At 33.7% G+C, this 72,089-nt stretch overlaps 4 long non-coding RNA genes across 4 annotated transcripts; all 4 read left to right on the forward strand.

Annotated features, from left to right (window-relative positions):
* Positions 1 to 11,784: 11,784 nt before the first annotated feature.
* Positions 11,785 to 14,278, forward strand: LOC308530181. The gene is made up of 3 exons (XR_013996824.1): positions 11,785 to 12,140; positions 12,655 to 13,258; positions 13,517 to 14,278. It is a non-coding gene; the product is annotated as an uncharacterized lncRNA (long non-coding RNA).
* An 18,545-nt stretch (positions 14,279 to 32,823) lies between these two features.
* LOC308530186 lies at positions 32,824 to 37,492 on the forward strand. The gene is made up of 3 exons (XR_013996828.1): positions 32,824 to 33,701; positions 34,212 to 34,726; positions 36,779 to 37,492. It is a non-coding gene; the product is annotated as an uncharacterized lncRNA (long non-coding RNA).
* Positions 37,493 to 40,271: 2,779 nt separating this feature from the next.
* LOC308530184 lies at positions 40,272 to 46,879 on the forward strand. The gene is made up of 6 exons (XR_013996827.1): positions 40,272 to 40,627; positions 41,142 to 41,745; positions 42,004 to 42,765; positions 43,017 to 43,406; positions 44,169 to 44,569; positions 46,112 to 46,879. It is a non-coding gene; the product is annotated as an uncharacterized lncRNA (long non-coding RNA).
* Positions 46,880 to 57,203: 10,324 nt separating this feature from the next.
* On the forward strand, positions 57,204 to 62,697 carry LOC308530183. Its single transcript, XR_013996826.1, has 4 exons — positions 57,204 to 58,081; positions 58,592 to 59,106; positions 61,159 to 61,930; positions 62,442 to 62,697. It is a non-coding gene; the product is annotated as an uncharacterized lncRNA (long non-coding RNA).
* The last annotated feature ends 9,392 nt before the right edge of the window (positions 62,698 to 72,089 follow it).

A 72,089-nucleotide genomic window follows, 5' to 3' on the forward strand; every position in this document is an offset into this window, starting at 1 on the left:
ATTCAAGTGTTCCATTTACATCACAGACATTCCAATGTTTATGATTGTGAATTCTTAGAACAGTAACCACATTGACAGAGTGTTCTGAGATCAAATTTCTTACATTCTGAAGGATTCTAAGTACTTTCTTTAAACATGCCATCAGAAAGAGGGGAATTGGAAATGTAAACAGTAAACTCGCCATTACAGTTATCGGAACGTTTGTTCAGTGTATTTTTGTTCACTGTTTTGTATTAATGTTCTTTTTACTTGTTATTCAAGTCTTCCATTTACATCACAGAACAATTCCAGTATATATTATTGTGAATTCTTATAAATATAACCACATTTACACAGTGTTCTGAGCTCTTTTAACTCATATTCTTTGGTATTCTAAGGAGTTTCTTTAAAAACGCCATCAAAATGACGGGAATAGGAAATGTAAACAGTAAACTCGCCATTTCAGAGTTATCTGAACGTTTGTTCAATGTATTTTTGTTCCCAGTTTTGTAATAAGGTTCTTTTGACTTGTTATTCAAGTGTTCCATTTACATCACAGAACAATTCCAGTGTTTATTATTGTGAATTCTGAGAACGGTAGCCACATTTAGAGAGTGTTCTGAGCTCTTTTAACTTATATACTTTAGTATTCTAAGGAGTTTCTTTGAAAACGCCATAAGAATGACGGGAATTGGAAATATGAACCGTAACTCGGCATTTGAGACCTGTTTGAACCTATGTTCATTGTATTTTTGTTCCCCGTTTTGTAATAAGGTTCTTTTCACTTGTTATTCAAGTGTTCCATTTACATCACAGAACAATATCAGTGTTTATTATTGTGAACTCTAAGAACAGTAACCACACTTACAGAGTGTTTTGAGCTCTTTTAACTTATATACTTTAGTATTCTAAGGAGTTTCTTTAAAAACGCCATCAGAATGACAGGAGTAGGAAATGGAAACAGTAAACTCGGCATTTGAGACCTGTTTGAACCTATGGTCACTGTATTTTTGTTACCCGTTTTGTAATAAGGTTCTTTTGACTTGTTATTCAAGTGTTCCATTTACATCACAGAACAATTCCAGTGTTTATTATTGTGAATTCTTAGAACAGTAACCACATTGACAGAGTGTTCTCAGATCAAATTTCTTATATTCTCTAGGATTCTAAGTACTTTCTTTAAACACACCATCAGAATGACGGGAATTGTAATTGTAAACAGTAAACTCGCCATTTCAGAGTTATCTGAACGTTTGTTCAGTGTATTTTTGTTCCCCGTTTTGTAATAAGGTTCTTTTGACTTGTTATTCAAGTGTTCCATTTACATCACAGAACAATTCCAGTGTTTATTATTTTGAATTCTTAGAACAGTCACCACATTTACAGAGTGTTCGGAGCTCTTTTAACCTATATTCTTTGGTATTCTAAGGAGTTTCTTTAAAAACGCCATCAGAATGACGGGAATTTGAAATGTAAACAGTAAACTCGGCATTTGAGACCTGTTTGAACCTATGTTCACTGTATTTTTGTTCCCCGTTCTGTAATAAGATTCTTTTGACTTGTTATTCAAGTGTTCCATTTAGATCACAGAACAATTCCTGTGTTTATTATTGTGAACTCTTAGAACGGTAACCACATTTACAGAGTGTTCTGAGCTCTTTTAACTTATATACTTTTTTATTCTAAGGAGTTTCTTTAAAAACGCCATCAGAATGACAGGAGTAGGAAATGTAAACAGTAACTCGGCATTTGAGACCTGTTTGAACCTATGGTCACTGTATTTTTGTTACCCGTTTTGTAATAAGGTTCTTTTGAGTTGTATTCAAGTGTTCCATTTACATCACAGACATTCCAATGTTTATGATTGTGAATTCTTAGAACAGTAACCACATTGACAGAGTGTTCTGAGATCAAATTTCTTACATTCTGAAGGGTTCTAAGTACTTTCTTTAAACATTCCATCAGAAAGAGGGGAATTGGAAATGTAAACAGTAAACTCGCCATTACAGTTATCTGAACGTTTGTTCAGTGTATTTTTGTTCCCTGTTTTGTATTAACGTTCTTTTTACTTGTTATTCAAGTGTTCCATTTACATCACAGAACAATTCCAGTGTATATTATTGTGAATTCTTAGTAATATAACCACATTTACACAGTGTTCTGAGCTCTTATAACTCATATTCTTTGGTATTCTAAGGAGTTTCTTTAAAAACGCCATCAGAATGACGGGAATATGAAATGTAAACAGTTACTCGGCATTTGAGACCTGTTTGAACCTAGGGTCACTGTATTTTTGTTACCCGTTTTGTAATAAGGTTCTTTAGACTTGTTATTCATGTGTTCCATTTACATCACAAAAACATTCCAATGTTTATGATTGTGAATTCTTAGAACAGTAACCACATTGACAGAGTGTTCTGAGATCAAATTTCTTATATTCTGAAGGATTCTAAGTACTTTCTTTAAACACGCCATCAGAATGACGGGAATTGTAATTGTAAACAGTAAACTCGCCATTTCAGAGTTATCTGAACGTTTGTTCAGTGTATTTTTGTTCCCCGTTTTGTAATAAGGTTCTTTTGACTTGTTATTCAAGTGTTCCATTTACATCACAGGAACATTCCAATGTTTATGATTGTGAATTCTTAGAACAGTCACCACATTTACAGAGTGTTCGGAGCACTTTTAACCTATATTCTTTGGTATTCTAAGGAGTTTCTTTAAAAACGCCATCAGAATGACGGGAATTTGAAATGTAAACAGTAAACTCGGCATTTGAGACCTGTTTGAACCTATGTTAACTGTATTTTTTTCCCCGTTCTGTAATAAGGTTCTTTTGACTTGTTATTCAAGTGTTCCATTTACATCACAGAACAATTCCAGTGTTTATTATTGTGAACTCTTAGAACGGTAACCACATTTACAGAGTGTTCTGAGCTCTTTTAACTTATATACTTTTTTATTCTAAGGAGTTTCTTTAAAAACGCCATCAGAATGACAGGAGTAGGAAATGTAAACAGTAACTCGGCATTTGAGACCTGTTTGAACCTATGGTCACTGTATTTTTGTTACCCGTTTTGTAATAAGGTTCTTTTGAGTTGTATTCAAGTGTTCCATTTACATCACAGACATTCCAATGTTTATGATTGTGAATTCTTAGAACAGTAACCACATTGACAGAGTGTTCTGAGATCAAATTTCTTACATTCTGAAGGGTTCTAAGTACTTTCTTTAAACACGCCATCAGAAAGAGGGGAATTGGAAATGTAAACAGTAAACTCGCCATTACAGTTATCTGAACGTTTGTTCAGTGTATTTTTGTTCCCTGTTTTGTATTAACGTTCTTTTTACTTGTTATTCAAGTGTTCCATTTACATCACAGAACAATTCCAGTGTATATTATTGTGAATTCTTAGAAATATAACCACATTTACACAGTGTTCTGAGCTCTTATAACTCATATTCTTTGGTATTCTAAGGAGTTTCTTTAAAAACGCCATCAGAATGACGGGAATATGAAATATAAACAGTTACTCGGCATTTGAGACCTGTTTGAACCTAGGGTCACTGTATTTTTGTTACCCGTTTTGTAATAAGGTTCTTTTGACTTGTTATTCATGTGTTCCATTTACATCACAAAAACATTCCAATGTTTATGATTGTGAATTCTTAGAACAGTAACCACATTGACAGAGTGTTCTGAGATCAAATTTCTTATATTCTGAAGGATTCTAAGTACTTTCTTTAAACACGCCATCAGAATGACGGGAATTGTAATTGTAAACAGTAAACTCGCCATTTCAGAGTTATCTGAACGTTTGTTCAGTGTATTTTTGTTCCCCGTTTTGTAATAAGGTTCTTTTGACTTGTTATTCAAGTGTTCCATTTACATCACAGAAACATTCCAATGTTTATGATTGTGAATTCTTAGAACAGTCACCACATTTACAGAGTGTTCGGAGCACTTTTAACCTATATTCTTTGGTATTCTAAGGAGTTTCTTTAAAAACGCCATCAGAATGACGGGAATTTGAAATGTAAACAGTAAACTCGGCATTTGAGACCTGTTTGAACCTATGTTCACTGTATTTTTGTTCCCCGTTCTGTAATAAGGTTCTTTTGACTTGTTATTCAAGTGTTCCATTTACATCACAGAACAATTCCAGTGTTTATTATTGTGAACTCTTAGAACGGTAACCACATTTACAGAGTGTTCTGAGCTCTTTTAACTTATATACTTTTTTATTCTAAGGAGTTTCTTTAAAAACGCCATCAGAATGACAGGAGTAGGAAATGTAAACAGTAACTCGGCATTTGAGACCTGTTTGAACCTATGGTCACTGTATTTTTGTTACCCGTTTTGTAATAAGGTTCTTTTGAGTTGTATTCAAGTGTTCCATTTACATCACAGACATTCCAATGTTTATGATTGTGAATTCTTAGAACAGTAACCACATTGACAGAGTGTTCTGAGATCAAATTTCTTACATTCTGAAGGATTCTAAGTACTTTCTTTAAACATGCCATCAGAAAGAGGGGAATTGGAAATGTAAACAGGAAACTCGCCATTACAGTTATCGGAACGTTTGTTCAGTGTATTTTTGTTCACTGTTTTGTATTAATGTTCTTTTTACTTGTTATTCAAGTGTTCTATTTACATCACAGAACAATTCCAGTATATATTATTGTGAATTCTTATAAATATAACCACATTTACACAGTGTTCTGAGCTCTTTTAACTCATATTCTTTGGTATTCTAAGGAGTTTCTTTAAAAACGCCATCAAAATGACGGGAATAGGAAATGTAAACAGTAAACTCGCCATTTCAGAGTTATCTGAACGTTTGTTCAATGTATTTTTGTTCCCAGTTTTGTAATAAGGTTCTTTTGACTTGTTATTCAGGTGTTCCATTTACGTCACAGAACAATTCCAGTGTTTATTATTGTGAATTCTGAGAACGGTAGCCACATTTAGAGAGTGTTCTGAGCACTTTTAACTTATATACTTTAGTATTCTAAGGAGTTTCTTTGAAAACGCCATAAGAATGACGGGAATTGGAAATATGAACCGAAACTCGGCATTTGAGACCTGTTTGAACCTATGTTCATTGTATTTTTGTTCCCCGTTTTGTAATAAGGTTCTTTTCACTTGTTATTCAAGTGTTCCATTTACATCACAGAACAATATCAGTGTTTATTATTGTGAACTCTAAGAACAGTAACCACACTTACAGAGTGTTCTGAGCTCTTTTAACTTATATACTTTAGTATTCTAAGGAGTTTCTTTAAAAACGCCATCAGAATGACAGGAGTAGGAAATGGAAACAGTAAACTCGGCATTTGAGACCTGTTTGAACCTATGGTCACTGTATTTTTGTTACCCGTTTTGTAATAAGGTTCTTTTGACTTGTTATTCAAGTGTTCCATTTACATCACAGAACAATTCCAGTGTTTATTATTGTGAATTCTTAGAACAGTAACCACATTGACAGAGTGTTCTCAGATCAAATTTCTTACATTCTGAAGGATTCTAAGTACTTTCTTTAAACACGCCATCAGAATGACGGTATTTGTAACTGTAAACAGTAAACTCGCCATTTCAGAGTTATCTGAACGTGTGTTCAGTGTATTTTTGTTCCCCGTTTTGTAATAAGGTTCTTTTGACTTGTTATTCAAGTGTTCCCTTTACACCACAGAACAATTCCAGTGTTTATTATTGTGAACTCTCAGAACGGTAACCAGATTTACAGAGTGTTCTGAGCTCTTTTAACTTATATACGTTAATATTCTAAGGAGTTTCTTTAAAAACGCCATCAGAATGACGGGAGTAGGAAATGTGAACAGTAAACTCCGCATTTGAGACCTGTTTGAACCTATGTTCACTGTATTTTTTTACCCGTTTTGTAATAAGGTTCTTTTGAGTTGTATTCAAGTGTTCCATTTACATCACAGACATTCCAATGTTTATGATTGTGAATTCTTAGAACAGTAACCACATTGACAGAGTGTTCTGAGATCAAATTTCTTACATTCTGAAGGATTCCAAGTACTTTCTTTAAACACGCCATCAGAAAGAGGGGAATTGGAAATGTAAACAGTAAACTCGCCATTACAGTTATCTGAACGTTTGTTCAGTGTATTTTTGTTCCCTGTTTTGTATTAACGTTCTTTTTACTTGTTATTCAAGTGTTCCATTTACATCACAGAACAATTCCAGTGTATATTATTGTGAATTCTTAGAAATATAACCACATTTACACAGTGTTCTGAGCTCTTATAACTCATATTCTTTGGTATTCTAAGGAGTTTCTTTAAAAACGCCATCAGAATGACGGGAATTTGAAAAGTAAACAGTAAACACGGCATTTGAGACCTGTTTGAACCTATGTTAACTGTATTTTTTTCCCCGTTCTGTAATAAGGTTCTTTTGACTTGTTATTCAAGTGTTCCATTTACATCACAGAACAATTCCAGTGTTTATTATTGTGAACTCTTAGAACGGTAACCACATTTACAGAGTGTTCTGAGCTCTTTTAACTTATATACTTTTTTATTCTAAGGAGTTTCTTTAAAAACGCCATCAGAATGACAGGAGTAGGAAATGTAAACAGTAACTCGGCATTTGAGACCTGTTTGAACCTATGGTCACTGTATTTTTGTTACCCGTTTTGTAATAAGGTTCTTTTGAGTTGTATTCAAGTGTTCCATTTACATCACAGACATTCCAATGTTTATGATTGTGAATTCTTAGAACAGTAACCACATTGACAGAGTGTTCTGAGATCAAATTTCTTACATTCTGAAGGGTTCTAAGTACTTTCTTTAAACACGCCATCAGAAAGAGGGGAATTGGAAATGTAAACAGTAAACTCGCCATTACAGTTATCTGAACGTTTGTTCAGTGTATTTTTGTTCCCTGTTTTGTATTAACGTTCTTTTTACTTGTTATTCAAGTGTTCCATTTACATCACAGAACAATTCCAGTGTATATTATTGTGAATTCTTAGAAATATAACCACATTTACACAGTGTTCTGAGCTCTTATAACTCATATTCTTTGGTATTCTAAGGAGTTTCTTTAAAAACGCCATCAGAATGACGGGAATATGAAATGTAAACAGTTACTCCGCATTTGAGACCTGTTTGAACCTAGGGTCACTGTATTTTTGTTACCCGTTTTGTAATAAGGTTCTTTTGACTTGTTATTCATGTGTTCCATTTACATCACAAAAACATTCCAATGTTTATGATTGTGAATTCTTAGAACAGTAACCACATTGACAGAGTGTTCTGAGATCAAATTTCTTATATTCTGAAGGATTCTAAGTACTTTCTTTAAACACGCCATCAGAATGACGGGAATTGTAATTGTAAACAGTAAACTCGCCATTTCAGAGTTATCTGAACGTTTGTTCAGTGTATTTTTGTTCCCCGTTTTGTAATAAGGTTCTTTTGACTTGTTATTCAAGTGTTCCATTTACATCACAGAAACATTCCAATGTTTATGATTGTGAATTCTTAGAACAGTCACCACATTTACAGAGTGTTCGGAGCACTTTTAACCTATATTCTTTGGTATTCTAAGGAGTTTCTTTAAAAACGCCATCAGAATGACGGGAATTTGAAATGTAAACAGTAAACTCGGCATTTGAGACCTGTTTGAACCTATGTTCACTGTATTTTTGTTCCCCGTTCTGTAATAAGGTTCTTTTGACTTGTTATTCAAGTGTTCCATTTACATCACAGAACAATTCCAGTGTTTATTATTGTGAACTCTTAGAACGGTAACCACATTTACAGAGTGTTCTGAGCTCTTTTAACTTATATACTTTTTTATTCTAAGGAGTTTCTTTAAAAACGCCATCAGAATGACAGGAGTAGGAAATGTAAACAGTAACTCGGCATTTGAGACCTGTTTGAACCTATGGTCACTGTATTTTTGTTACCCGTTTTGTAATAAGGTTCTTTTGAGTTGTATTCAAGTGTTCCATTTACATCACAGACATTCCAATGTTTATGATTGTGAATTCTTAGAACAGTAACCACATTGACAGAGTGTTCTGAGATCAAATTTCTTACATTCTGAAGGATTCTAAGTACTTTCTTTAAACATGCCATCAGAAAGAGGGGAATTGGAAATGTAAACAGTAAACTCGCCATTACAGTTATCGGAACGTTTGTTCAGTGTATTTTTGTTCACTGTTTTGTATTAATGTTCTTTTTACTTGTTATTCAAGTGTTCTATTTACATCACAGAACAATTCCAGTATATATTATTGTGAATTCTTATAAATATAACCACATTTACACAGTGTTCTGAGCTCTTTTAACTCATATTCTTTGGTATTCTAAGGAGTTTCTTTAAAAACGCCATCAAAATGACGGGAATAGGAAATGTAAACAGTAAACTCGCCATTTCAGAGTTATCTGAACGTTTGTTCAATGTATTTTTGTTCCCAGTTTTGTAATAAGGTTCTTTTGACTTGTTATTCAGGTGTTCCATTTACGTCACAGAACAATTCCAGTGTTTATTATTGTGAATTCTGAGAACGGTAGCCACATTTAGAGAGTGTTCTGAGCACTTTTAACTTATATACTTTAGTATTCTAAGGAGTTTCTTTGAAAACGCCATAAGAATGACGGGAATTGGAAATATGAACCGAAACTCGGCATTTGAGACCTGTTTGAACCTATGTTCATTGTATTTTTGTTCCCCGTTTTGTAATAAGGTTCTTTTCACTTGTTATTCAAGTGTTCCATTTACATCACAGAACAATATCAGTGTTTATTATTGTGAACTCTAAGAACAGTAACCACACTTACAGAGTGTTCTGAGCTCTTTTAACTTATATACTTTAGTATTCTAAGGAGTTTCTTTAAAAACGCCATCAGAATGACAGGAGTAGGAAATGGAAACAGTAAACTCGGCATTTGAGACCTGTTTGAACCTATGGTCACTGTATTTTTGTTACCCGTTTTGTAATAAGGTTCTTTTGACTTGTTATTCAAGTGTTCCATTTACATCACAGAACAATTCCAGTGTTTATTATTGTGAATTCTTAGAACAGTAACCACATTGACAGAGTGTTCTCAGATCAAATTTCTTACATTCTGAAGGATTCTAAGTACTTTCTTTAAACACGCCATCAGAATGACGGTATTTGTAACTGTAAACAGTAAACTCGCCATTTCAGAGTTATCTGAACGTGTGTTCAGTGTATTTTTGTTCCCCGTTTTGTAATAAGGTTCTTTTGACTTGTTATTCAAGTGTTCCCTTTACACCACAGAACAATTCCAGTGTTTATTATTGTGAACTCTCAGAACGGTAACCAGATTTACAGAGTGTTCTGAGCTCTTTTAACTTATATACGTTAATATTCTAAGGAGTTTCTTTAAAAACGCCATCAGAATGACGGGAGTAGGAAATGTGAACAGTAAACTCCGCATTTGAGACCTGTTTGAACCTATGTTCACTGTATTTTTTTACCCGTTTTGTAATAAGGTTCTTTTGAGTTGTATTCAAGTGTTCCATTTACATCACAGACATTCCAATGTTTATGATTGTGAATTCTTAGAACAGTAACCACATTGACAGAGTGTTCTGAGATCAAATTTCTTACATTCTGAAGGATTCCAAGTACTTTCTTTAAACACGCCATCAGAAAGAGGGGAATTGGAAATGTAAACAGTAAACTCGCCATTACAGTTATCTGAACGTTTGTTCAGTGTATTTTTGTTCCCTGTTTTGTATTAACGTTCTTTTTACTTGTTATTCAAGTGTTCCATTTACATCACAGAACAATTCCAGTGTATATTATTGTGAATTCTTAGAAATATAACCACATTTACACAGTGTTCTGAGCTCTTATAACTCATATTCTTTGGTATTCTAAGGAGTTTCTTTAAAAACGCCATCAGAATGACGGGAATTTGAAAAGTAAACAGTAAACACGGCATTTGAGACCTGTTTGAACCTATGTTCACTGTATTTTTGTTCCCCGTTTTGTAATAAGGTTCTTTTGACTTGTTATTCAAGTGTTCCCTTTACACCACAGAACAATTCCAGTGTTTATTATTGTGAACTCTCAGAACGGTAACCAGATTTACAGAGTGTTCTGAGCTCTTTTAACTTATATACGTTAATATTCTAAGGAGTTTCTTTAAAAACGCCATCAGAATGACGGGAGTAGGAAATGTAAACAGTAAACTCCGCATTTGAGACCTGTTTGAACCTATGTTCACTGTATTTTTGTTCCCCGTTCTGTAATAAGGTTCTTTTGACTTGTTATTCAAGTGTTCCATTTACATCACAGAACAATTCCAGTGTTTATTATTGTGAACTCTTAGAACGGTAACCACATTTACAGAGTGTTCTGAGCTCTTTTAACTTATATACTTTTTTATTCTAAGGAGTTTCTTTAAAAACGCCATCAGAATGACAGGAGTAGGAAATGTAAACAGTAACTCGGCATTTGAGACCTGTTGGAATCTATGGTCACTGTATTTTTGTTACCCGTTTTGTAATAAGGTTCTTTTGAGTTGTATTCAAGTGTTCCATTTACATCACAGACATTCCAATGTTTATGATTGTGAATTCTTAGAACAGTAACCACATTGACAGAGTGTTCTGAGATCAAATTTCTTACATTCTGAAGGGTTCTAAGTACTTTCTTTAAACACGCCATCAGAAAGAGGGGAATTGGAAATGTAAACAGTAAACTCGCCATTACAGTTATCTGAACGTTTGTTCAGTGTATTTTTGTTCCCTGTTTTGTATTAACGTTCTTTTTACTTGTTATTCAAGTGTTCCATTTACATCACAGAACAATTCCAGTGTATATTATTGTGAATTCTTATAAATATAACCACATTTACACAGTGTTCTGAGCTCTTATAACTCATATTCTTAGGTATTCTAAGGAGTTTCTTTAAAAACGCCATCAGAATGACGGGAATATGAAATGTAAACAGTTACTCGGCATTTGAGACCTGTTTGAACCTAGGGTCACTGTATTTTTGTTACCCGTTTTGTAATAAGGTTCTTTAGACTTGTTATTCATGTTTTCCATTTACATCACAAAAACATTCCAATGTTTATGATTGTGAATTCTTAGAACAGTAACCACATTGACAGAGTGTTCTGAGATCAAATTTCTTATATTCTGAAGGATTCTAAGTACTTTCTTTAAACACGCCATCAGAATGACGGGAATTGTAATTGTAAACAGTAAACTCGCCATTTCAGAGTTATCTGAACGTTTGTTCAGTGTATTTTTGTTCCCCGTTTTGTAATAAGGTTCTTTTGACTTGTTATTCAAGTGTTCCATTTACATCACAGGAACATTCCAATGTTTATGATTGTGAATTCTTAGAACAGTCACCACATTTACAGAGTGTTCGGAGCACTTTTAACCTATATTCTTTGGTATTCTAAGGAGTTTCTTTAAAAACGCCATCAGAATGACGGGAATTTGAAATGTAAACAGTAAACTCGGCATTTGAGACCTGTTTGAACCTATGTTCACTGTATTTTTGTTCCCCGTTCTGTAATAAGGTTCTTTTGACTTGTTATTCAAGTGTTCCATTTACATCACAGAACAATTCCAGTGTTTATTATTGTGAACTCTTAGAACGGTAACCACATTTACAGAGTGTTCTGAGCTCTTTTAACTTATATACTTTTTTATTCTAAGGAGTTTCTTTAAAAACGCCATCAGAATGACAGGAGTAGGAAATGTAAACAGTAACTCGGCATTTGAGACCTGTTTGAACCTATGGTCACTGTATTTTTGTTACCCGTTTTGTAATAAGGTTCTTTTGAGTTGTATTCAAGTGTTCCATTTACATCACAGACATTCCAATGTTTATGATTGTGAATTCTTAGAACAGTAACCACATTGACAGAGTGTTCTGAGATCAAATTTCTTACATTCTGAAGGATTCTAAGTACTTTCTTTAAACATGCCATCAGAAAGAGGGGAATTGGAAATGTAAACAGTAAACTCGCCATTACAGTTATCGGAACGTTTGTTCAGTGTATTTTTGTTCACTGTTTTGTATTAATGTTCTTTTTACTTGTTATTCAAGTGTTCTATTTACATCACAGAACAATTCCAGTATATATTATTGTGAATTCTTATAAATATAACCACATTTACACAGTGTTCTGAGCTCTTTTAACTCATATTCTTTGGTATTCTAAGGAGTTTCTTTAAAAACGCCATCAAAATGACGGGAATAGGAAATGTAAACAGTAAACTCGCCATTTCAGAGTTATCTGAACGTTTGTTCAATGTATTTTTGTTCCCAGTTTTGTAATAAGGTTCTTTTGACTTGTTATTCAGGTGTTCCATTTACGTCACAGAACAATTCCAGTGTTTATTATTGTGAATTCTGAGAACGGTAGCCACATTTAGAGAGTGTTCTGAGCACTTTTAACTTATATACTTTAGTATTCTAAGGAGTTTCTTTGAAAACGCCATAAGAATGACGGGAATTGGAAATATGAACCGTAACTCGGCATTTGAGACCTGTTTGAACCTATGTTCATTGTATTTTTGTTCCCCGTTTTGTAATAAGGTTCTTTTCACTTGTTATTCAAGTGTTCCATTTACATCACAGAACAATATCAGTGTTTATTATTGTGAACTCTAAGAACAGTAACCACACTTACAGAGTGTTCTGAGCTCTTTTAACTTATATACTTTAGTATTCTAAGGAGTTTCTTTAAAAACGCCATCAGAATGACAGGAGTAGGAAATGGAAACAGTAAACTCGGCATTTGAGACCTGTTTGAACCTATGGTCACTGTATTTTTGTTACCCGTTTTGTAATAAGGTTCTTTTGAGTTGTATTCAAGTGTTCCATTTACATCACAGACATTCCAATGTTTATGATTGTGAATTCTTAGAACAGTAACCACATTGACAGAGTGTTCTGAGATCAAATTTCTTACATTCTGAAGGATTCCAAGTACTTTCTTTAAACACGCCATCAGAAAGAGGGGAATTGGAAATGTAAACAGTAAACTCGCCATTACAGTTATCTGAACGTTTGTTCAGTGTATTTTTGTTCCCTGTTTTGTATTAACGTTCTTTTTACTTGTTATTCAAGTGTTCCATTTACATCACAGAACAATTCCAGTGTATATTATTGTGAATTCTTAGAAATATAACCACATTTACACAGTGTTCTGAGCTCTTATAACTCATATTCTTTGGTATTCTAAGGAGTTTCTTTAAAAACGCCATCAGAATGACGGGAATATGAAATGTAAACAGTTACTCGGCATTTGAGACCTGTTTGAACCTAGGGTCACTGTATTTTTGTTACCCGTTTTGTAATAAGGTTCTTTTGACTTGTTATTCATGTGTTCCATTTACATCACAAAAACATTCCAATGTTTATGATTGTGAATTCTTAGAACAGTAACCACATTGACAGAGTGTTCTGAGATCAAATTTCTTATATTCTGAAGGATTCTAAGTACTTTCTTTAAACACGCCATCAGAATGACGGGAATTGTAATTGTAAACAGTAAACTCGCCATTTCAGAGTTATCTGAACGTTTGTTCAGTGTATTTTTGTTCCCCGTTTTGTAATAAGGTTCTTTTGACTTGTTATTCAAGTGTTCCATTTACATCACAGAAACATTCCAATGTTTATGATTGTGAATTCTTAGAACAGTCACCACATTTACAGAGTGTTCGGAGCACTTTTAACCTATATTCTTTGGTATTCTAAGGAGTTTCTTTAAAAACGCCATCAGAATGACGGGAATTTGAAATGTAAACAGTAAACTCGGCATTTGAGACCTGTTTGAACCTATGTTCACTGTATTTTTGTTCCCCGTTCTGTAATAAGGTTCTTTTGACTTGTTATTCAAGTGTTCCATTTACATCACAGAACAATTCCAGTGTTTATTATTGTGAACTCTTAGAACGGTAACCACATTTACAGAGTGTTCTGAGCTCTTTTAACTTATATACTTTTTTATTCTAAGGAGTTTCTTTAAAAACGCCATCAGAATGACAGGAGTAGGAAATGTAAACAGTAACTCGGCATTTGAGACCTGTTTGAACCTATGGTCACTGTATTTTTGTTACCCGTTTTGTAATAAGGTTCTTTTGAGTTGTATTCAAGTGTTCCATTTACATCACAGACATTCCAATGTTTATGATTGTGAATTCTTAGAACAGTAACCACATTGACAGAGTGTTCTGAGATCAAATTTCTTACATTCTGAAGGATTCTAAGTACTTTCTTTAAACATGCCATCAGAAAGAGGGGAATTGGAAATGTAAACAGGAAACTCGCCATTACAGTTATCGGAACGTTTGTTCAGTGTATTTTTGTTCACTATTTTGGATTAATGTTCTTTTTACTTGTTATTCAAGTGTTCTATTTACATCACAGAACAATTCCAGTATATATTATTGTGAATTCTTATAAATATAACCACATTTACACAGTGTTCTGAGCTCTTTTAACTCATATTCTTTGGTATTCTAAGGAGTTTCTTTAAAAACGCCATCAAAATGACGGGAATAGGAAATGTAAACAGTAAACTCGCCATTTCAGAGTTATCTGAACGTTTGTTCAATGTATTTTTGTTCCCAGTTTTGTAATAAGGTTCTTTTGACTTGTTATTCAGGTGTTCCATTTACGTCACAGAACAATTCCAGTGTTTATTATTGTGAATTCTGAGAACGGTAGCCACATTTAGAGAGTGTTCTGAGCACTTTTAACTTATATACTTTAGTATTCTAAGGAGTTTCTTTGAAAACGCCATAAGAATGACGGGAATTGGAAATATGAACCGTAACTCGGCATTTGAGACCTGTTTGAACCTATGTTCATTGTATTTTTGTTCCCCGTTTTGTAATAAGGTTCTTTTCACTTGTTATTCAAGTGTTCCATTTACATCACAGAACAATATCAGTGTTTATTATTGTGAACTCTAAGAACAGTAACCACACTTACAGAGTGTTCTGAGCTCTTTTAACTTATATACTTTAGTATTCTAAGGAGTTTCTTTAAAAACGCCATCAGAATGACAGGAGTAGGAAATGGAAACAGTAAACTCGGCATTTGAGACCTGTTTGAACCTATGGTCACTGTATTTTTGTTACCCGTTTTGTAATAAGGTTCTTTTGACTTGTTATTCAAGTGTTCCATTTACATCACAGAACAATTCCAGTGTTTATTATTGTGAATTCTTAGAACAGTAACCACATTGACAGAGTGTTCTGAGATCAAATTTCTTACATTCTGAAGGGTTCTAAGTACTTTCTTTAAACACGCCATCAGAATGACGGTATTTGTAACTGTAAACAGTAAACTCGCCATTTCAGAGTTATCTGAACGTGTGTTCAGTGTATTTTTGTTCCCCGTTTTGTAATAAGGTTCTTTTGACTTGTTATTCAAGTGTTCCCTTTACACCACAGAACAATTCCAGTGTTTATTATTGTGAACTCTCAGAACGGTAACCAGATTTACAGAGTGTTCTGAGCTCTTTTAACTTATATACGTTAATATTCTAAGGAGTTTCTTTAAAAACGCCATCAGAATGACGGGAGTAGGAAATGTGAACAGTAAACTCCGCATTTGAGACCTGTTTGAACCTATGTTCACTGTATTTTTTTACCCGTTTTGTAATAAGGTTCTTTTGAGTTGTATTCAAGTGTTCCATTTACATCACAGACATTCCAATGTTTATGATTGTGAATTCTTAGAACAGTAACCACATTGACAGAGTGTTCTGAGATCAAATTTCTTACATTCTGAAGGATTCCAAGTACTTTCTTTAAACACGCCATCAGAAAGAGGGGAATTGGAAATGTAAACAGTAAACTCGCCATTACAGTTATCTGAACGTTTGTTCAGTGTATTTTTGTTCCCTGTTTTGTATTAACGTTCTTTTTACTTGTTATTCAAGTGTTCCATTTACATCACAGAACAATTCCAGTGTATATTATTGTGAATTCTTAGAAATATAACCACATTTACACAGTGTTCTGAGCTCTTATAACTCATATTCTTTGGTATTCTAAGGAGTTTCTTTAAAAACGCCATCAGAATGACGGGAATTTGAAAAGTAAACAGTAAACACGGCATTTGAGACCTGTTTGAACCTATGTTCACTGTATTTTTGTTCCCCGTTTTGTAATAAGGTTCTTTTGACTTGTTATTCAAGTGTTCCCTTTACACCACAGAACAATTCCAGTGTTTATTATTGTGAACTCTCAGAACGGTAACCAGATTTACAGAGTGTTCTGAGCTCTTTTAACTTATATACTTTTTTATTCTAAGGAGTTTCTTTAAAAACGCCATCAGAATGACAGGAGTAGGAAATGTAAACAGTAACTCGGCATTTGAGACCTGTTTGAACCTATGGTCACTGTATTTTTGTTACCCGTTTTGTAATAAGGTTCTTTTGAGTTGTATTCAAGTGTTCCATTTACATCACAGACATTCCAATGTTTATGATTGTGAATTCTTAGAACAGTAACCACATTGACAGAGTGTTCTGAGATCAAATTTCTTACATTCTGAAGGATTCTAAGTACTTTCTTTAAACATGCCATCAGAAAGAGGGGAATTGGAAATGTAAACAGGAAACTCGCCATTACAGTTATCGGAACGTTTGTTCAGTGTATTTTTGTTCACTATTTTGGATTAATGTTCTTTTTACTTGTTATTCAAGTGTTCTATTTACATCACAGAACAATTCCAGTATATATTATTGTGAATTCTTATAAATATAACCACATTTACACAGTGTTCTGAGCTCTTTTAACTCATATTCTTTGGTATTCTAAGGAGTTTCTTTAAAAACGCCATCAAAATGACGGGAATAGGAAATGTAAACAGTAAACTCGCCATTTCAGAGTTATCTGAACGTTTGTTCAATGTATTTTTGTTCCCAGTTTTGTAATAAGGTTCTTTTGACTTGTTATTCAGGTGTTCCATTTACGTCACAGAACAATTCCAGTGTTTATTATTGTGAATTCTGAGAACGGTAGCCACATTTAGAGAGTGTTCTGAGCACTTTTAACTTATATACTTTAGTATTCTAAGGAGTTTCTTTGAAAACGCCATAAGAATGACGGGAATTGGAAATATGAACCGTAACTCGGCATTTGAGACCTGTTTGAACCTATGTTCATTGTATTTTTGTTCCCCGTTTTGTAATAAGGTTCTTTTCACTTGTTATTCAAGTGTTCCATTTACATCACAGAACAATATCAGTGTTTATTATTGTGAACTCTAAGAACAGTAACCACACTTACAGAGTGTTCTGAGCTCTTTTAACTTATATACTTTAGTATTCTAAGGAGTTTCTTTAAAAACGCCATCAGAATGACAGGAGTAGGAAATGGAAACAGTAAACTCGGCATTTGAGACCTGTTTGAACCTATGGTCACTGTATTTTTGTTACCCGTTTTGTAATAAGGTTCTTTTGACTTGTTATTCAAGTGTTCCATTTACATCACAGAACAATTCCAGTGTTTATTATTGTGAATTCTTAGAACAGTAACCACATTGACAGAGTGTTCTGAGATCAAATTTCTTACATTCTGAAGGGTTCTAAGTACTTTCTTTAAACACGCCATCAGAATGACGGTATTTGTAACTGTAAACAGTAAACTCGCCATTTCAGAGTTATCTGAACGTGTGTTCAGTGTATTTTTGTTCCCCGTTTTGTAATAAGGTTCTTTTGACTTGTTATTCAAGTGTTCCCTTTACACCACAGAACAATTCCAGTGTTTATTATTGTGAACTCTCAGAACGGTAACCAGATTTACAGAGTGTTCTGAGCTCTTTTAACTTATATACGTTAATATTCTAAGGAGTTTCTTTAAAAACGCCATCAGAATGACGGGAGTAGGAAATGTGAACAGTAAACTCCGCATTTGAGACCTGTTTGAACCTATGTTCACTGTATTTTTTTACCCGTTTTGTAATAAGGTTCTTTTGAGTTGTATTCAAGTGTTCCATTTACATCACAGACATTCCAATGTTTATGATTGTGAATTCTTAGAACAGTAACCACATTGACAGAGTGTTCTGAGATCAAATTTCTTACATTCTGAAGGATTCCAAGTACTTTCTTTAAACACGCCATCAGAAAGAGGGGAATTGGAAATGTAAACAGTAAACTCGCCATTACAGTTATCTGAACGTTTGTTCAGTGTATTTTTGTTCCCTGTTTTGTATTAACGTTCTTTTTACTTGTTATTCAAGTGTTCCATTTACATCACAGAACAATTCCAGTGTATATTATTGTGAATTCTTAGAAATATAACCACATTTACACAGTGTTCTGAGCTCTTATAACTCATATTCTTTGGTATTCTAAGGAGTTTCTTTAAAAACGCCATCAGAATGACGGGAATTTGAAAAGTAAACAGTAAACACGGCATTTGAGACCTGTTTGAACCTATGTTCACTGTATTTTTGTTCCCCGTTTTGTAATAAGGTTCTTTTGACTTGTTATTCAAGTGTTCCCTTTACACCACAGAACAATTCCAGTGTTTATTATTGTGAACTCTCAGAACGGTAACCAGATTTACAGAGTGTTCTGAGCTCTTTTAACTTATATACTTTTTTATTCTAAGGAGTTTCTTTAAAAACGCCATCAGAATGACAGGAGTAGGAAATGTAAACAGTAACTCGGCATTTGAGACCTGTTTGAACCTATGGTCACTGTATTTTTGTTACCCGTTTTGTAATAAGGTTCTTTTGAGTTGTATTCAAGTGTTCCATTTACATCACAGACATTCCAATGTTTATGATTGTGAATTCTTAGAACAGTAACCACATTGACAGAGTGTTCTGAGATCAAATTTCTTACATTCTGAAGGATTCTAAGTACTTTCTTTAAACATGCCATCAGAAAGAGGGGAATTGGAAATGTAAACAGTAAACTCGCCATTACAGTTATCGGAACGTTTGTTCAGTGTATTTTTGTTCACTGTTTTGTATTAATGTTCTTTTTACTTGTTATTCAAGTGTTCTATTTACATCACAGAACAATTCCAGTATATATTATTGTGAATTCTTATAAATATAACCACATTTACACAGTGTTCTGAGCTCTTTTAACTCATATTCTTTGGTATTCTAAGGAGTTTCTTTAAAAACGCCATCAAAATGACGGGAATAGGAAATGTAAACAGTAAACTCGCCATTTCAGAGTTATCTGAACGTTTGTTCAATGTATTTTTGTTCCCAGTTTTGTAATAAGGTTCTTTTGACTTGTTATTCAGGTGTTCCATTTACGTCACAGAACAATTCCAGTGTTTATTATTGTGAATTCTGAGAACGGTAGCCACATTTAGAGAGTGTTCTGAGCACTTTTAACTTATATACTTTAGTATTCTAAGGAGTTTCTTTGAAAACGCCATAAGAATGACGGGAATTGGAAATATGAACCGTAACTCGGCATTTGAGACCTGTTTGAACCTATGTTCATTGTATTTTTGTTCCCCGTTTTGTAATAAGGTTCTTTTCACTTGTTATTCAAGTGTTCCATTTACATCACAGAACAATATCAGTGTTTATTATTGTGAACTCTAAGAACAGTAACCACACTTACAGAGTGTTCTGAGCTCTTTTAACTTATATACTATAGTATTCTAAGGAGTTTCTTTAAAAACGCCATCAGAATGACAGGAGTAGGAAATGGAAACAGTAAACTCGGCATTTGAGACCTGTTTGAACCTATGGTCACTGTATTTTTGTTACCCGTTTTGTAATAAGGTTCTTTTGACTTGTTATTCAAGTGTTCCATTTACATCACAGAACAATTCCAGTGTTTATTATTGTGAATTCTTAGAACAGTAACCACATTGACAGAGTGTTCTCAGATCAAATTTCTTACATTCTGAAGGATTCTAAGTACTTTCTTTAAACACGCCATCAGAATGACGGTATTTGTAACTGTAAACAGTAAACTCGCCATTTCAGAGTTATCTGAACGTGTGTTCAGTGTATTTTTGTTCCCCGTTTTGTAATAAGGTTCTTTTGACTTGTTATTCAAGTGTTCCCTTTACACCACAGAACAATTCCAGTGTTTATTATTGTGAACTCTCAGAACGGTAACCAGATTTACAGAGTGTTCTGAGCTCTTTTAACTTATATACGTTAATATTCTAAGGAGTTTCTTTAAAAACGCCATCAGAATGACGGGAGTAGGAAATGTGAACAGTAAACTCCGCATTTGAGACCTGTTTGAACCTATGTTCACTGTATTTTTTTACCCGTTTTGTAATAAGGTTCTTTTGACTTGTTATTCAAGTGTTCCCTTTACACCACAGAACAATTCCAGTGTTTATTATTGTGAACTCTCAGAACGGTAACCAGATTTACAGAGTGTTCTGAGCTCTTTTAACTTATATACTTTTTTATTCTAAGGAGTTTCTTTAAAAACGCCATCAGAATGACAGGAGTAGGAAATGTAAACAGTAACTCGGCATTTGAGACCTGTTTGAACCTATGGTCACTGTATTTTTGTTACCCGTTTTGTAATAAGGTTCTTTTGAGTTGTATTCAAGTGTTCCATTTACATCACAGACATTCCAATGTTTATGATTGTGAATTCTTAGAACAGTAACCACATTGACAGAGTGTTCTGAGATCAAATTTCTTACATTCTGAAGGATTCTAAGTACTTTCTTTAAACATGCCATCAGAAAGAGGGGAATTGGAAATGTAAACAGTAAACTCGCCATTACAGTTATCGGAACGTTTGTTCAGTGTATTTTTGTTCACTGTTTTGTATTAATGTTCTTTTTACTTGTTATTCAAGTGTTCTATTTACATCACAGAACAATTCCAGTATATATTATTGTGAATTCTTATAAATATAACCACATTTACACAGTGTTCTGAGCTCTTTTAACTCATATTCTTTGGTATTCTAAGGAGTTTCTTTAAAAACGCCATCAAAATGACGGGAATAGGAAATGTAAACAGTAAACTCGCCATTTCAGAGTTATCTGAACGTTTGTTCAATGTATTTTTGTTCCCAGTTTTGTAATAAGGTTCTTTGACTTGTTATTCAGGTGTTCCATTTACGTCACAGAACAATTCCAGTGTTTATTATTGTGAATTCTGAGAACGGTAGCCACATTTAGAGAGTGTTCTGAGCACTTTTAACTTATATACTTTAGTATTCTAAGGAGTTTCTTTGAAAACGCCATAAGAATGACGGGAATTGGAAATATGAACCGTAACTCGGCATTTGAGACCTGTTTGAACCTATGTTCATTGTATTTTTGTTCCCCGTTTTGTAATAAGGTTCTTTTCACTTGTTATTCAAGTGTTCCATTTACATCACAGAACAATATCAGTGTTTATTATTGTGAACTCTAAGAACAGTAACCACACTTACAGAGTGTTCTGAGCTCTTTTAACTTATATACTTTAGTATTCTAAGGAGTTTCTTTAAAAACGCCATCAGAATGACAGGAGTAGGAAATGGAAACAGTAAACTCGGCATTTGAGACCTGTTTGAACCTATGGTCACTGTATTTTTGTTACCCGTTTTGTAATAAGGTTCTTTCGACTTGTTATTCAAGTGTTCCATTTACATCACAGAACAATTCCAGTGTTTATTATTGTGAATTCTTAGAACAGTAACCACATTGACAGAGTGTTCTCAGATCAAATTTCTTACATTCTGAAGGATTCTAAGTACTTTCTTTAAACACGCCATCAGAATGACGGTATTTGTAACTGTAAACAGTAAACTCGCCATTTCAGAGTTATCTGAACGTGTGTTCAGTGTATTTTTGTTCCCCGTTTTGTAATAAGGTTCTTTTGACTTGTTATTCAAGTGTTCCCTTTACACCACAGAACAATTCCAGTGTTTATTATTGTGAACTCTCAGAACGGTAACCAGATTTACAGAGTGTTCTGAGCTCTTTTAACTTATATACGTTAATATTCTAAGGAGTTTCTTTAAAAACGCCATCAGAATGACGGGAGTAGGAAATGTGAACAGTAAACTCCGCATTTGAGACCTGTTTGAACCTATGTTCACTGTATTTTTTTACCCGTTTTGTAATAAGGTTCTTTTGACTTGTTATTCAAGTGTTCCCTTTACACCACAGAACAATTCCAGTGTTTATTATTGTGAACTCTCAGAACGGTAACCAGATTTACAGAGTGTTCTGAGCTCTTTTAACTTATATACTTTTTTATTCTAAGGAGTTTCTTTAAAAACGCCATCAGAATGACAGGAGTAGGAAATGTAAACAGTAACTCGGCATTTGAGACCTGTTTGAACCTATGGTCACTGTATTTTTGTTACCCGTTTTGTAATAAGGTTCTTTTGAGTTGTATTCAAGTGTTCCATTTACATCACAGACATTCCAATGTTTATGATTGTGAATTCTTAGAACAGTAACCACATTGACAGAGTGTTCTGAGATCAAATTTCTTACATTCTGAAGGATTCTAAGTACTTTCTTTAAACATGCCATCAGAAAGAGGGGAATTGGAAATGTAAACAGTAAACTCGCCATTACAGTTATCGGAACGTTTGTTCAGTGTATTTTTGTTCACTGTTTTGTATTAATGTTCTTTTTACTTGTTATTCAAGTGTTCTATTTACATCACAGAACAATTCCAGTATATATTATTGTGAATTCTTATAAATATAACCACATTTACACAGTGTTCTGAGCTCTTTTAACTCATATTCTTTGGTATTCTAAGGAGTTTCTTTAAAAACGCCATCAAAATGACGGGAATAGGAAATGTAAACAGTAAACTCGCCATTTCAGAGTTATCTGAACGTTTGTTCAATGTATTTTTGTTCCCAGTTTTGTAATAAGGTTCTTTTGACTTGTTATTCAGGTGTTCCATTTACGTCACAGAACAATTCCAGTGTTTATTATTGTGAATTCTGAGAACGGTAGCCACATTTAGAGAGTGTTCTGAGCACTTTTAACTTATATACTTTAGTATTCTAAGGAGTTTCTTTGAAAACGCCATAAGAATGACGGGAATTGGAAATATGAACCGTAACTCGGCATTTGAGACCTGTTTGAACCTATGTTCATTGTATTTTTGTTCCCCGTTTTGTAATAAGGTTCTTTTCACTTGTTATTCAAGTGTTCCATTTACATCACAGAACAATATCAGTGTTTATTATTGTGAACTCTAAGAACAGTAACCACACTTACAGAGTGTTCTGAGCTCTTTTAACTTATATACTTTAGTATTCTAAGGAGTTTCTTTAAAAACGCCATCAGAATGACAGGAGTAGGAAATGGAAACAGTAAACTCGGCATTTGAGACCTGTTTGAACCTATGGTCACTGTATTTTTGTTACCCGTTTTGTAATAAGGTTCTTTTGACTTGTTATTCAAGTGTTCCATTTACATCACAGAACAATTCCAGTGTTTATTATTGTGAATTCTTAGAACAGTAACCACATTGACAGAGTGTTCTCAGATCAAATTTCTTACATTCTGAAGGATTCTAAGTACTTTCTTTAAACACGCCATCAGAATGACGGTATTTGTAACTGTAAACAGTGAACTCGCCATTTCAGAGTTATCTGAACGTGTGTTCAGTGTATTTTTGTTCCCCGTTTTGTAATAAGGTTCATTTGACTTGTTATTCAAGTGTTCCCTTTACACCACAGAACAATTCCAGTGTTTATTATTGTGAACTCTCAGAACGGTAACCAGATTTACAGAGTGTTCTGAGCTCTTTTAACTTATATACGTTAATATTCTAAGGAGTTTCTTTAAAAACGCCATCAGAATGACGGGAGTAGGAAATGTGAACAGTAAACTCCGCATTTGAGACCTGTTTGAACCTATGTTCACTGTATTTTTTTACCCGTTTTGTAATAAGGTTCTTTTGACTTGTTATTCAAGTGTTCCCTTTACACCACAGAACAATTCCAGTGTTTATTATTGTGAACTCTCAGAACGGTAACCAGATTTACAGAGTGTTCTGAGCTCTTTTAACTTATATACTTTTTTATTCTAAGGAGTTTCTTTAAAAACGCCATCAGAATGACAGGAGTAGGAAATGTAAACAGTAACTCGGCATTTGAGACCTGTTTGAACCTATGGTCACTGTATTTTTGTTACCCGTTTTGTAATAAGGTTCTTTTGAGTTGTATTCAAGTGTTCCATTTACATCACAGACATTCCAATGTTTATGATTGTGAATTCTTAGAACAGTAACCACATTGACAGAGTGTTCTGAGATCAAATTTCTTACATTCTGAAGGATTCTAAGTACTTTCTTTAAACATGCCATCAGAAAGAGGGGAATTGGAAATGTAAACAGTAAACTCGCCATTACAGTTATCGGAACGTTTGTTCAGTGTATTTTTGTTCACTGTTTTGTATTAATGTTCTTTTTACTTGTTATTCAAGTGTTCTATTTACATCACAGAACAATTCCAGTATATATTATTGTGAATTCTTATAAATATAACCACATTTACACAGTGTTCTGAGCTCTTTTAACTCATATTCTTTGGTATTCTAAGGAGTTTCTTTAAAAACGCCATCAAAATGACGGGAATAGGAAATGTAAACAGTAAACTCGCCATTTCAGAGTTATCTGAACGTTTGTTCAATGTATTTTTGTTCCCAGTTTTGTAATAAGGTTCTTTTGACTTGTTATTCAGGTGTTCCATTTACGTCACAGAACAATTCCAGTGTTTATTATTGTGAATTCTGAGAACGGTAGCCACATTTAGAGAGTGTTCTGAGCACTTTTAACTTATATACTTTAGTATTCTAAGGAGTTTCTTTGAAAACGCCATAAGAATGACGGGAATTGGAAATATGAACCGTAACTCGGCATTTGAGACCTGTTTGAACCTATGTTCATTGTATTTTTGTTCCCCGTTTTGTAATAAGGTTCTTTTCACTTGTTATTCAAGTGTTCCATTTACATCACAGAACAATATCAGTGTTTATTATTGTGAACTCTAAGAACAGTAACCACACTTACAGAGTGTTCTGAGCTCTTTTAACTTATATACTTTAGTATTCTAAGGAGTTTCTTTAAAAACGCCATCAGAATGACAGGAGTAGGAAATGGAAACAGTAAACTCGGCATTTGAGACCTGTTTGAACCTATGGTCACTGTATTTTTGTTACCCGTTTTGTAATAAGGTTCTTTTGACTTGTTATTCAAGTGTTCCATTTACATCACAGAACAATTCCAGTGTTTATTATTGTGAATTCTTAGAACAGTAACCACATTGACAGAGTGTTCTCAGATCAAATTTCTTACATTCTGAAGGATTCTAAGTACTTTCTTTAAACACGCCATCAGAATGACGGTATTTGTAACTGTAAACAGTGAACTCGCCATTTCAGAGTTATCTGAACGTGTGTTCAGTGTATTTTTGTTCCCCGTTTTGTAATAAGGTTCATTTGACTTGTTATTCAAGTGTTCCCTTTACACCACAGAACAATTCCAGTGTTTATTATTGTGAACTCTCAGAACGGTAACCAGATTTACAGAGTGTTCTGAGCTCTTTTAACTTATATACGTTAATATTCTAAGGAGTTTCTTTAAAAACGCCATCAGAATGACGGGAGTAGGAAATGTGAACAGTAAACTCCGCATTTGAGACCTGTTTGAACCTATGTTCACTGTATTTTTTTACCCGTTTTGTAATAAGGTTCTTTTGAGTTGTATTCAAGTGTTCCATTTACATCACAGACATTCCAATGTTTATGATTGTGAATTCTTAGAACAGTAACCACATTGACAGAGTGTTCTGAGATCAAATTTCTTACATTCTGAAGGATTCCAAGTACTTTCTTTAAACACGCCATCAGAAAGAGGGGAATTGGAAATGTAAACAGTAAACTCGCCATTACAGTTATCTGAACGTTTGTTCAGTGTATTTTTGTTCCCTGTTTTGTATTAACGTTCTTTTTACTTGTTATTCAAGTGTTCCATTTACATCACAGAACAATTCCAGTGTATATTATTGTGAATTCTTAGAAATATAACCACATTTACACAGTGTTCTGAGCTCTTATAACTCATATTCTTTGGTATTCTAAGGAGTTTCTTTAAAAACGCCATCAGAATGACGGGAATTTGAAAAGTAAACAGTAAACACGGCATTTGAGACCTGTTTGAACCTATGTTCACTGTATTTTTGTTCCCCGTTTTGTAATAAGGTTCTTTTGACTTGTTATTCAAGCGTTCCCTTTACACCACAGAACAATTCCAGTGTTTATTATTGTGAACTCTCAGAACGGTAACCAGATTTACAGAGTGTTCTGAGCTCTTTTAACTTATATACTTTTTTATTCTAAGGAGTTTCTTTAAAAACGCCATCAGAATGACAGGAGTAGGAAATGTAAACAGTAACTCGGCATTTGAGACCTGTTTGAACCTATGGTCACTGTATTTTTGTTACCCGTTTTGTAATAAGGTTCTTTTGAGTTGTATTCAAGTGTTCCATTTACATCACAGACATTCCAATGTTTATGATTGTGAATTCTTAGAACAGTAACCACATTGACAGAGTGTTCTGAGATCAAATTTCTTACATTCTGAAGGATTCTAAGTACTTTCTTTAAACATGCCATCAGAAAGAGGGGAATTGGAAATGTAAACAGTAAACTCGCCATTACAGTTATCGGAACGTTTGTTCAGTGTATTTTTGTTCACTGTTTTGTATTAATGTTCTTTTTACTTGTTATTCAAGTGTTCAATTTACATCACAGAACAATTCCAGTATATATTATTGTGAATTCTTATAAATATAACCACATTTACACAGTGTTCTGAGCTCTTTTAACTCATATTCTTTGGTATTCTAAGGAGTTTCTTTAAAAACGCCATCAAAATGACGGGAATAGGAAATGTAAACAGTAAACTCGCCATTTCAGAGTTATCTGAACGTTTGTTCAATGTATTTTTGTTCCCAGTTTTGTAATAAGGTTCTTTTGACTTGTTATTCAAGTGTTCCATTTACATCACAGAACAATTTCAGGGTTTATTATTGTGAATTCTGAGAACGGTAGCCACATTTAGAGAGTGTTCTGAGCTCTTTTAACTTATATACTTTAGTATTCTAAGGAGTTTCTTTGAAAACGAAATAAGAATGACGGGAATTGGAAATATGAACCGTAACTCGGCATTTGAGACCTGTTTGAACCTATGTTCATTGTATTTTTGTTCCCCGTTTTGTAATAAGGTTCTTTTCACTTGTTATTCAAGTGTTCCATTTACATCACAGAACAATATCAGTGTTTATTATTGTGAATTCTAAGAACAGTAACCACACTTACAGAGTGTTCTGAGCTCTTTTAACTTATATACTTTAGTATTCTAAGGAGTTTCTTTAAAAACGCCATCAGAATGACAGGAGTAGGAAATGGAAACAGTAAACTCGGCATTTGAGACCTGTTTGAACCTATGTTCACTGTATTTTTGTTACCCGTTTTGTAATAAGGTTCTTTTGAGTTGTATTCAAGTGTTCCATTTACATCACAGACATTCCAATGTTTATGATTGTGAATTCTTAGAACAGTAACCACATTGACAGAGTGTTCTGAGATCAAATTTCTTACATTCTGAAGGGTTCTAAGTACTTTCTTTAAACACGCCATCAGAAAGAGGGGAATTGGAAATGTAAACAGTAAACTCGCCATTACAGTTATCTGAACGTTTGTTCAGTGTATTTTTGTTCCCTGTTTTGTATTAACGTTCTTTTTACTTGTTATTCAAGTGTTCCATTTACATCACAGAACAATTCCAGTGTATATTATTGTGAATTCTTAGAAATATAACCACATTTACACAGTGTTCTGAGCTCTTATAACTCATATTCTTTGGTATTCTAAGGAGTTTCTTTAAAAACGCCATCAGAATGACGGGAATATGAAATGTAAACAGTTACTCGGCATTTGAGACCTGTTTGAACCTAGGGTCACTGTATTTTTGTTACCCGTTTTGTAATAAGGTTCTTTTGACTTGTTATTCATGTGTTCCATTTACATCACAAAAACATTCCAATGTTTATGATTGTGAATTCTTAGAACAGTAACCACATTGACAGAGTGTTCTGAGATCAAATTTCTTATATTCTGAAGGATTCTAAGTACTTTCTTTAAACACGCCATCAGAATGACGGGAATTGTAATTGTAAACAGTAAACTCGCCATTTCAGAGTTATCTGAACGTTTGTTCAGTGTATTTTTGTTCCCCGTTTTGTAATAAGGTTCTTTTCACTTGTTATTCAAGTGTTCCATTTACATCACAGGAACATTCCAATGTTTATGATTGTGAATTCTTAGAACAGTCACCACATTTACAGAGTGTTCGGAGCACTTTTAACCTATATTCTTTGGTATTCTAAGGAGTTTCTTTAAAAACGCCATCAGAATGACGGGAATTTGAAATGTAAACAGTAAACTCGGCATTTGAGACCTGTTTGAACCTATGTTAACTGTATTTTTGTTCCCCGTTCTGTAATAAGGTTCTTTTGACTTGTTATTCAAGTGTTCCATTTACATCACAGAACAATTCCAGTGTTTATTATTGTGAACTCTTAGAACGGTAACCACATTTACAGAGTGTTCTGAGCTCTTTTAACTTATATACTTTTTTATTCTAAGGAGTTTCTTTAAAAACGCCATCAGAATGACGGGAGTAGGAAATGTAAACAGTAACTCGGCATTTGAGACCTGTTTGAACCTATGGTCACTGTATTTTTGTTACCCGTTTTGTAATAAGGTTCTTTTGAGTTGTATTCAAGTGTTCCATTTACATCACAGACATTCCAATGTTTATGATTGTGAATTCTTAGAACAGTAACCACATTGACAGAGTGTTCTGAGATCAAATTTCTTACATTCTGAAGGATTCTAAGTACTTTCTTTAAACATTCCATCAGAAAGAGGGGAATTGGAAATGTAAACAGTAAACTCGCCATTACAGTTATCGGAACGTTTGTTCAGTGTATTTTTGTTCACTGTTTTGTATTAATGTTCTTTTTACTTGTTATTCAAGTGTTCTATTTACATCACAGAACAATTTCAGTATATATAATTGTGAATTCTTATAAATATAACCACATTTACACAGTGTTCTGAGCTCTTTTAACTCATATTCTTTGGTATTCTAAGGAGTTTCTTTAAAAACGCCATCAAAATGACGGGAATAGGAAATGTAAACAGTAAACTCGCCATTTCAGAGTTATCTGAACGTTTGTTCAATGTATTTTTGTTCCCAGTTTTGTAATAAGGTTCTTTTGACTTGTTATTCAAGTGTTCCATTTACATCACAGAACAATTCCAGTGTTTATTATTGTGAATTCTGAGAACGGTAGCCACATTTAGAGAGTGTTCTGAGCACTTTTAACTTATATACTTTAGTATTCTAAGGAGTTTCTTTGAAAACGAAATAAGAATGACGGGAATTGGAAATATGAACCGTAACTCGGCATTTGAGACCTGTTTGAACCTATGTTCATTGTATTTTTGTTCCCCGTTTTGTAATAAGGTTCTTTTCACTTGTTATTCAAGTGTTCCATTTACATCACAGAACAATATCAGTGTTTATTATTGTGAACTCTAAGAACAGTAACCACACTTACAGAGTGTTCTGAGCTCTTTTAACTTATATACTTTAGTATTCTAAGGAGTTTCTTTAAAAACGCCATCAGAATGACAGGAGTAGGAAATGGAAACAGTAAACTCGGCATTTGAGACCTGTTTGAACCTATGGTCACTGTATTTTTGTTACCCGTTTTGTAATAAGGTTCTTTTGAGTTGTATTCAAGTGTTCCATTTACATCACAGACATTCCAATGTTTATGATTGTGAATTCTTAGAACAGTAACTACATTGACAGAGTGTTCTGAGATCAAATTTCTTACATTCTGAAGGGTTCTAAGTACTTTCTTTAAACACGCCATCAGAAAGAGGGGAATTGGAAATGTAAACAGTAAACTCGCCATTACAGTTATCTGAACGTTTGTTCAGTGTATTTTTGTTCCCTGTTTTGTATTAACGTTCTTTTTACTTGTTATTCAAGTGTTCCATTTACATCACAGAACAATTCCAGTGTATATTATTGTGAATTCTTAGAAATATAACCACATTTACACAGTGTTCTGAGCTCTTATAACTCATATTCTTTGGTATTCTAAGGAGTTTCTTTAAAAACGCCATCAGAATGACGGGAATATGAAATGTAAACAGTTACTCGGCATTTGAGACCTGTTTGAACCTAGGGTCACTGTATTTTTGTTACCCGTTTTGTAATAAGGTTCTTTTGACTTGTTATTCATGTGTTCCATTTACATCACAAAAACATTCCAATGTTTATGATTGTGAATTCTTAGAACAGTAACCACATTGACAGAGTGTTCTGAGATCAAATTTCTTATATTCTGAAGGATTCTAAGTACTTTCTTTAAACACGCCATCAGAATGACGGGAATTGTAATTGTAAACAGTAAACTCGCCATTTCAGAGTTATCTGAACGTTTGTTCAGTGTATTTTTGTTCCCCGTTTTGTAATAAGGTTCTTTTGACTTGTTATTCAAGTGTTCCATTTACATCACAGAAACATTCCAATGTTTATGATTGTGAATTCTTAGAACAGTCACCACATTTACAGAGTGTTCGGAGCACTTTTAACCTATATTCTTTGGTATTCTAAGGAGTTTCTTTAAAAACGCCATCAGAATGACGGGAATTTGAAATGTAAACAGTAAACTCGGCATTTGAGACCTGTTTGAACCTATGTTCACTGTATTTTTGTTCCCCGTTCTGTAATAAGGTTCTTTTGACTTGTTATTCAAGTGTTCCATTTACATCACAGAACAATTCCAGTGTTTATTATTGTGAACTCTTAGAACGGTAACCACATTTACAGAGTGTTCTGAGCTCTTTTAACTTATATACTTTTTTATTCTAAGGAGTTTCTTTAAAAACGCCATCAGAATGACAGGAGTAGGAAATGTAAACAGTAACTCGGCATTTGAGACCTGTTTGAACCTATGGTCACTGTATTTTTGTTACCCGTTTTGTAATAAGGTTCTTTTGAGTTGTATTCAAGTGTTCCATTTACATCACAGACATTCCAATGTTTATGATTGTGAATTCTTAGAACAGTAACCACATTGACAGAGTGTTCTGAGATCAAATTTCTTACATTCTGAAGGATTCTAAGTACTTTCTTTAAACATGCCATCAGAAAGAGGGGAATTGGAAATGTAAACAGTAAACTCGCCATTACAGTTATCGGAACGTTTGTTCAGTGTATTTTTGTTCACTGTTTTGTATTAATGTTCTTTTTACTTGTTATTCAAGTGTTCTATTTACATCACAGAACAATTCCAGTATATATTATTGTGAATTCTTATAAATATAACCACATTTACACAGTGTTCTGAGCTCTTTTAACTCATATTCTTTGGTATTCTAAGGAGTTTCTTTAAAAACGCCATCAAAATGACGGGAATAGGAAATGTAAACAGTAAACTCGCCATTTCAGAGTTATCTGAACGTTTGTTCAATGTATTTTTGTTCCCAGTTTTGTAATAAGGTTCTTTTGACTTGTTATTCAGGTGTTCCATTTACGTCACAGAACAATTCCAGTGTTTATTATTGTGAATTCTGAGAACGGTAGCCACATTTAAAGAGTGTTCTGAGCACTTTTAACTTATATACTTTAGTATTCTAAGGAGTTTCTTTGAAAACGCCATAAGAATGACGGGAATTGGAAATATGAACCGTAACTCGGCATTTGAGACCTGTTTGAACCTATGTTCATTGTATTTTTGTTCCCCGTTTTGTAATAAGGTTCTTTTCACTTGTTATTCAAGTGTTCCATTTACATCACAGAACAATATCAGTGTTTATTATTGTGAATTCTAAGAACAGTAACCACACTTACAGAGTGTTCTGAGCTCTTTTAACTTATATACTTTAGTATTCTAAGGAGTTTCTTTAAAAACGCCATCAGAATGACAGGAGTAGGAAATGGAAACAGTAAACTCGGCATTTGAGACCTGTTTGAACCTATGGTCACTGTATTTTTGTTACCCGTTTTGTAATAAGGTTCTTTTGACTTGTTATTCAAGTGTTCCATTTACATCACAGAACAATTCCAGTGTTTATTATTGTGAATTCTTAGAACAGTAACCACATTGACAGAGTGTTCTCAGATCAAATTTCTTACATTCTGAAGGATTCTAAGTACTTTCTTTAAACACGCCATCAGAATGACGGTATTTGTAACTGTAAACAGTAAACTCGCCATTTCAGAGTTATCTGAACGTGTGTTCAGTGTATTTTTGTTCCCCGTTTTGTAATAAGGTTCTTTTGACTTGTTATTCAAGTGTTCCCTTTACACCACAGAACAATTCCAGTGTTTATTATTGTGAACTCTCAGAACGGTAACCAGATTTACAGAGTGTTCTGAGCTCTTTTAACTTATATACGTTAATATTCTAAGGAGTTTCTTTAAAAACGCCATCAGAATGACGGGAGTAGGAAATGTGAACAGTAAACTCCGCATTTGAGACCTGTTTGAACCTATGTTCACTGTATTTTTTTACCCGTTTTGTAATAAGGTTCTTTTGAGTTGTATTCAAGTGTTCCATTTAAATCACAGACATTCCAATGTTTATGATTGTGAATTCTTAGAACAGTAACCACATTGACAGAGTGTTCTGAGATCAAATTTCTTACATTCTGAAGGATTCCAAGTACTTTCTTTAAACACGCCATCAGAAAGAGGGGAATTGGAAATGTAAACAGTAAACTCGCCATTACAGTTATCTGAACGTTTGTTCAGTGTATTTTTGTTCCCTGTTTTGTATTAACGTTCTTTTTACTTGTTATTCAAGTGTTCCATTTACATCACAGAACAATTCCAGTGTATATTATTGTGAATTCTTAGAAATATAACCACATTTACACAGTGTTCTGAGCTCTTATAACTCATATTCTTTGGTATTCTAAGGAGTTTCTTTAAAAACGCCATCAGAATGACGGGAATTTGAAAAGTAAACAGTAAACACGGCATTTGAGACCTGTTTGAACCTATGTTCACTGTATTTTTGTTCCCCGTTTTGTAATAAGGTTCTTTTGACTTGTTATTCAAGTGTTCCCTTTACACCACAGAACAATTCCAGTGTTTATTATTGTGAACTCTCAGAACGGTAACCAGATTTACAGAGTGTTCTGAGCTCTTTTAACTTATATACGTTAATATTCTAAGGAGTTTCTTTAAAAACGCCATAAGAATGACGGGAGTAGGAAATGTAAACAGTAAACTCCGCATTTGAGACCTGTTTGAACCTATGTTCACTGTATTTTTGTTCCCCGTTTTGTAATAAGGTTCTTTTGACTTGTTATTCAAGTGTTCCATTTACATCACGGAACAATTCCAGTGTTTATTATTGTGAATTCTTGGAAGAGTAACCACATTTAGAGAGTGTTCTGAGCTCTTCTAACTTTTATACTTTAGTATTCTAAGGAGTTTCTTTGAAAACGCCATCAGAATGTCGGGAATTGGAAATATGAACCGTAACTCGGCATTTGAGACCTGTTTGAACCTAGGGTCACTGTATTTTTGTTCCCCAATTTTTAATAAGGTTCTTTTGACTTGTTATTCAAGTGTTCCATTTACATCACAGAAACATTCCAATGTTTATGATTGTGAATTCTTAGAACAGTAACCACATTGACAGAGTGTTCTGAGATCAAATTTCTTACATTTTGAAGGATTCTAAGTACTTTCTTTAAACACGCCATCAGAATGACGGTATTTGTAATTGTAAACAGTAAACTCGCCATTTCAGAGTTATCTGAACGTGTGTTCAGTGTATTTTTGTTCCCCGTTTTGTAATAAGGTTCTTTTGACTTGTTATTCAAGTGTTCCATTTACATCACAGAACAATTTCAGTGTTTATTATTGCGAACTCTTAGACGGTATCCACATTTACAGAGTGTTCTGAGCTCTTTTAACTTATATACTTTTTTATTCTAAGGAGTTTCTTTAAAAACGCCATCAGAATGACAGGAGTAGGAAATGTAAACAGTAACTCGGCATTTGAGACCTGTTTGAACCTATGGTCACTGTATTTTTGTTACCCGTTTTGTAATAAGGTTCTTTTGAGTTGTATTCAAGTGTTCCATTTACATCACAGACATTCCAATGTTTATGATTGTGAATTCTTAGAACAGTAACCACATTGACAGAGTGTTCTGAGATCAAATTTCTTACATTCTGAAGGATTCTAAGTACTTTCTTTAAACATGCCATCAGAAAGAGGGGAATTGGAAATGTAAACAGTAAACTCGCCATTACAGTTATCGGAACGTTTGTTCAGTGTATTTTTGTTCACTGTTTTGTATTAATGTTCTTTTTACTTGTTATTCAAGTGTTCTATTTACATCACAGAACAATTCCAGTATATATTATTGTGAATTCTTATAAATATAACCACATTTACACAGTGTTCTGAGCTCTTTTAACTCATATTCTTTGGTATTCTAAGGAGTTTCTTTAAAAACGCCATCAAAATGACGGGAATAGGAAATGTAAACAGTAAACTCGCCATTTCAGAGTTATCTGAACGTTTGTTCAATGTATTTTTGTTCCCAGTTTTGTAATAAGGTTCTTTTGACTTGTTATTCAAGTGTTCCATTTACATCACAGAACAATTCCAGGGTTTATTATTGTGAATTCTGAGAACGGTAGCCACATTTAGAGAGTGTTCTGAGCTCTTTTAACTTATATACTTTAGTATTCTAAGGAGTTTCTTTGAAAACGAAATAAGAATGACGGGAATTGGAAATATGAACCGTAACTCGGCATTTGAGACCTGTTTGAACCTATGTTCATTGTATTTTTGTTCCCCGTTTTGTAATAAGGTTCTTTTCACTTGTTATTCAAGTGTTCCATTTACATCACAGAACAATATCAGTGTTTATTATTGTGAATTCTAAGAACAGTAACCACACTTACAGAGTGTTCTGAGCTCTTTTAACTTATATACTTTAGTATTCTAAGGAGTTTCTTTAAAAACGCCATCAGAATGACAGGAGTAGGAAATGGAAACAGTAAACTCGGCATTTGAGACCTGTTTGAACCTATGTTCACTGTATTTTTGTTACCCGTTTTGTAATAAGGTTCTTTTGAGTTGTATTCAAGTGTTCCATTTACATCACAGACATTCCAATGTTTATGATTGTGAATTCTTAGAACAGTAACCACATTGACAGAGTGTTCTGAGATCAAATTTCTTACATTCTGAAGGGTTCTAAGTACTTTCTTTAAACACGCCATCAGAAAGAGGGGAATTGGAAATGTAAACAGTAAACTCGCCATTACAGTTATCTGAACGTTTGTTCAGTGTACTTTTGTTCCCTGTTTTGTATTAACGTTCTTTTTACTTGTTATTCAAGTGTTCCATTTACATCACAGAACAATTCCAGTGTATATTATTGTGAATTCTTAGAAATATAACCACATTTACACAGTGTTCTGAGCTCTTATAACTCATATTCTTTGGTATTCTAAGGAGTTTCTTTAAAAACGCCATCAGAATGACGGGAATATGAAATGTAAACAGTTACTCGGCATTTGAGACCTGTTTGAACCTAGGGTCACTGTATTTTTGTTACCCGTTTTGTAATAAGGTTCTTTTGACTTGTTATTCATGTGTTCCATTTACATCACAAAAACATTCCAATGTTTATGATTGTGAATTCTTAGAACAGTAACCACATTGACAGAGTGTTCTGAGATCAAATTTCTTATATTCTGAAGGATTCTAAGTACTTTCTTTAAACACGCCATCAGAATGACGGGAATTGTAATTGTAAACAGTAAACTCGCCATTTCAGAGTTATCTGAACGTTTGTTCAGTGTATTTTTGTTCCCCGTTTTGTAATAAGGTTCTTTTGACTTGTTATTCAAGTGTTCCATTTACATCACAGAAACATTCCAATGTTTATGATTGTGAATTCTTAGAACAGTCACCACATTTACAGAGTGTTCGGAGCACTTTTAACCTATATTCTTTGGTATTCTAAGGAGTTTCTTTAAAAACGCCATCAGAATGACGGGAATTTGAAATGTAAACAGTAAACTCGGCATTTGAGACCTGTTTGAACCTATGTTCACTGTATTTTTGTTCCCCGTTCTGTAATAAGGTTCTTTTGACTTGTTATTCAAGTGTTCCATTTACATCACAGAACAATTCCAGTGTTTATTATTGTGAACTCTTAGAACGGTAACCACATTTACAGAGTGTTCTGAGCTCTTTTAACTTATATACTTTTTTATTCTAAGGAGTTTCTTTAAAAACGCCATCAGAATGACAGGAGTAGGAAATGTAAACAGTAACTCAGCATTTGAGACCTGTTTGAACCTATGGTCACTGTATTTTTGTTACCCGTTTTGTAATAAGGTTCTTTTGAGTTGTATTCAAGTGTTCCATTTACATCACAGACATTCCAATGTTTATGATTGTGAATTCTTAGAACAGTAACCACATTGACAGAGTGTTCTGAGATCAAATTTCTTACATTCTGAAGGATTCTAAGTACTTTCTTTAAACATGCCATCAGAAAGAGGGGAATTGGAAATGTAAACAGTAAACTCGCCATTACAGTTATCGGAACGTTTGTTCAGTGTATTTTTGTTCACTGTTTTGTATTAATGTTCTTTTTACTTGTTATTCAAGTGTTCTATTTACATCACAGAACAATTCCAGTATATATTATTGTGAATTCTTATAAATATAACCACATTTACACAGTGTTCTGAGCTCTTTTAACTCATATTCTTTGGTATTCTAAGGAGTTTCTTTAAAAACGCCATCAAAATGACGGGAATAGGAAATGTAAACAGTAAACTCGCCATTTCAGAGTTATCTGAACGTTTGTTCAATGTATTTTTGTTCCCAGTTTTGTAATAAGGTTCTTTTGACTTGTTATTCAGGTGTTCCATTTACGTCACAGAACAATTCCAGTGTTTATTATTGTGAATTCTGAGAACGGTAGCCACATTTAGAGAGTGTTCTGAGCACTTTTAACTTATATACTTTAGTATTCTAAGGAGTTTCTTTGAAAACGCCATAAGAATGACGGGAATTGGAAATATGAACCGTAACTCGGCATTTGAGACCTGTTTGAACCTATGTTCATTGTATTTTTGTTCCCCGTTTTGTAATAAGGTTCTTTTCACTTGTTATTCAAGTGTTCCATTTACATCACAGAACAATATCAGTGTTTATTATTGTGAACTCTAAGAACAGTAACCACACTTACAGAGTGTTCTGAGCTCTTTTAACTTATATACTTTAGTATTCTAAGGAGTTTCTTTAAAAACGCCATCAGAATGACAGGAGTAGGAAATGGAAACAGTAAACTCGGCATTTGAGACCTGTTTGAACCTATGGTCACTGTATTTTTGTTACCCGTTTTGTAATAAGGTTCTTTTGACTTGTTATTCAAGTGTTCCATTTACATCACAGAACAATTCCAGTGTTTATTATTGTGAATTCTTAGAACAGTAACCACATTGACAGAGTGTTCTCAGATCAAATTTCTTACATTCTGAAGGATTCTAAGTACTTTCTTTAAACACGCCATCAGAATGACGGTATTTGTAACTGTAAACAGTAAACTCGCCATTTCAGAGTTATCTGAACGTGTGTTCAGTGTATTTTTGTTCCCCGTTTTGTAATAAGGTTCTTTTGACTTGTTATTCAAGTGTTCCCTTTACACCACAGAACAATTCCAGTGTTTATTATTGTGAACTCTCAGAACGGTAACCAGATTTACAGAGTGTTCTGAGCTCTTTTAACTTATATACGTTAATATTCTAAGGAGTTTCTTTAAAAACGCCATCAGAATGACGGGAGTAGGAAATGTGAACAGTAAACTCCGCATTTGAGACCTGTTTGAACCTATGTTCACTGTATTTTTTTACCCGTTTTGTAATAAGGTTCTTTTGAGTTGTATTCAAGTGTTCCATTTACATCACAGACATTCCAATGTTTATGATTGTGAATTCTTAGAACAGTAACCACATTGACAGAGTGTTCTGAGATCAAATTTCTTACATTCTGAAGGATTCCAAGTACTTTCTTTAAACACGCCATCAGAAAGAGGGGAATTGGAAATGTAAACAGTAAACTCGCCATTACAGTTATCTGAACGTTTGTTCAGTGTATTTTTGTTCCCTGTTTTGTATTAACGTTCTTTTTACTTGTTATTCAAGTGTTCCATTTACATCACAGAACAATTCCAGTGTATATTATTGTGAATTCTTAGAAATATAACCACATTTACACAGTGTTCTGAGCTCTTATAACTCATATTCTTTGGTATTCTAAGGAGTTTCTTTAAAAACGCCATCAGAATGACGGGAATTTGAAAAGTAAACAGTAAACACGGCATTTGAGACCTGTTTGAACCTATGTTCACTGTATTTTTGTTCCCCGTTTTGTAATAAGGTTCTTTTGACTTGTTATTCAAGTGTTCCCTTTACACCACAGAACAATTCCAGTGTTTATTATTGTGAACTCTCAGAACGGTAACCAGATTTACAGAGTGTTCTGAGCTCTTTTAACTTATATACGTTAATATTCTAAGGAGTTTCTTTAAAAACGCCATCAGAATGACGGGAGTAGGAAATGTAAACAGTAAACTCCGCATTTGAGACCTGTTTGAACCTATGTTCACTGTATTTTTGTTCCCCGTTCTGTAATAAGGTTCTTTTGACTTGTTATTCAAGTGTTCCATTTACATCACAGAACAATTCCAGTGTTTATTATTGTGAACTCTTAGAACGGTAACCACATTTACAGAGTGTTCTGAGCTCTTTTAACTTATATACTTTTTTATTCTAAGGAGTTTCTTTAAAAACGCCATCAGAATGACAGGAGTAGGAAATGTAAACAGTAACTCGGCATTTGAGACCTGTTGGAATCTATGGTCACTGTATTTTTGTTACCCGTTTTGTAATAAGGTTCTTTTGAGTTGTATTCAAGTGTTCCATTTACATCACAGACATTCCAATGTTTATGATTGTGAATTCTTAGAACAGTAACCACATTGACAGAGTGTTCTGAGATCAAATTTCTTACATTCTGAAGGGTTCTAAGTACTTTCTTTAAACACGCCATCAGAAAGAGGGGAATTGGAAATGTAAACAGTAAACTCGCCATTACAGTTATCTGAACGTTTGTTCAGTGTATTTTTGTTCCCTGTTTTGTATTAACGTTCTTTTTACTTGTTATTCAAGTGTTCCATTTACATCACAGAACAATTCCAGTGTATATTATTGTGAATTCTTATAAATATAACCACATTTACACAGTGTTCTGAGCTCTTATAACTCATATTCTTAGGTATTCTAAGGAGTTTCTTTAAAAACGCCATCAGAATGACGGGAATATGAAATGTAAACAGTTACTCGGCATTTGAGACCTGTTTGAACCTAGGGTCACTGTATTTTTGTTACCCGTTTTGTAATAAGGTTCTTTAGACTTGTTATTCATGTTTTCCATTTACATCACAAAAACATTCCAATGTTTATGATTGTGAATTCTTAGAACAGTAACCACATTGACAGAGTGTTCTGAGATCAAATTTCTTATATTCTGAAGGATTCTAAGTACTTTCTTTAAACACGCCATCAGAATGACGGGAATTGTAATTGTAAACAGTAAACTCGCCATTTCAGAGTTATCTGAACGTTTGTTCAGTGTATTTTTGTTCCCCGTTTTGTAATAAGGTTCTTTTGACTTGTTATTCAAGTGTTCCATTTACATCACAGGAACATTCCAATGTTTATGATTGTGAATTCTTAGAACAGTCACCACATTTACAGAGTGTTCGGAGCACTTTTAACCTATATTCTTTGGTATTCTAAGGAGTTTCTTTAAAAACGCCATCAGAATGACGGGAATTTGAAATGTAAACAGTAAACTCGGCATTTGAGACCTGTTTGAACCTATGTTCACTGTATTTTTGTTCCCCGTTCTGTAATAAGGTTCTTTTGACTTGTTATTCAAGTGTTCCATTTACATCACAGAACAATTCCAGTGTTTATTATTGTGAACTCTTAGAACGGTAACCACATTTACAGAGTGTTCTGAGCTCTTTTAACTTATATACTTTTTTATTCTAAGGAGTTTCTTTAAAAACGCCATCAGAATGACAGGAGTAGGAAATGTAAACAGTAACTCGGCATTTGAGACCTGTTTGAACCTATGGTCACTGTATTTTTGTTACCCGTTTTGTAATAAGGTTCTTTTGAGTTGTATTCAAGTGTTCCATTTACATCACAGACATTCCAATGTTTATGATTGTGAATTCTTAGAACAGTAACCACATTGACAGAGTGTTCTGAGATCAAATTTCTTACATTCTGAAGGATTCTAAGTACTTTCTTTAAACATGCCATCAGAAAGAGGGGAATTGGAAATGTAAACAGTAAACTCGCCATTACAGTTATCGGAACGTTTGTTCAGTGTATTTTTGTTCACTGTTTTGTATTAATGTTCTTTTTACTTGTTATTCAAGTGTTCTATTTACATCACAGAACAATTCCAGTATATATTATTGTGAATTCTTATAAATATAACCACATTTACACAGTGTTCTGAGCTCTTTTAACTCATATTCTTTGGTATTCTAAGGAGTTTCTTTAAAAACGCCATCAAAATGACGGGAATAGGAAATGTAAACAGTAAACTCGCCATTTCAGAGTTATCTGAACGTTTGTTCAATGTATTTTTGTTCCCAGTTTTGTAATAAGGTTCTTTTGACTTGTTATTCAGGTGTTCCATTTACGTCACAGAACAATTCCAGTGTTTATTATTGTGAATTCTGAGAACGGTAGCCACATTTAGAGAGTGTTCTGAGCACTTTTAACTTATATACTTTAGTATTCTAAGGAGTTTCTTTGAAAACGCCATAAGAATGACGGGAATTGGAAATATGAACCGTAACTCGGCATTTGAGACCTGTTTGAACCTATGTTCATTGTATTTTTGTTCCCCGTTTTGTAATAAGGTTCTTTTCACTTGTTATTCAAGTGTTCCATTTACATCACAGAACAATATCAGTGTTTATTATTGTGAACTCTAAGAACAGTAACCACACTTACAGAGTGTTCTGAGCTCTTTTAACTTATATACTTTAGTATTCTAAGGAGTTTCTTTAAAAACGCCATCAGAATGACAGGAGTAGGAAATGGAAACAGTAAACTCGGCATTTGAGACCTGTTTGAACCTATGGTCACTGTATTTTTGTTACCCGTTTTGTAATAAGGTTCTTTTGAGTTGTATTCAAGTGTTCCATTTACATCACAGACATTCCAATGTTTATGATTGTGAATTCTTAGAACAGTAACCACATTGACAGAGTGTTCTGAGATCAAATTTCTTACATTCTGAAGGATTCCAAGTACTTTCTTTAAACACGCCATCAGAAAGAGGGGAATTGGAAATGTAAACAGTAAACTCGCCATTACAGTTATCTGAACGTTTGTTCAGTGTATTTTTGTTCCCTGTTTTGTATTAACGTTCTTTTTACTTGTTATTCAAGTGTTCCATTTACATCACAGAACAATTCCAGTGTATATTATTGTGAATTCTTAGAAATATAACCACATTTACACAGTGTTCTGAGCTCTTATAACTCATATTCTTTGGTATTCTAAGGAGTTTCTTTAAAAACGCCATCAGAATGACGGGAATATGAAATGTAAACAGTTACTCGGCATTTGAGACCTGTTTGAACCTAGGGTCACTGTATTTTTGTTACCCGTTTTGTAATAAGGTTCTTTTGACTTGTTATTCATGTGTTCCATTTACATCACAAAAACATTCCAATGTTTATGATTGTGAATTCTTAGAACAGTAACCACATTGACAGAGTGTTCTGAGATCAAATTTCTTATATTCTGAAGGATTCTAAGTACTTTCTTTAAACACGCCATCAGAATGACGGGAATTGTAATTGTAAACAGTAAACTCGCCATTTCAGAGTTATCTGAACGTTTGTTCAGTGTATTTTTGTTCCCCGTTTTGTAATAAGGTTCTTTTGACTTGTTATTCAAGTGTTCCATTTACATCACAGAAACATTCCAATGTTTATGATTGTGAATTCTTAGAACAGTCACCACATTTACAGAGTGTTCGGAGCACTTTTAACCTATATTCTTTGGTATTCTAAGGAGTTTCTTTAAAAACGCCATCAGAATGACGGGAATTTGAAATGTAAACAGTAAACTCGGCATTTGAGACCTGTTTGAACCTATGTTCACTGTATTTTTGTTCCCCGTTCTGTAATAAGGTTCTTTTGACTTGTTATTCAAGTGTTCCATTTACATCACAGAACAATTCCAGTGTTTATTATTGTGAACTCTTAGAACGGTAACCACATTTACAGAGTGTTCTGAGCTCTTTTAACTTATATACTTTTTTATTCTAAGGAGTTTCTTTAAAAACGCCATCAGAATGACAGGAGTAGGAAATGTAAACAGTAACTCGGCATTTGAGACCTGTTTGAACCTATGGTCACTGTATTTTTGTTACCCGTTTTGTAATAAGGTTCTTTTGAGTTGTATTCAAGTGTTCCATTTACATCACAGACATTCCAATGTTTATGATTGTGAATTCTTAGAACAGTAACCACATTGACAGAGTGTTCTGAGATCAAATTTCTTACATTCTGAAGGATTCTAAGTACTTTCTTTAAACATGCCATCAGAAAGAGGGGAATTGGAAATGTAAACAGGAAACTCGCCATTACAGTTATCGGAACGTTTGTTCAGTGTATTTTTGTTCACTATTTTGGATTAATGTTCTTTTTACTTGTTATTCAAGTGTTCTATTTACATCACAGAACAATTCCAGTATATATTATTGTGAATTCTTATAAATATAACCACATTTACACAGTGTTCTGAGCTCTTTTAACTCATATTCTTTGGTATTCTAAGGAGTTTCTTTAAAAACGCCATCAAAATGACGGGAATAGGAAATGTAAACAGTAAACTCGCCATTTCAGAGTTATCTGAACGTTTGTTCAATGTATTTTTGTTCCCAGTTTTGTAATAAGGTTCTTTTGACTTGTTATTCAGGTGTTCCATTTACGTCACAGAACAATTCCAGTGTTTATTATTGTGAATTCTGAGAACGGTAGCCACATTTAGAGAGTGTTCTGAGCACTTTTAACTTATATACTTTAGTATTCTAAGGAGTTTCTTTGAAAACGCCATAAGAATGACGGGAATTGGAAATATGAACCGTAACTCGGCATTTGAGACCTGTTTGAACCTATGTTCATTGTATTTTTGTTCCCCGTTTTGTAATAAGGTTCTTTTCACTTGTTATTCAAGTGTTCCATTTACATCACAGAACAATATCAGTGTTTATTATTGTGAACTCTAAGAACAGTAACCACACTTACAGAGTGTTCTGAGCTCTTTTAACTTATATACTTTAGTATTCTAAGGAGTTTCTTTAAAAACGCCATCAGAATGACAGGAGTAGGAAATGGAAACAGTAAACTCGGCATTTGAGACCTGTTTGAACCTATGGTCACTGTATTTTTGTTACCCGTTTTGTAATAAGGTTCTTTTGACTTGTTATTCAAGTGTTCCATTTACATCACAGAACAATTCCAGTGTTTATTATTGTGAATTCTTAGAACAGTAACCACATTGACAGAGTGTTCTGAGATCAAATTTCTTACATTCTGAAGGGTTCTAAGTACTTTCTTTAAACACGCCATCAGAATGACGGTATTTGTAACTGTAAACAGTAAACTCGCCATTTCAGAGTTATCTGAACGTGTGTTCAGTGTATTTTTGTTCCCCGTTTTGTAATAAGGTTCTTTTGACTTGTTATTCAAGTGTTCCCTTTACACCACAGAACAATTCCAGTGTTTATTATTGTGAACTCTCAGAACGGTAACCAGATTTACAGAGTGTTCTGAGCTCTTTTAACTTATATACGTTAATATTCTAAGGAGTTTCTTTAAAAACGCCATCAGAATGACGGGAGTAGGAAATGTGAACAGTAAACTCCGCATTTGAGACCTGTTTGAACCTATGTTCACTGTATTTTTTTACCCGTTTTGTAATAAGGTTCTTTTGAGTTGTATTCAAGTGTTCCATTTACATCACAGACATTCCAATGTTTATGATTGTGAATTCTTAGAACAGTAACCACATTGACAGAGTGTTCTGAGATCAAATTTCTTACATTCTGAAGGATTCCAAGTACTTTCTTTAAACACGCCATCAGAAAGAGGGGAATTGGAAATGTAAACAGTAAACTCGCCATTACAGTTATCTGAACGTTTGTTCAGTGTATTTTTGTTCCCTGTTTTGTATTAACGTTCTTTTTACTTGTTATTCAAGTGTTCCATTTACATCACAGAACAATTCCAGTGTATATTATTGTGAATTCTTAGAAATATAACCACATTTACACAGTGTTCTGAGCTCTTATAACTCATATTCTTTGGTATTCTAAGGAGTTTCTTTAAAAACGCCATCAGAATGACGGGAATTTGAAAAGTAAACAGTAAACACGGCATTTGAGACCTGTTTGAACCTATGTTCACTGTATTTTTGTTCCCCGTTTTGTAATAAGGTTCTTTTGACTTGTTATTCAAGTGTTCCCTTTACACCACAGAACAATTCCAGTGTTTATTATTGTGAACTCTCAGAACGGTAACCAGATTTACAGAGTGTTCTGAGCTCTTTTAACTTATATACTTTTTTATTCTAAGGAGTTTCTTTAAAAACGCCATCAGAATGACAGGAGTAGGAAATGTAAACAGTAACTCGGCATTTGAGACCTGTTTGAACCTATGGTCACTGTATTTTTGTTACCCGTTTTGTAATAAGGTTCTTTTGAGTTGTATTCAAGTGTTCCATTTACATCACAGACATTCCAATGTTTATGATTGTGAATTCTTAGAACAGTAACCACATTGACAGAGTGTTCTGAGATCAAATTTCTTACATTCTGAAGGATTCTAAGTACTTTCTTTAAACATGCCATCAGAAAGAGGGGAATTGGAAATGTAAACAGTAAACTCGCCATTACAGTTATCGGAACGTTTGTTCAGTGTATTTTTGTTCACTGTTTTGTATTAATGTTCTTTTTACTTGTTATTCAAGTGTTCTATTTACATCACAGAACAATTCCAGTATATATTATTGTGAATTCTTATAAATATAACCACATTTACACAGTGTTCTGAGCTCTTTTAACTCATATTCTTTGGTATTCTAAGGAGTTTCTTTAAAAACGCCATCAAAATGACGGGAATAGGAAATGTAAACAGTAAACTCGCCATTTCAGAGTTATCTGAACGTTTGTTCAATGTATTTTTGTTCCCAGTTTTGTAATAAGGTTCTTTTGACTTGTTATTCAGGTGTTCCATTTACGTCACAGAACAATTCCAGTGTTTATTATTGTGAATTCTGAGAACGGTAGCCACATTTAGAGAGTGTTCTGAGCACTTTTAACTTATATACTTTAGTATTCTAAGGAGTTTCTTTGAAAACGCCATAAGAATGACGGGAATTGGAAATATGAACCGTAACTCGGCATTTGAGACCTGTTTGAACCTATGTTCATTGTATTTTTGTTCCCCGTTTTGTAATAAGGTTCTTTTCACTTGTTATTCAAGTGTTCCATTTACATCACAGAACAATATCAGTGTTTATTATTGTGAACTCTAAGAACAGTAACCACACTTACAGAGTGTTCTGAGCTCTTTTAACTTATATACTTTAGTATTCTAAGGAGTTTCTTTAAAAACGCCATCAGAATGACAGGAGTAGGAAATGGAAACAGTAAACTCGGCATTTGAGACCTGTTTGAACCTATGGTCACTGTATTTTTGTTACCCGTTTTGTAATAAGGTTCTTTTGACTTGTTATTCAAGTGTTCCATTTACATCACAGAACAATTCCAGTGTTTATTATTGTGAATTCTTAGAACAGTAACCACATTGACAGAGTGTTCTCAGATCAAATTTCTTACATTCTGAAGGATTCTAAGTACTTTCTTTAAACACGCCATCAGAATGACGGTATTTGTAACTGTAAACAGTAAACTCGCCATTTCAGAGTTATCTGAACGTGTGTTCAGTGTATTTTTGTTCCCCGTTTTGTAATAAGGTTCTTTTGACTTGTTATTCAAGTGTTCCCTTTACACCACAGAACAATTCCAGTGTTTATTATTGTGAACTCTCAGAACGGTAACCAGATTTACAGAGTGTTCTGAGCTCTTTTAACTTATATACGTTAATATTCTAAGGAGTTTCTTTAAAAACGCCATCAGAATGACGGGAGTAGGAAATGTGAACAGTAAACTCCGCATTTGAGACCTGTTTGAACCTATGTTCACTGTATTTTTTTACCCGTTTTGTAATAAGGTTCTTTTGACTTGTTATTCAAGTGTTCCCTTTACACCACAGAACAATTCCAGTGTTTATTATTGTGAACTCTCAGAACGGTAACCAGATTTACAGAGTGTTCTGAGCTCTTTTAACTTATATACTTTTTTATTCTAAGGAGTTTCTTTAAAAACGCCATCAGAATGACAGGAGTAGGAAATGTAAACAGTAACTCGGCATTTGAGACCTGTTTGAACCTATGGTCACTGTATTTTTGTTACCCGTTTTGTAATAAGGTTCTTTTGAGTTGTATTCAAGTGTTCCATTTACATCACAGACATTCCAATGTTTATGATTGTGAATTCTTAGAACAGTAACCACATTGACAGAGTGTTCTGAGATCAAATTTCTTACATTCTGAAGGATTCTAAGTACTTTCTTTAAACATGCCATCAGAAAGAGGGGAATTGGAAATGTAAACAGTAAACTCGCCATTACAGTTATCGGAACGTTTGTTCAGTGTATTTTTGTTCACTGTTTTGTATTAATGTTCTTTTTACTTGTTATTCAAGTGTTCTATTTACATCACAGAACAATTCCAGTATATATTATTGTGAATTCTTATAAATATAACCACATTTACACAGTGTTCTGAGCTCTTTTAACTCATATTCTTTGGTATTCTAAGGAGTTTCTTTAAAAACGCCATCAAAATGACGGGAATAGGAAATGTAAACAGTAAACTCGCCATTTCAGAGTTATCTGAACGTTTGTTCAATGTATTTTTGTTCCCAGTTTTGTAATAAGGTTCTTTGACTTGTTATTCAGGTGTTCCATTTACGTCACAGAACAATTCCAGTGTTTATTATTGTGAATTCTGAGAACGGTAGCCACATTTAGAGAGTGTTCTGAGCACTTTTAACTTATATACTTTAGTATTCTAAGGAGTTTCTTTGAAAACGCCATAAGAATGACGGGAATTGGAAATATGAACCGTAACTCGGCATTTGAGACCTGTTTGAACCTATGTTCATTGTATTTTTGTTCCCCGTTTTGTAATAAGGTTCTTTTCACTTGTTATTCAAGTGTTCCATTTACATCACAGAACAATATCAGTGTTTATTATTGTGAACTCTAAGAACAGTAACCACACTTACAGAGTGTTCTGAGCTCTTTTAACTTATATACTTTAGTATTCTAAGGAGTTTCTTTAAAAACGCCATCAGAATGACAGGAGTAGGAAATGGAAACAGTAAACTCGGCATTTGAGACCTGTTTGAACCTATGGTCACTGTATTTTTGTTACCCGTTTTGTAATAAGGTTCTTTCGACTTGTTATTCAAGTGTTCCATTTACATCACAGAACAATTCCAGTGTTTATTATTGTGAATTCTTAGAACAGTAACCACATTGACAGAGTGTTCTCAGATCAAATTTCTTACATTCTGAAGGATTCTAAGTACTTTCTTTAAACACGCCATCAGAATGACGGTATTTGTAACTGTAAACAGTAAACTCGCCATTTCAGAGTTATCTGAACGTGTGTTCAGTGTATTTTTGTTCCCCGTTTTGTAATAAGGTTCTTTTGACTTGTTATTCAAGTGTTCCCTTTACACCACAGAACAATTCCAGTGTTTATTATTGTGAACTCTCAGAACGGTAACCAGATTTACAGAGTGTTCTGAGCTCTTTTAACTTATATACGTTAATATTCTAAGGAGTTTCTTTAAAAACGCCATCAGAATGACGGGAGTAGGAAATGTGAACAGTAAACTCCGCATTTGAGACCTGTTTGAACCTATGTTCACTGTATTTTTTTACCCGTTTTGTAATAAGGTTCTTTTGACTTGTTATTCAAGTGTTCCCTTTACACCACAGAACAATTCCAGTGTTTATTATTGTGAACTCTCAGAACGGTAACCAGATTTACAGAGTGTTCTGAGCTCTTTTAACTTATATACTTTTTTATTCTAAGGAGTTTCTTTAAAAACGCCATCAGAATGACAGGAGTAGGAAATGTAAACAGTAACTCGGCATTTGAGACCTGTTTGAACCTATGGTCACTGTATTTTTGTTACCCGTTTTGTAATAAGGTTCTTTTGAGTTGTATTCAAGTGTTCCATTTACATCACAGACATTCCAATGTTTATGATTGTGAATTCTTAGAACAGTAACCACATTGACAGAGTGTTCTGAGATCAAATTTCTTACATTCTGAAGGATTCTAAGTACTTTCTTTAAACATGCCATCAGAAAGAGGGGAATTGGAAATGTAAACAGTAAACTCGCCATTACAGTTATCGGAACGTTTGTTCAGTGTATTTTTGTTCACTGTTTTGTATTAATGTTCTTTTTACTTGTTATTCAAGTGTTCTATTTACATCACAGAACAATTCCAGTATATATTATTGTGAATTCTTATAAATATAACCACATTTACACAGTGTTCTGAGCTCTTTTAACTCATATTCTTTGGTATTCTAAGGAGTTTCTTTAAAAACGCCATCAAAATGACGGGAATAGGAAATGTAAACAGTAAACTCGCCATTTCAGAGTTATCTGAACGTTTGTTCAATGTATTTTTGTTCCCAGTTTTGTAATAAGGTTCTTTTGACTTGTTATTCAGGTGTTCCATTTACGTCACAGAACAATTCCAGTGTTTATTATTGTGAATTCTGAGAACGGTAGCCACATTTAGAGAGTGTTCTGAGCACTTTTAACTTATATACTTTAGTATTCTAAGGAGTTTCTTTGAAAACGCCATAAGAATGACGGGAATTGGAAATATGAACCGTAACTCGGCATTTGAGACCTGTTTGAACCTATGTTCATTGTATTTTTGTTCCCCGTTTTGTAATAAGGTTCTTTTCACTTGTTATTCAAGTGTTCCATTTACATCACAGAACAATATCAGTGTTTATTATTGTGAACTCTAAGAACAGTAACCACACTTACAGAGTGTTCTGAGCTCTTTTAACTTATATACTTTAGTATTCTAAGGAGTTTCTTTAAAAACGCCATCAGAATGACAGGAGTAGGAAATGGAAACAGTAAACTCGGCATTTGAGACCTGTTTGAACCTATGGTCACTGTATTTTTGTTACCCGTTTTGTAATAAGGTTCTTTTGACTTGTTATTCAAGTGTTCCATTTACATCACAGAACAATTCCAGTGTTTATTATTGTGAATTCTTAGAACAGTAACCACATTGACAGAGTGTTCTCAGATCAAATTTCTTACATTCTGAAGGATTCTAAGTACTTTCTTTAAACACGCCATCAGAATGACGGTATTTGTAACTGTAAACAGTGAACTCGCCATTTCAGAGTTATCTGAACGTGTGTTCAGTGTATTTTTGTTCCCCGTTTTGTAATAAGGTTCATTTGACTTGTTATTCAAGTGTTCCCTTTACACCACAGAACAATTCCAGTGTTTATTATTGTGAACTCTCAGAACGGTAACCAGATTTACAGAGTGTTCTGAGCTCTTTTAACTTATATACGTTAATATTCTAAGGAGTTTCTTTAAAAACGCCATCAGAATGACGGGAGTAGGAAATGTGAACAGTAAACTCCGCATTTGAGACCTGTTTGAACCTATGTTCACTGTATTTTTTTACCCGTTTTGTAATAAGGTTCTTTTGAGTTGTATTCAAGTGTTCCATTTACATCACAGACATTCCAATGTTTATGATTGTGAATTCTTAGAACAGTAACCACATTGACAGAGTGTTCTGAGATCAAATTTCTTACATTCTGAAGGATTCCAAGTACTTTCTTTAAACACGCCATCAGAAAGAGGGGAATTGGAAATGTAAACAGTAAACTCGCCATTACAGTTATCTGAACGTTTGTTCAGTGTATTTTTGTTCCCTGTTTTGTATTAACGTTCTTTTTACTTGTTATTCAAGTGTTCCATTTACATCACAGAACAATTCCAGTGTATATTATTGTGAATTCTTAGAAATATAACCACATTTACACAGTGTTCTGAGCTCTTATAACTCATATTCTTTGGTATTCTAAGGAGTTTCTTTAAAAACGCCATCAGAATGACGGGAATTTGAAAAGTAAACAGTAAACACGGCATTTGAGACCTGTTTGAACCTATGTTCACTGTATTTTTGTTCCCCGTTTTGTAATAAGGTTCTTTTGACTTGTTATTCAAGCGTTCCCTTTACACCACAGAACAATTCCAGTGTTTATTATTGTGAACTCTCAGAACGGTAACCAGATTTACAGAGTGTTCTGAGCTCTTTTAACTTATATACTTTTTTATTCTAAGGAGTTTCTTTAAAAACGCCATCAGAATGACAGGAGTAGGAAATGTAAACAGTAACTCGGCATTTGAGACCTGTTTGAACCTATGGTCACTGTATTTTTGTTACCCGTTTTGTAATAAGGTTCTTTTGAGTTGTATTCAAGTGTTCCATTTACATCACAGACATTCCAATGTTTATGATTGTGAATTCTTAGAACAGTAACCACATTGACAGAGTGTTCTGAGATCAAATTTCTTACATTCTGAAGGATTCTAAGTACTTTCTTTAAACATGCCATCAGAAAGAGGGGAATTGGAAATGTAAACAGTAAACTCGCCATTACAGTTATCGGAACGTTTGTTCAGTGTATTTTTGTTCACTGTTTTGTATTAATGTTCTTTTTACTTGTTATTCAAGTGTTCAATTTACATCACAGAACAATTCCAGTATATATTATTGTGAATTCTTATAAATATAACCACATTTACACAGTGTTCTGAGCTCTTTTAACTCATATTCTTTGGTATTCTAAGGAGTTTCTTTAAAAACGCCATCAAAATGACGGGAATAGGAAATGTAAACAGTAAACTCGCCATTTCAGAGTTATCTGAACGTTTGTTCAATGTATTTTTGTTCCCAGTTTTGTAATAAGGTTCTTTTGACTTGTTATTCAAGTGTTCCATTTACATCACAGAACAATTTCAGGGTTTATTATTGTGAATTCTGAGAACGGTAGCCACATTTAGAGAGTGTTCTGAGCTCTTTTAACTTATATACTTTAGTATTCTAAGGAGTTTCTTTGAAAACGAAATAAGAATGACGGGAATTGGAAATATGAACCGTAACTCGGCATTTGAGACCTGTTTGAACCTATGTTCATTGTATTTTTGTTCCCCGTTTTGTAATAAGGTTCTTTTCACTTGTTATTCAAGTGTTCCATTTACATCACAGAACAATATCAGTGTTTATTATTGTGAATTCTAAGAACAGTAACCACACTTACAGAGTGTTCTGAGCTCTTTTAACTTATATACTTTAGTATTCTAAGGAGTTTCTTTAAAAACGCCATCAGAATGACAGGAGTAGGAAATGGAAACAGTAAACTCGGCATTTGAGACCTCTTTGAACCTATGTTCACTGTATTTTTGTTACCCGTTTTGTAATAAGGTTCTTTTGAGTTGTATTCAAGTGTTCCATTTACATCACAGACATTCCAATGTTTATGATTGTGAATTCTTAGAACAGTAACCACATTGACAGAGTGTTCTGAGATCAAATTTCTTACATTCTGAAGGGTTCTAAGTACTTTCTTTAAACACGCCATCAGAAAGAGGGGAATTGGAAATGTAAACAGTAAACTCGCCATTACAGTTATCTGAACGTTTGTTCAGTGTATTTTTGTTCCCTGTTTTGTATTAACGTTCTTTTTACTTGTTATTCAAGTGTTCCATTTACATCACAGAACAATTCCAGTGTATATTATTGTGAATTCTTAGAAATATAACCACATTTACACAGTGTTCTGAGCTCTTATAACTCATATTCTTTGGTATTCTAAGGAGTTTCTTTAAAAACGCCATCAGAATGACGGGAATATGAAATGTAAACAGTTACTCGGCATTTGAGACCTGTTTGAACCTAGGGTCACTGTATTTTTGTTACCCGTTTTGTAATAAGGTTCTTTTGACTTGTTATTCATGTGTTCCATTTACATCACAAAAACATTCCAATGTTTATGATTGTGAATTCTTAGAACAGTAACCACATTGACAGAGTGTTCTGAGATCAAATTTCTTATATTCTGAAGGATTCTAAGTACTTTCTTTAAACACGCCATCAGAATGACGGGAATTGTAATTGTAAACAGTAAACTCGCCATTTCAGAGTTATCTGAACGTTTGTTCAGTGTATTTTTGTTCCCCGTTTTGTAATAAGGTTCTTTTCACTTGTTATTCAAGTGTTCCATTTACATCACAGGAACATTCCAATGTTTATGATTGTGAATTCTTAGAACAGTCACCACATTTACAGAGTGTTCGGAGCACTTTTAACCTATATTCTTTGGTATTCTAAGGAGTTTCTTTAAAAACGCCATCAGAATGACGGGAATTTGAAATGTAAACAGTAAACTCGGCATTTGAGACCTGTTTGAACCTATGTTAACTGTATTTTTGTTCCCCGTTCTGTAATAAGGTTCTTTTGACTTGTTATTCAAGTGTTCCATTTACATCACAGAACAATTCCAGTGTTTATTATTGTGAACTCTTAGAACGGTAACCACATTTACAGAGTGTTCTGAGCTCTTTTAACTTATATACTTTTTTATTCTAAGGAGTTTCTTTAAAAACGCCATCAGAATGACGGGAGTAGGAAATGTAAACAGTAACTCGGCATTTGAGACCTGTTTGAACCTATGGTCACTGTATTTTTGTTACCCGTTTTGTAATAAGGTTCTTTTGAGTTGTATTCAAGTGTTCCATTTACATCACAGACATTCCAATGTTTATGATTGTGAATTCTTAGAACAGTAACCACATTGACAGAGTGTTCTGAGATCAAATTTCTTACATTCTGAAGGATTCTAAGTACTTTCTTTAAACATTCCATCAGAAAGAGGGGAATTGGAAATGTAAACAGTAAACTCGCCATTACAGTTATCGGAACGTTTGTTCAGTGTATTTTTGTTCACTGTTTTGTATTAATGTTCTTTTTACTTGTTATTCAAGTGTTCTATTTACATCACAGAACAATTTCAGTATATATTATTGTGAATTCTTATAAATATAACCACATTTACACAGTGTTCTGAGCTCTTTTAACTCATATTCTTTGGTATTCTAAGGAGTTTCTTTAAAAACGCCATCAAAATGACGGGAATAGGAAATGTAAACAGTAAACTCGCCATTTCAGAGTTATCTGAACGTTTGTTCAATGTATTTTTGTTCCCAGTTTTGTAATAAGGTTCTTTTGACTTGTTATTCAAGTGTTCCATTTACATCACAGAACAATTCCAGTGTTTATTATTGTGAATTCTGAGAACGGTAGCCACATTTAGAGAGTGTTCTGAGCACTTTTAACTTATATACTTTAGTATTCTAAGGAGTTTCTTTGAAAACGAAATAAGAATGACGGGAATTGGAAATATGAACCGTAACTCGGCATTTGAGACCTGTTTGAACCTATGTTCATTGTATTTTTGTTCCCCGTTTTGTAATAAGGTTCTTTTCACTTGTTATTCAAGTGTTCCATTTACATCACAGAACAATATCAGTGTTTATTATTGTGAACTCTAAGAACAGTAACCACACTTACAGAGTGTTCTGAGCTCTTTTAACTTATATACTTTAGTATTCTAAGGAGTTTCTTTAAAAACGCCATCAGAATGACAGGAGTAGGAAATGGAAACAGTAAACTCGGCATTTGAGACCTGTTTGAACCTATGGTCACTGTATTTTTGTTACCCGTTTTGTAATAAGGTTCTTTTGAGTTGTATTCAAGTGTTCCATTTACATCACAGACATTCCAATGTTTATGATTGTGAATTCTTAGAACAGTAACTACATTGACAGAGTGTTCTGAGATCAAATTTCTTACATTCTGAAGGGTTCTAAGTACTTTCTTTAAACACGCCATCAGAAAGAGGGGAATTGGAAATGTAAACAGTAAACTCGCCATTACAGTTATCTGAACGTTTGTTCAGTGTATTTTTGTTCCCTGTTTTGTATTAACGTTCTTTTTACTTGTTATTCAAGTGTTCCATTTACATCACAGAACAATTCCAGTGTATATTATTGTGAATTCTTAGAAATATAACCACATTTACACAGTGTTCTGAGCTCTTATAACTCATATTCTTTGGTATTCTAAGGAGTTTCTTTAAAAACGCCATCAGAATGACGGGAATATGAAATGTAAACAGTTACTCGGCATTTGAGACCTGTTTGAACCTAGGGTCACTGTATTTTTGTTACCCGTTTTGTAATAAGGTTCTTTTGACTTGTTATTCATGTGTTCCATTTACATCACAAAAACATTCCAATGTTTATGATTGTGAATTCTTAGAACAGTAACCACATTGACAGAGTGTTCTGAGATCAAATTTCTTATATTCTGAAGGATTCTAAGTACTTTCTTTAAACACGCCATCAGAATGACGGGAATTGTAATTGTAAACAGTAAACTCGCCATTTCAGAGTTATCTGAACGTTTGTTCAGTGTATTTTTGTTCCCCGTTTTGTAATAAGGTTCTTTTGACTTGTTATTCAAGTGTTCCATTTACATCACAGAAACATTCCAATGTTTATGATTGTGAATTCTTAGAACAGTCACCACATTTACAGAGTGTTCGGAGCACTTTTAACCTATATTCTTTGGTATTCTAAGGAGTTTCTTTAAAAACGCCATCAGAATGACGGGAATTTGAAATGTAAACAGTAAACTCGGCATTTGAGACCTGTTTGAACCTATGTTCACTGTATTTTTGTTCCCCGTTCTGTAATAAGGTTCTTTTGACTTGTTATTCAAGTGTTCCATTTACATCACAGAACAATTCCAGTGTTTATTATTGTGAACTCTTAGAACGGTAACCACATTTACAGAGTGTTCTGAGCTCTTTTAACTTATATACTTTTTTATTCTAAGGAGTTTCTTTAAAAACGCCATCAGAATGACAGGAGTAGGAAATGTAAACAGTAACTCGGCATTTGAGACCTGTTTGAACCTATGGTCACTGTATTTTTGTTACCCGTTTTGTAATAAGGTTCTTTTGAGTTGTATTCAAGTGTTCCATTTACATCACAGACATTCCAATGTTTATGATTGTGAATTCTTAGAACAGTAACCACATTGACAGAGTGTTCTGAGATCAAATTTCTTACATTCTGAAGGATTCTAAGTACTTTCTTTAAACATGCCATCAGAAAGAGGGGAATTGGAAATGTAAACAGTAAACTCGCCATTACAGTTATCGGAACGTTTGTTCAGTGTATTTTTGTTCACTGTTTTGTATTAATGTTCTTTTTACTTGTTATTCAAGTGTTCTATTTACATCACAGAACAATTCCAGTATATATTATTGTGAATTCTTATAAATATAACCACATTTACACAGTGTTCTGAGCTCTTTTAACTCATATTCTTTGGTATTCTAAGGAGTTTCTTTAAAAACGCCATCAAAATGACGGGAATAGGAAATGTAAACAGTAAACTCGCCATTTCAGAGTTATCTGAACGTTTGTTCAATGTATTTTTGTTCCCAGTTTTGTAATAAGGTTCTTTTGACTTGTTATTCAGGTGTTCCATTTACGTCACAGAACAATTCCAGTGTTTATTATTGTGAATTCTGAGAACGGTAGCCACATTTAAAGAGTGTTCTGAGCACTTTTAACTTATATACTTTAGTATTCTAAGGAGTTTCTTTGAAAACGCCATAAGAATGACGGGAATTGGAAATATGAACCGTAACTCGGCATTTGAGACCTGTTTGAACCTATGTTCATTGTATTTTTGTTCCCCGTTTTGTAATAAGGTTCTTTTCACTTGTTATTCAAGTGTTCCATTTACATCACAGAACAATATCAGTGTTTATTATTGTGAACTCTAAGAACAGTAACCACACTTACAGAGTGTTCTGAGCTCTTTTAACTTATATACTTTAGTATTCTAAGGAGTTTCTTTAAAAACGCCATCAGAATGACAGGAGTAGGAAATGGAAACAGTAAACTCGGCATTTGAGACCTGTTTGAACCTATGGTCACTGTATTTTTGTTACCCGTTTTGTAATAAGGTTCTTTTGACTTGTTATTCAAGTGTTCCATTTACATCACAGAACAATTCCAGTGTTTATTATTGTGAATTCTTAGAACAGTAACCACATTGACAGAGTGTTCTCAGATCAAATTTCTTACATTCTGAAGGATTCTAAGTACTTTCTTTAAACACGCCATCAGAATGACGGTATTTGTAACTGTAAACAGTAAACTCGCCATTTCAGAGTTATCTGAACGTGTGTTCAGTGTATTTTTGTTCCCCGTTTTGTAATAAGGTTCTTTTGACTTGTTATTCAAGTGTTCCCTTTACACCACAGAACAATTCCAGTGTTTATTATTGTGAACTCTCAGAACGGTAACCAGATTTACAGAGTGTTCTGAGCTCTTTTAACTTATATACGTTAATATTCTAAGGAGTTTCTTTAAAAACGCCATCAGAATGACGGGAGTAGGAAATGTGAACAGTAAACTCCGCATTTGAGACCTGTTTGAACCTATGTTCAATGTATTTTTTTACCCGTTTTGTAATAAGGTTCTTTTGAGTTGTATTCAAGTGTTCCATTTAAATCACAGACATTCCAATGTTTATGATTGTGAATTCTTAGAACAGTAACCACATTGACAGAGTGTTCTGAGATCAAATTTCTTACATTCTGAAGGATTCCAAGTACTTTCTTTAAACACGCCATCAGAAAGAGGGGAATTGGAAATGTAAACAGTAAACTCGCCATTACAGTTATCTGAACGTTTGTTCAGTGTATTTTTGTTCCCTGTTTTGTATTAACGTTCTTTTTACTTGTTATTCAAGTGTTCCATTTACATCACAGAACAATTCCAGTGTATATTATTGTGAATTCTTAGAAATATAACCACATTTACACAGTGTTCTGAGCTCTTATAACTCATATTCTTTGGTATTCTAAGGAGTTTCTTTAAAAACGCCATCAGAATGACGGGAATTTGAAAAGTAAACAGTAAACACGGCATTTGAGACCTGTTTGAACCTATGTTCACTGTATTTTTGTTCCCCGTTTTGTAATAAGGTTCTTTTGACTTGTTATTCAAGTGTTCCCTTTACACCACAGAACAATTCCAGTGTTTATTATTGTGAACTCTCAGAACGGTAACCAGATTTACAGAGTGTTCTGAGCTCTTTTAACTTATATACGTTAATATTCTAAGGAGTTTCTTTAAAAACGCCATAAGAATGACGGGAGTAGGAAATGTAAACAGTAAACTCCGCATTTGAGACCTGTTTGAACCTATGTTCACTGTATTTTTGTTCCCCGTTTTGTAATAAGGTTCTTTTGACTTGTTATTCAAGTGTTCCATTTACATCACGGAACAATTCCAGTGTTTATTATTGTGAATTCTTGGAAGAGTAACCACATTTAGAGAGTGTTCTGAGCTCTTCTAACTTTTATACTTTAGTATTCTAAGGAGTTTCTTTGAAAACGCCATCAGAATGTCGGGAATTGGAAATATGAACCGTAACTCGGCATTTGAGACCTGTTTGAACCTAGGGTCACTGTATTTTTGTTCCCCAATTTTTAATAAGGTTCTTTTGACTTGTTATTCAAGTGTTCCATTTACATCACAGAAACATTCCAATGTTTATGATTGTGAATTCTTAGAACAGTAACCACATTGACAGAGTGTTCTGAGATCAAATTTCTTACATTTTGAAGGATTCTAAGTACTTTCTTTAAACACGCCATCAGAATGACGGTATTTGTAATTGTAAACAGTAAACTCGCCATTTCAGAGTTATCTGAACGTGTGTTCAGTGTATTTTTGTTCCCCGTTTTGTAATAAGGTTCTTTTGACTTGTTATTCAAGTGTTCCATTTACATCACAGAACAATTTCAGTGTTTATTATTGCGAACTCTTAGACGGTATCCACATTTACAGAGTGTTCTGAGCTCTTTTAACTTATATACTTTTTTATTCTAAGGAGTTTCTTTAAAAACGCCATCAGAATGACAGGAGTAGGAAATGTAAACAGTAACTCGGCATTTGAGACCTGTTTGAACCTATGGTCACTGTATTTTTGTTACCCGTTTTGTAATAAGGTTCTTTTGAGTTGTATTCAAGTGTTCCATTTACATCACAGACATTCCAATGTTTATGATTGTGAATTCTTAGAACAGTAACCACATTGACAGAGTGTTCTGAGATCAAATTTCTTACATTCTGAAGGATTCTAAGTACTTTCTTTAAACATGCCATCAGAAAGAGGGGAATTGGAAATGTAAACAGTAAACTCGCCATTACAGTTATCGGAACGTTTGTTCAGTGTATTTTTGTTCACTGTTTTGTATTAATGTTCTTTTTACTTGTTATTCAAGTGTTCTATTTACATCACAGAACAATTCCAGTATATATTATTGTGAATTCTTATAAATATAACCACATTTACACAGTGTTCTGAGCTCTTTTAACTCATATTCTTTGGTATTCTAAGGAGTTTCTTTAAAAACGCCATCAAAATGACGGGAATAGGAAATGTAAACAGTAAACTCGCCATTTCAGAGTTATCTGAACGTTTGTTCAATGTATTTTTGTTCCCAGTTTTGTAATAAGGTTCTTTTGACTTGTTATTCAAGTGTTCCATTTACATCACAGAACAATTCCAGGGTTTATTATTGTGAATTCTGAGAACGGTAGCCACATTTAGAGAGTGTTCTGAGCTCTTTTAACTTATATACTTTAGTATTCTAAGGAGTTTCTTTGAAAACGAAATAAGAATGACGGGAATTGGAAATATGAACCGTAACTCGGCATTTGAGACCTGTTTGAACCTATGTTCATTGTATTTTTGTTCCCCGTTTTGTAATAAGGTTCTTTTCACTTGTTATTCAAGTGTTCCATTTACATCACAGAACAATATCAGTGTTTATTATTGTGAATTCTAAGAACAGTAACCACACTTACAGAGTGTTCTGAGCTCTTTTAACTTATATACTTTAGTATTCTAAGGAGTTTCTTTAAAAACGCCATCAGAATGACAGGAGTAGGAAATGGAAACAGTAAACTCGGCATTTGAGACCTGTTTGAACCTATGTTCACTGTATTTTTGTTACCCGTTTTGTAATAAGGTTCTTTTGAGTTGTATTCAAGTGTTCCATTTACATCACAGACATTCCAATGTTTATGATTGTGAATTCTTAGAACAGTAACCACATTGACAGAGTGTTCTGAGATCAAATTTCTTACATTCTGAAGGGTTCTAAGTACTTTCTTTAAACACGCCATCAGAAAGAGGGGAATTGGAAATGTAAACAGTAAACTCGCCATTACAGTTATCTGAACGTTTGTTCAGTGTACTTTTGTTCCCTGTTTTGTATTAACGTTCTTTTTACTTGTTATTCAAGTGTTCCATTTACATCACAGAACAATTCCAGTGTATATTATTGTGAATTCTTAGAAATATAACCACATTTACACAGTGTTCTGAGCTCTTATAACTCATATTCTTTGGTATTCTAAGGAGTTTCTTTAAAAACGCCATCAGAATGACGGGAATATGAAATGTAAACAGTTACTCGGCATTTGAGACCTGTTTGAACCTAGGGTCACTGTATTTTTGTTACCCGTTTTGTAATAAGGTTCTTTTGACTTGTTATTCATGTGTTCCATTTACATCACAAAAACATTCCAATGTTTATGATTGTGAATTCTTAGAACAGTAACCACATTGACAGAGTGTTCTGAGATCAAATTTCTTATATTCTGAAGGATTCTAAGTACTTTCTTTAAACACGCCATCAGAATGACGGGAATTGTAATTGTAAACAGTAAACTCGCCATTTCAGAGTTATCTGAACGTTTGTTCAGTGTATTTTTGTTCCCCGTTTTGTAATAAGGTTCTTTTGACTTGTTATTCAAGTGTTCCATTTACATCACAGAAACATTCCAATGTTTATGATTGTGAATTCTTAGAACAGTCACCACATTTACAGAGTGTTCGGAGCACTTTTAACCTATATTCTTTGGTATTCTAAGGAGTTTCTTTAAAAACGCCATCAGAATGACGGGAATTTGAAATGTAAACAGTAAACTCGGCATTTGAGACCTGTTTGAACCTATGTTCACTGTATTTTTGTTCCCCGTTCTGTAATAAGGTTCTTTTGACTTGTTATTCAAGTGTTCCATTTACATCACAGAACAATTCCAGTGTTTATTATTGTGAACTCTTAGAACGGTAACCACATTTACAGAGTGTTCTGAGCTCTTTTAACTTATATACTTTTTTATTCTAAGGAGTTTCTTTAAAAACGCCATCAGAATGACAGGAGTAGGAAATGTAAACAGTAACTCAGCATTTGAGACCTGTTTGAACCTATGGTCACTGTATTTTTGTTACCCGTTTTGTAATAAGGTTCTTTTGAGTTGTATTCAAGTGTTCCATTTACATCACAGACATTCCAATGTTTATGATTGTGAATTCTTAGAACAGTAACCACATTGACAGAGTGTTCTGAGATCAAATTTCTTACATTCTGAAGGATTCTAAGTACTTTCTTTAAACATGCCATCAGAAAGAGGGGAATTGGAAATGTAAACAGTAAACTCGCCATTACAGTTATCGGAACGTTTGTTCAGTGTATTTTTGTTCACTGTTTTGTATTAATGTTCTTTTTACTTGTTATTCAAGTGTTCTATTTACATCACAGAACAATTCCAGTATATATTATTGTGAATTCTTATAAATATAACCACATTTACACAGTGTTCTGAGCTCTTTTAACTCATATTCTTTGGTATTCTAAGGAGTTTCTTTAAAAACGCCATCAAAATGACGGGAATAGGAAATGTAAACAGTAAACTCGCCATTTCAGAGTTATCTGAACGTTTGTTCAATGTATTTTTGTTCCCAGTTTTGTAATAAGGTTCTTTTGACTTGTTATTCAGGTGTTCCATTTACGTCACAGAACAATTCCAGTGTTTATTATTGTGAATTCTGAGAACGGTAGCCACATTTAGAGAGTGTTCTGAGCACTTTTAACTTATATACTTTAGTATTCTAAGGAGTTTCTTTGAAAACGCCATAAGAATGACGGGAATTGGAAATATGAACCGTAACTCGGCATTTGAGACCTGTTTGAACCTATGTTCATTGTATTTTTGTTCCCCGTTTTGTAATAAGGTTCTTTTCACTTGTTATTCAAGTGTTCCATTTACATCACAGAACAATATCAGTGTTTATTATTGTGAACTCTAAGAACAGTAACCACACTTACAGAGTGTTCTGAGCTCTTTTAACTTATATACTTTAGTATTCTAAGGAGTTTCTTTAAAAACGCCATCAGAATGACAGGAGTAGGAAATGGAAACAGTAAACTCGGCATTTGAGACCTGTTTGAACCTATGGTCACTGTATTTTTGTTACCCGTTTTGTAATAAGGTTCTTTTGACTTGTTATTCAAGTGTTCCATTTACATCACAGAACAATTCCAGTGTTTATTATTGTGAATTCTTAGAACAGTAACCACATTGACAGAGTGTTCTCAGATCAAATTTCTTACATTCTGAAGGATTCTAAGTACTTTCTTTAAACACGCCATCAGAATGACGGTATTTGTAACTGTAAACAGTAAACTCGCCATTTCAGAGTTATCTGAACGTGTGTTCAGTGTATTTTTGTTCCCCGTTTTGTAATAAGGTTCTTTTGACTTGTTATTCAAGTGTTCCCTTTACACCACAGAACAATTCCAGTGTTTATTATTGTGAACTCTCAGAACGGTAACCAGATTTACAGAGTGTTCTGAGCTCTTTTAACTTATATACGTTAATATTCTAAGGAGTTTCTTTAAAAACGCCATCAGAATGACGGGAGTAGGAAATGTGAACAGTAAACTCCGCATTTGAGACCTGTTTGAACCTATGTTCACTGTATTTTTTTACCCGTTTTGTAATAAGGTTCTTTTGAGTTGTATTCAAGTGTTCCATTTACATCACAGACATTCCAATGTTTATGATTGTGAATTCTTAGAACAGTAACCACATTGACAGAGTGTTCTGAGATCAAATTTCTTACATTCTGAAGGATTCCAAGTACTTTCTTTAAACACGCCATCAGAAAGAGGGGAATTGGAAATGTAAACAGTAAACTCGCCATTACAGTTATCTGAACGTTTGTTCAGTGTATTTTTGTTCCCTGTTTTGTATTAACGTTCTTTTTACTTGTTATTCAAGTGTTCCATTTACATCACAGAACAATTCCAGTGTATATTATTGTGAATTCTTAGAAATATAACCACATTTACACAGTGTTCTGAGCTCTTATAACTCATATTCTTTGGTATTCTAAGGAGTTTCTTTAAAAACGCCATCAGAATGACGGGAATTTGAAAAGTAAACAGTAAACACGGCATTTGAGACCTGTTTGAACCTATGTTCACTGTATTTTTGTTCCCCGTTTTGTAATAAGGTTCTTTTGACTTGTTATTCAAGTGTTCCCTTTACACCACAGAACAATTCCAGTGTTTATTATTGTGAACTCTCAGAACGGTAACCAGATTTACAGAGTGTTCTGAGCTCTTTTAACTTATATACGTTAATATTCTAAGGAGTTTCTTTAAAAACGCCATCAGAATGACGGGAGTAGGAAATGTAAACAGTAAACTCCGCATTTGAGACCTGTTTGAACCTATGTTCACTGTATTTTTGTTCCCCGTTCTGTAATAAGGTTCTTTTGACTTGTTATTCAAGTGTTCCATTTACATCACAGAACAATTCCAGTGTTTATTATTGTGAACTCTTAGAACGGTAACCACATTTACAGAGTGTTCTGAGCTCTTTTAACTTATATACTTTTTTATTCTAAGGAGTTTCTTTAAAAACGCCATCAGAATGACAGGAGTAGAAAATGTAAACAGTAACTCGGCATTTGAGACCTGTTGGAATCTATGGTCACTGTATTTTTGTTACCCGTTTTGTAATAAGGTTCTTTTGAGTTGTATTCAAGTGTTCCATTTACATCACAGACATTCCAATGTTTATGATTGTGAATTCTTAGAACAGTAACCACATTGACAGAGTGTTCTGAGATCAAATTTCTTACATTCTGAAGGGTTCTAAGTACTTTCTTTAAACACGCCATCAGAAAGAGGGGAATTGGAAATGTAAACAGTAAACTCGCCATTACAGTTATCTGAACGTTTGTTCAGTGTATTTTTGTTCCCTGTTTTGTATTAACGTTCTTTTTACTTGTTATTCAAGTGTTCCATTTACATCACAGAACAATTCCAGTGTATATTATTGTGAATTCTTATAAATATAACCACATTTACACAGTGTTCTGAGCTCTTATAACTCATATTCTTAGGTATTCTAAGGAGTTTCTTTAAAAACGCCATCAGAATGACGGGAATATGAAATGTAAACAGTTACTCGGCATTTGAGACCTGTTTGAACCTAGGGTCACTGTATTTTTGTTACCCGTTTTGTAATAAGGTTCTTTAGACTTGTTATTCATGTTTTCCATTTACATCACAAAAACATTCCAATGTTTATGATTGTGAATTCTTAGAACAGTAACCACATTGACAGAGTGTTCTGAGATCAAATTTCTTATATTCTGAAGGATTCTAAGTACTTTCTTTAAACACGCCATCAGAATGACGGGAATTGTAATTGTAAACAGTAAACTCGCCATTTCAGAGTTATCTGAACGTTTGTTCAGTGTATTTTTGTTCCCCGTTTTGTAATAAGGTTCTTTTGACTTGTTATTCAAGTGTTCCATTTACATCACAGGAACATTCCAATGTTTATGATTGTGAATTCTTAGAACAGTCACCACATTTACAGAGTGTTCGGAGCACTTTTAACCTATATTCTTTGGTATTCTAAGGAGTTTCTTTAAAAACGCCATCAGAATGACGGGAATTTGAAATGTAAACAGTAAACTCGGCATTTGAGACCTGTTTGAACCTATGTTAACTGTATTTTTGTTCCCTTTCTGTAATAAGGTTCTTTTGACTTGTTATTCAAGTGTTCCATTTACATCACAGAACAATTCCAGTGTTTATTATTGTGAACTCTTAGAACGGTAACCACATTTACAGAGTGTTCTGAGCTCTTTTAACTTATATACTTTTTTATTCTAAGGAGTTTCTTTAAAAACGCCATCAGAATGACAGGAGTAGGAAATGGAAACAGTAACTCGGCATTTGAGACCTGTTTGAACCTATGGTCACTGTATTTTTGTTACCCGTTTTGTAATAAGGTTCTTTTGAGTTGTATTCAAGTGTTCCATTTACATCACAGACATTCCAATGTTTATGATTGTGAATTCTTAGAACAGTAACCACATTGACAGAGTGTTCTGAGATCAAATTTCTTACATTCTGAAGGATTCTAAGTACTTTCTTTAAACATGCCATCAGAAAGAGGGGAATTGGAAATGTAAACAGTAAACTCGCCATTACAGTTATCGGAACGTTTGTTCAGTGTATTTTTGTTCACTGTTTTGTATTAATGTTCTTTTTACTTGTTATTCAAGTGTTCTATTTACATCACAGAACAATTCCAGTATATATTATTGTGAATTCTTATAAATATAACCACATTTACACAGTGTTCTGAGCTCTTTTAACTCATATTCTTTGGTATTCTAAGGAGTTTCTTTAAAAACGCCATCAAAATGACGGGAATAGGAAATGTAAACAGTAAACTCGCCATTTCAGAGTTATCTGAACGTTTGTTCAATGTATTTTTGTTCCCAGTTTTGTAATAAGGTTCTTTTGACTTGTTATTCAAGTGTTCCATTTACATCACAGAACAATTCCAGTGTTTATTATTGTGAATTCTGAGAACGGTAGCCACATTTAGAGAGTGTTCTGAGCACTTTTAACTTATATACTTTAGTATTCTAAGGAGTTTCTTTGAAAACGAAATAAGAATGACGGGAATTGGAAATATGAACCGTAACTCGGCATTTGAGACCTGTTTGAACCTATGTTCATTGTATTTTTGTTCCCCGTTTTGTAATAAGGTTCTTTTCACTTGTTATTCAAGTGTTCCATTTACATCACAGAACAATATCAGTGTTTATTATTGTGAACTCTAAGAACAGTAACCACACTTACAGAGTGTTCTGAGCTCTTTTAACTTATATACTTTAGTATTCTAAGGAGTTTCTTTAAAAACGCCATCAGAATGACAGGAGTAGGAAATGGAAACAGTAAACTCGGCATTTGAGACCTGTTTGAACCTATGTTCACTGTATTTTTGTTACCCGTTTTGTAATAAGGTTCTTTTGAGTTGTATTCAAGTGTTCCATTTACATCACAGACATTCCAATGTTTATGATTGTGAATTCTTAGAACAGTAACCACATTGACAGAGTGTTCTGAGATCAAATTTCTTACATTCTGAAGGGTTCTAAGTACTTTCTTTAAACACGCCATCAGAAAGAGGGGAATTGGAAATGTAAACAGTAAACTCGCCATTACAGTTATCTGAACGTTTGTTCAGTGTATTTTTGTTCCCTGTTTTGTATTAACGTTCTTTTTACTTGTTATTCAAGTGTTCCATTTACATCACAGTACAATTCCAGTGTATATTATTGTGAATTCTTATAAATATAACCACATTTACACAGTGTTCTGAGCTCTTATAACTCATATTCTTAGGTATTCTAAGGAGTTTCTTTAAAAACGCCATCAGAATGACGGGAATATGAAATGTAAACAGTTACTCGGCATTTGAGACCTGTTTGAACCTAGGGTCACTGTATTTTTGTTACCCGTTTTGTAATAAGGTTCTTTTGACTTGTTATTCATGTGTTCCATTTACATCACAAAAACATTCCAATGTTTATGATTGTGAATTCTTAGAACAGTAACCACATTGACAGAGTGTTCTGAGATCAAATTTCTTATATTCTGAAGGATTCTAAGTACTTTCTTTAAACACGCCATCAGAATGACGGGAATTGTAATTGTAAACAGTAAACTCGCCATTTCAGAGTTATCTGAACGTTTGTTCAGTGTATTTTTGTTCCCCGTTTTGTAATAAGGTTCTTTTGACTTGTTATTCAAGTGTTCCATTTACATCACAGAAACATTCCAATGTTTATGATTGTGAATTCTTAGAACAGTCACCACATTTACAGAGTGTTCGGAGCACTTTTAACCTATATTCTTTGGTATTCTAAGGAGTTTCTTTAAAAACGCCATCAGAATGACGGGAATTTGAAATGTAAACAGTAAACTCGGCATTTGAGACCTGTTTGAACCTATGTTCACTGTATTTTTGTTCCCCGTTCTGTAATAAGGTTCTTTTGACTTGTTATTCAAGTGTTCCATTTACATCACAGAACAATTCCAGTGTTTATTATTGTGAACTCTTAGAACGGTAACCACATTTACAGAGTGTTCTGAGCTCTTTTAACTTATATACTTTTTTATTCTAAGGAGTTTCTTTAAAAACGCCATCAGAATGACAGGAGTAGGAAATGTAAACAGTAACTCGGCATTTGAGACCTGTTTGAACCTATGGTCACTGTATTTTTGTTACCCGTTTTGTAATAAGGTTCTTTTGAGTTGTATTCAAGTGTTCCATTTACATCACAGACATTCCAATGTTTATGATTGTGAATTCTTAGAACAGTAACCACATTGACAGAGTGTTCTGAGATCAAATTTCTTACATTCTGAAGGATTCTAAGTACTTTCTTTAAACATGCCATCAGAAAGAGGGGAATTGGAAATGTAAACAGTAAACTCGCCATTACAGTTATCGGAACGTTTGTTCAGTGTATTTTTGTTCACTGTTTTGTATTAATGTTCTTTTTACTTGTTATTCAAGTGTTCTATTTACATCACAGAACAATTCCAGTATATATTATTGTGAATTCTTATAAATATAACCACATTTACACAGTGTTCTGAGCTCTTTTAACTCATATTCTTTGGTATTCTAAGGAGTTTCTTTAAAAACGCCATCAAAATGACGGGAATAGGAAATGTAAACAGTAAACTCGCCATTTCAGAGTTATCTGAACGTTTGTTCAATGTATTTTTGTTCCCAGTTTTGTAATAAGGTTCTTTTGACTTGTTATTCAGGTGTTCCATTTACATCACAGAACAATTCCAGTGTTTATTATTGTGAATTCTGAGAACGGTAGCCACATTTAGAGAGTGTTCTGAGCTCTTTTAACTTATATACTTTAGTATTCTAAGGAGTTTCTTTGAAAACGAAATAAGAATGACGGGAATTGGAAATATGAACCGTAACTCGGCATTTGAGACCTGTTTGAACCTATGTTCATTGTATTTTTGTTCCCCGTTTTGTAATAAGGTTCTTTTCACTTGTTATTCAAGTGTTCCATTTACATCACAGAACAATATCAGTGTTTATTATTGTGAACTCTAAGAACAGTAACCACACTTACAGAGTGTTCTGAGCTCTTTTAACTTATATACTTTAGTATTCTAAGGAGTTTCTTTAAAAACGCCATCAGAATGACAGGAGTAGGAAATGGAAACAGTAAACTCGGCATTTGAGACCTGTTTGAACCTATGGTCACTGTATTTTTGTTACCCGTTTTGTAATAAGGTTCTTTTGAGTTGTATTCAAGTGTTCCATTTACATCACAGAACAATTCCAGTGTTTATTATTGTGAATTCTTAGAACAGTAACCACATTGACAGAGTGTTCTCAGATCAAATTTCTTACATTCTGAAGGATTCCAAGTACTTTCTTTAAACACGCCATCAGAAAGAGGGGAATTGGAAATGTAAACAGTAAACTCGCCATTACAGTTATCTGAACGTTTGTTCAGTGTATTTTTGTTCCCTGTTTTGTATTAACGTTCTTTTTACTTGTTATTCAAGTGTTCCATTTACATCACAGAACAATTCCAGTGTATATTATTGTGAATTCTTAGAAATATAACCACATTTACACAGTGTTCTGAGCTCTTATAACTCATATTCTTTGGTATTCTAAGGAGTTTCTTTAAAAACGCCATCAGAATGACGGGAATTTGAAAAGTAAACAGTAAACACGGCATTTGAGACCTGTTTGAACCTATGTTCACTGTATTTTTGTTCCCCGTTTTGTAATAAGGTTCTTTTGACTTGTTATTCAAGTGTTCCCTTTACACCACAGAACAATTCCAGTGTTTATTATTGTGAACTCTCAGAACGGTAACCAGATTTACAGAGTGTTCTGAGCTCTTTTAACTTATATACGTTAATATTCTAAGGAGTTTCTTTAAAAACGCCATCAGAATGACGGGAGGAGGAAATGTAAACAGTAAACTCCGCATTTGAGACCTGTTTGAACCTATGTTCACTGTATTTTTGTTCCCCGTTCTGTAATAAGGTTCTTTTGACTTGTTATTCAAGTGTTCCATTTACATCACAGAACAATTCCAGTGTTTATTATTGTGAACTCTTAGAACGGTAACCACATTTACAGAGTGTTCTGAGCTCTTTTAACTTATATACTTTTTTATTCTAAGGAGTTTCTTTAAAAACGCCATCAGAATGACAGGAGTAGAAAATGTAAACAGTAACTCGGCATTTGAGACCTGTTGGAATCTATGGTCACTGTATTTTTGTTACCCGTTTTGTAATAAGGTTCTTTTGAGTTGTATTCAAGTGTTCCATTTACATCACAGACATTCCAATGTTTATGATTGTGAATTCTTAGAACAGTAACCACATTGACAGAGTGTTCTGAGATCAAATTTCTTACATTCTGAAGGGTTCTAAGTACTTTCTTTAAACACGCCATCAGAAAGAGGGGAATTGGAAATGTAAACAGTAAACTCGCCATTACAGTTATCTGAACGTTTGTTCAGTGTATTTTTGTTCCCTGTTTTGTATTAACGTTCTTTTTACTTGTTATTCAAGTGTTCCATTTACATCACAGAACAATTCCAGTGTATATTATTGTGAATTCTTATAAATATAACCACATTTACACAGTGTTCTGAGCTCTTATAACTCATATTCTTAGGTATTCTAAGGAGTTTCTTTAAAAACGCCATCAGAATGACGGGAATATGAAATGTAAACAGTTACTCGGCATTTGAGACCTGTTTGAACCTAGGGTCACTGTATTTTTGTTACCCGTTTTGTAATAAGGTTCTTTAGACTTGTTATTCATGTTTTCCATTTACATCACAAAAACATTCCAATGTTTATGATTGTGAATTCTTAGAACAGTAACCACATTGACAGAGTGTTCTGAGATCAAATTTCTTATATTCTGAAGGATTCTAAGTACTTTCTTTAAACACGCCATCAGAATGACGGGAATTGTAATTGTAAACAGTAAACTCGCCATTTCAGAGTTATCTGAACGTTTGTTCAGTGTATTTTTGTTCCCCGTTTTGTAATAAGGTTCTTTTGACTTGTTATTCAAGTGTTCCATTTACATCACAGGAACATTCCAATGTTTATGATTGTGAATTCTTAGAACAGTCACCACATTTACAGAGTGTTCGGAGCACTTTTAACCTATATTCTTTGGTATTCTAAGGAGTTTCTTTAAAAACGCCATCAGAATGACGGGAATTTGAAATGTAAACAGTAAACTCGGCATTTGAGACCTGTTTGAACCTATGTTAACTGTATTTTTGTTCCCTTTCTGTAATAAGGTTCTTTTGACTTGTTATTCAAGTGTTCCATTTACATCACAGAACAATTCCAGTGTTTATTATTGTGAACTCTTAGAACGGTAACCACATTTACAGAGTGTTCTGAGCTCTTTTAACTTATATACTTTTTTATTCTAAGGAGTTTCTTTAAAAACGCCATCAGAATGACAGGAGTAGGAAATGGAAACAGTAACTCGGCATTTGAGACCTGTTTGAACCTATGGTCACTGTATTTTTGTTACCCGTTTTGTAATAAGGTTCTTTTGAGTTGTATTCAAGTGTTCCATTTACATCACAGACATTCCAATGTTTATGATTGTGAATTCTTAGAACAGTAACCACATTGACAGAGTGTTCTGAGATCAAATTTCTTACATTCTGAAGGATTCTAAGTACTTTCTTTAAACATGCCATCAGAAAGAGGGGAATTGGAAATGTAAACAGTAAACTCGCCATTACAGTTATCGGAACGTTTGTTCAGTGTATTTTTGTTCACTGTTTTGTATTAATGTTCTTTTTACTTGTTATTCAAGTGTTCTATTTACATCACAGAACAATTCCAGTATATATTATTGTGAATTCTTATAAATATAACCACATTTACACAGTGTTCTGAGCTCTTTTAACTCATATTCTTTGGTATTCTAAGGAGTTTCTTTAAAAACGCCATCAAAATGACGGGAATAGGAAATGTAAACAGTAAACTCGCCATTTCAGAGTTATCTGAACGTTTGTTCAATGTATTTTTGTTCCCAGTTTTGTAATAAGGTTCTTTTGACTTGTTATTCAAGTGTTCCATTTACATCACAGAACAATTCCAGTGTTTATTATTGTGAATTCTGAGAACGGTAGCCACATTTAGAGAGTGTTCTGAGCACTTTTAACTTATATACTTTAGTATTCTAAGGAGTTTCTTTGAAAACGAAATAAGAATGACGGGAATTGGAAATATGAACCGTAACTCGGCATTTGAGACCTGTTTGAACCTATGTTCATTGTATTTTTGTTCCCCGTTTTGTAATAAGGTTCTTTTCACTTGTTATTCAAGTGTTCCATTTACATCACAGAACAATATCAGTGTTTATTATTGTGAACTCTAAGAACAGTAACCACACTTACAGAGTGTTCTGAGCTCTTTTAACTTATATACTTTAGTATTCTAAGGAGTTTCTTTAAAAACGCCATCAGAATGACAGGAGTAGGAAATGGAAACAGTAAACTCGGCATTTGAGACCTGTTTGAACCTATGTTCACTGTATTTTTGTTACCCGTTTTGTAATAAGGTTCTTTTGAGTTGTATTCAAGTGTTCCATTTACATCACAGACATTCCAATGTTTATGATTGTGAATTCTTAGAACAGTAACCACATTGACAGAGTGTTCTGAGATCAAATTTCTTACATTCTGAAGGGTTCTAAGTACTTTCTTTAAACACGCCATCAGAAAGAGGGGAATTGGAAATGTAAACAGTAAACTCGCCATTACAGTTATCTGAACGTTTGTTCAGTGTATTTTTGTTCCCTGTTTTGTATTAACGTTCTTTTTACTTGTTATTCAAGTGTTCCATTTACATCACAGTACAATTCCAGTGTATATTATTGTGAATTCTTATAAATATAACCACATTTACACAGTGTTCTGAGCTCTTATAACTCATATTCTTAGGTATTCTAAGGAGTTTCTTTAAAAACGCCATCAGAATGACGGGAATATGAAATGTAAACAGTTACTCGGCATTTGAGACCTGTTTGAACCTAGGGTCACTGTATTTTTGTTACCCGTTTTGTAATAAGGTTCTTTTGACTTGTTATTCATGTGTTCCATTTACATCACAAAAACATTCCAATGTTTATGATTGTGAATTCTTAGAACAGTAACCACATTGACAGAGTGTTCTGAGATCAAATTTCTTATATTCTGAAGGATTCTAAGTACTTTCTTTAAACACGCCATCAGAATGACGGGAATTGTAATTGTAAACAGTAAACTCGCCATTTCAGAGTTATCTGAACGTTTGTTCAGTGTATTTTTGTTCCCCGTTTTGT

This window comes from Myotis nattereri, assembly GCF_964212035.1.
Source record: "Myotis nattereri genome assembly, chromosome: 15".
NCBI lineage: Eukaryota > Metazoa > Chordata > Mammalia > Chiroptera > Vespertilionidae > Myotis > Myotis nattereri.